The sequence below is a fragment of the Pleurodeles waltl genome, chromosome 7, assembly GCF_031143425.1.
Source record: "Pleurodeles waltl isolate 20211129_DDA chromosome 7, aPleWal1.hap1.20221129, whole genome shotgun sequence".
NCBI lineage: Eukaryota > Metazoa > Chordata > Amphibia > Caudata > Salamandridae > Pleurodeles > Pleurodeles waltl.
The window spans coordinates 1,280,360,647-1,280,432,735 of NC_090446.1; positions in this window are offsets into that span (position 1 = coordinate 1,280,360,647).

The window sequence follows — 72,089 nt, forward strand, 5'->3', positions numbered from 1 at the left end:
AGCCGAGAGGTCGAGGAGAATGAGGGCGACTGTTTCACCGTTGTCCATCAGGGTTCTGATGTCGTCTGTGACTGAGATGAGGGCGGTTTCCGTGCTGTGGTTGGTTCGGAATCCGGTTTGTGAAGGGTCGAGCAGGTTGTTGTCTTCCAGGAAGGTGGTCAGCTGTTTGTTGACGGTCTTTTCTATTACCTTGGCTGGGAAAGGTAGAAGAGAGATGGGGCGGAAGTTTTTCAGGTCGCTTGGGTCAGCCGTAGGTTTCTTTAGTAGGGCGTTGACTTCAGCGTGCTTCCAGCATTCGGGGAAGGTAGCAGAAGAAAAAGAAGAGTTGATGACGGTCTGGAGGTGCGGGGCGATGATGTCGTCGGCTTTGTTAAAGATGAAGTGCGGGCAGGGGTCCGAAGGGGCGCCGGAGTGGATAGAGTTCATGATGGATTTGGTTTCTTCCGTGTTGATGTGGGTCCAGTTGTTGAGGGTGATGTCCGGGGAAGCGGGTTCAGTGGTGTATGGTTGGGTCTGGTGTCCGAAGCTGTCGTGGAGGTCGCTGATCTTGCGATCATGAGTCCATGTTGTGTTTCCTGTCGAAAGTGTTAGGCCTACCCACGCAAGTGAGGTACTGTTTTTATAGGAAGACTTGGGGGAACACAGAATAGCAAAACAAGTGTTATTTCCCCTTGTCTTTCTCTACATTGTTTCCTTCCAAATGTAAGACAGTGTGTAAAAAAGTCATCTATTTGAGAAATGCCCTGTAATTCACATGCTTCTATGGGCACCCTGGAATTCAGAGATGTGCAAACAGCCACTGCTTCTCATCACCTTATCTTGTGCCCATTTTGGAAATACAAAGGTTTTCTTGATACATATTTTTCACTTTTTATATTTCAACAAAAGAATTGCTGTATACCCGGTATAGTATGAAAACCCTTTGCAAGGTGCAGCTCATTTATTGTCTCTGGGTAGCTAGGGTTCTTGACGAACCTACAAGCCCCATATATCCCCGTAGCCAGAAGAGTCCAGCAGACGTAACGGTATATTGCTTTAAAAAATCTGACATCGCGGGAAAAAGTTACAGAGTAAAACGTGGAGAAAAATGGCTATTTTTGTCACCTCAATTTCAATATTTTTTTTATTTCAGCTGTTATTTTCTGTAGGAAACGCTTGTAGGATTTACACAAATTACCCCTAGCTGAATTCAATATTTTGTCTACTTCTCAGAAATGTTTAGCCTTCTGGGATCCGGCATTGGTTTCACACCTATTTCTGTCACTAACTGGAAGGAGGCTGAAAGTACAAAAAATAGTAAAAATGCGTTATGTCCCAGTAAAATGCCGAAATTGTGTTGAAAAATGGGGTTTTCGGATTCAAGTCTGTCTTTTCCTGAAAGCTGGGAAAATGGTGATTTTAGCACCGCAAACCCTTTGTTGATGCCACTTTCAGGGAAAAAAACACAAACCTTGTTCTGCAGCCCTTTTTCGCATTTTTTGAAAAAAACAAAATTTTTGCTGTATTTTGGCTAATTTCTTGGTCTCCTTCAGGGGAACCCACAAAGTCATTGTACCTCTAGAATCCCTAGGATGTTGGGAAAAAAAGGACGCAAATTTGGCGTGGGTAGCTTATGTGGACAAAACGTTATGAGGGCCTAAGCATGAACTGCCCCATATAGCCAAAAAAAGGCTTGGCACCTGAGGGGGAAAAGGCCTGGCAGCGAAGGGGTTAAACCATACTATTGACACTCAATTCTTGATACATCAATGTGGTAGTGACTCTGACCTTCACCTTAAATTTTGGGAATATGTTGCATGAGCTGTACGTTTCAAGATCAGTAACTTCTGAGGGTGAATGCAGATAAAACCAATGTGCTAGTTCAAAAAAATTATCCCTAGACCTTTGTTTGGCTCTTGGCCAAAATAAGGCCTGCTACTATAAGCAAAAATGTTGGTTTTACTATCAATGCTCAACTTACTTTTTGTCAATCTACTCCTTTTTGAACAGATTAAAAAAATCTCCCTTACCTCTGAGCTGAAGGGAGATGGTTGGTGATCCAAGACAATATCTCATTCTGTTTATATTAAAGGAATGCAGCCTTGCTTGGCTTATCTAAATAGCTGATATGTAGTCTACAATTGTTCAAAACTACTGTGACCAGGTATTTTGCTAAATTTATCCCAGTGTGCATCTGTTAAATCCAGTTAGTGTTCCGACGCAGCTTTCCGGTGAATAACCAGATCTTGTTTAAGACACTTTGCATGGTTCATAAGGCCTTTGCCGGCCCTTTTCCTGCTTATTACAGCTTTCAGCTTCAGCCCTAAGTGCCTTTTCACGTGCAAATTCCTCTTCTCATGCACTCTTGATTGTTGCCTATTGTCCAGCACTAGCAGATATCTTTACTTGGACCTCATTTCTGTTTCCAGTACAGTAGAGGTAAAAGACTCTACCTGTGTGAGTTCAGGGAATTGCACCTTAAAGCTAGAACCACTGTTGCTTGATTTTAGTTGGAGTGAAGTGGATTATCAATATCTGGGGCTTACTTTTACTCAAATCTTTTTTGGAAATCAAGTAAGTATGCAACAATAAGTAATGCTTTGACAGCTACTGTTTACCTGAAACAATTCTATAATATTTATGCTCAAAGTGGCAAAGCCACTAAATATCTTTCAAGACAAAGCAGTTTCTTCATTAATATGGTTAGCTGAATGCAATTTTAGCTTTTTCTACTTTGGCCTCTAGTTTTGAAACAAAGTTTTAATTTGAGGAGGTCGGCTCCATGCACATGTCTACAGTTAGAATTAGGCCTTGTGAACCCCAGTGTCCTGCATGATGCCTCATTAAAAATATTGTCCTTTGGTGTAAAAGAAAAGTCCTCTCACCTTGATTGATCTTGTCAAAACAGAAATCAAATAAAGGAACATGTTTCTTAATCCGAGTTCTGTAATCCACAAACCAGCTAACCATTTAAACTTGGTATTATGTGTGCCACTGCAGGGCCGTTGATAAGCATGGAGGGTTTTCTATTATGGCTGTTTTTGGGTGGTCTTCAGTTTCTGACTCGTAATACGGCGGTCGGGATGCCGCCAACACTGGCGGTGTTTTGGCGCCCGCCTCCAGGTTCTATACTATGAGCATACAACAGCACTATCCATCAGCCCTTAAACATTGCCGGTGGACAAGCAGCTGTCATTGCAAACAACCATGTGAACAACAAGTACATTTCAACAATGTAGCGCACTTCCTCTCCATCCACAGGTATCCCTACTACTGCCACCCAGCAGTGGATGCCAGATACAGATAGTCAGCCCCTGGAAGTAGGCCCAATTGAGAACTACAACTCTGTATGTATCGAAAGGAATGACTCACCTGGCCCATTTGGAATGACTGGTCAGTCCACCACCACCAGCCTCACCCTGACCACATCTGCGTCCTGACCATATCTGAGTCCCTGACCTCAGGAAACCCATCCTCACCAAACCTGTGTCCCAAGGACAGATCAATCTATAGTGTGCACCATAATACAGGGACCTGAATTGACCCCTAACATCCAAGAAGATGAAGGTCCTGGTGTCCCTGAGAATGGACATACTTTGCTAGGGGCACAGGGGGCAAGGGGTAGTGGGAGGGCAACTGTGGGTCAAGGGATGAGGCACCAACGGGACATGACTGGCCAGGAGGCCATCTCCAGAGTCCTGGGAGCATACCAGCAATCCCAGGACAGTATGTGTCAAATACTGACATCCTTGCAGGAGAACCAGAGGTTGCAGAGGGAATACCACCAGGAGGCCATGCAGCAGTGGCAGGCACACAATGCCACCATGGCCTCCATTTGTGGGGTGCTCATTGGACTTACCAGCATCCTGCATGTGTCCTCAAGCCACCAGCAGGATCCTACTGGTAGCCAATCAACACCTGTGCCAACTACATCTGCCACATCTACTGCAATAGAGGCCCAGCCAGAGAACCCACAGGTTAGTAGCACACCTGCCCCTGCAGCTTAGAATCCCCCATGCAAACAAGGTTGCCATCCAGGCATCCTGCAGGACCTGAGGCCAAGACCAAAAAAACTGCCAGGAAGTGATCTCTCACCTGAACATTCTCCCTTGTGTGCCACTGAAACACCCAGTTGACTGTCCACTGCCACAACTCCATTTCCACTTGGCCATTGGATACTGGACATGTGAAACCAACAACTGGGCCACCTACTCTGATGATTTCAAACCCCATGACCCCACTCCTCAGCAAATGCACTTTGAATTACAATAAACACATTTCAGCACATTAATGACTTATGCTTCATCATGGTCATCAGTACCATTTAATGTGAAAGATATAAATTGAAATGCAAATATAGGTGTCAGTAAGTCTGACAGATGGACAGATGTGGCAGGAATGTCCAGCAGGTGTGTCATGACACCCTTCCTGTACTGTAATCCCATGCCAGGGGTGCCAACAGTCATGCCAGAAAGCAGAGTGGAGCCACACATCTGACCTGAAGATAGATTAAGATAAGGTAAAACTTCATGTTGCCCATCCAATACACATACAGGACATAATGCAATCCACAGGAATCATGTTGCAGTGGGGGGATCACCACATATCTACAAAATAGGTCTGTAGGTCACACACATGCAGAGTAAAAGAACCATTCCACCAACAGAAAAGCTATCTTGCAATGTTTAAAACAGGTAGGTACCAGACATCAGCTTTAGGAACGGGGTGGGTGGGTAGCTGGACTGTTATGTGATAGGAATAGGCCAGACTATTGCCATCCAAATTGTAGTCTTGAAACCATGCAACATGGGGAACCCTATGCTGAAACCATGCCATTCCAACAGCAAGTACCACATGGATTTGACAGTATAGCAGTTACACCTCCCCTGATGGTAAGTCAGCATCCCATCAAAAGGCATAACACAGACGGACTGATGTAGTGCACTCATATCCCCTGATGCAAAACACAAGGAGGGACAATGTCACTAGGCAGACAGGGTTAGAGGTTCCATACACTTAAGACCACAAATACCTGGCGTTCATTGGAATAATTGCTAAATCAACTCATTCCTAGAGTTAGCTGCATCCTCCTCATCTGCCTCCTCGTCAGTTCCAAAGTCATCAGCCTGAGCTAATATTCCATCTGCCACCACCTCCTCATCCAACAGTGGAATGTGTCTTCTCAGGGCAAGATTGTGTAGCATGCAACATGCTACAATGGTTTGGCAGACTTTCTGTGGTCTGTACTGTAGGGCGCTGCCGGACACATGTAGGCATCTGAATCTTGCTTTCAGTAGCTCAAATGTCCTCTCAATTCAACGCCTCGTTCGGACGTGAACCTCATTGTAACTGTACTCCCATCTATTGTAGGGTACCTCACTGGTGTCAGGAGCCAGGAAGGTTGGGGTATCTGGAGTCACCTGTGTGCACAAAGGTACAAATCATTAAGGAACTATGAGAGGCATAGAGCTGACTGTGAAGTGAAGTACCATAGACGTTAGACATAAACAGTGGTACACTTACCAATGAGCCAGGCCCTCTCTCTCTGTAGTCACTACATCATTTGTGGGACACTGCTGTTTCTCAAGATGTAAGAATCATGTACATATCCCGGAAACTTTGCTGTCACATGGGATATGTAATGGTCCGCAAGACACACCACTTGCACATTGATCGAATAGTGATTCTTCCTGTTCCTGTAGACTTGCTCCTTGGCCTTGGGAGAAACCAAAGCGATGTGGGTGCCATCAATGGCCTGTATTACATGTGGAACTTGTGAAAAGTCATAAATGTCAGACTTCACAGTGTACAGATCAGCACGTTTGGTCAAGTGATTGAGTAAGGCACCCAGTGCATCCTATAACACTAAACTGAACATTGGCTGTAACATTCCGGCAGCCATTCCCACTGTCACCTGAAAAGATCCTGAGGTGAGGTAATGCAGGACAGATAACACCTGTTCTGGGATTACATATGGCTGGCAGGAGATCCGGCTCTAATTCGGTATACAGTTTTCTGATGGTCTGACAGTTCAGACGATAGGTCTGTACAATGCATATGTCTTCCTTGGTAGCAAGGTCGACTAGGGGCTGGTAGAACGGTGCATTTCCCAATATCCCCATTGGATGGTATCTAGGCATAGGACAGGACATCTGTTACACTGTTGTTACTAAAGTACACCATTTAAGTGGAAAACAGGACAAGTCATGTAAGGTATTTGAAACCTGACACAGGGAACCAGTTATTCACAAACTACACAATTGTGCCACCCTGGCTATCAGTTCCATTGCTATACTGGTCACAAGGGGACTGTACAGAGATGGAAGTCAGATATAGTAAACTCGTCCCTAAGTCGGATACAGTTATCAAACGTCCACACAATGAAAAGATAATACATCACTTCACTAGTGAGTTCACATGAGTTGACATCATACATAAAGCAACTTGTGATTATCATCAAGATATGATGCACTACGATACCATAGATATTTAAAAAATATGTAAAATCGCAGCTGCCTGTCCTGCATGCAGAGGACAGATGGAAGTGACCTCATTCCGCCTGCGTTACTCGTCATAGTGGGAGGCGGTCGGAACTGCAGTGCAACTCCTCATTGGTTAACATTGATGTCTATGGGAAACTGGGGCCAATGATGATCACCGCCGGAGGTGACGGTCATGACTGCGGCGGCTGTGACCGCCATTTTCCATAGCCCAGCTCACTTGACTCCTGACACTTGAGCAAGCAAGACCTCCACTGCGTGAGCTCCTGTGTCCTGTATATGGAAGACACAATGGCACATCCTGCAGGTGATAGGGCCCCAGCGTTGACCCTGGAGGAACTTGAGAAACTTGTGGAAGGGGTCCTACCCCTGTATGGACAGATGTATGGGGGCTCCAGATAAACAGGTCAGTACAATGTGGAATACTTATCAGCTAGGGTGGTGTTTGATGGCGAACGTTTGTGAATATTGACATGCCATGATTAACTGCCAGGGTTGTGTTGTATGAATTATAATGGCGTACTGTGGACTCTGTATAAGCATGTGCTGTGCATTCTGTGTGTAGGCCACTGCTGTAGGTGAACTGTAACTCTAGATGAATATCTCCTTTTGTCTGTGTCTGCCATGCAGGTCAGCGCCCATCAGAATAAGGGGTTATGAAGAGCCATCGCCAAGCAAGTGTGGACCCTGGGGATCCATAGTTGACGGAGCACCCACTGCAGAAAGCGGTGGGAGGACCTGAGACACTGGGCTCGGAAGACAGCGGAGGCCCAGCTAGGGATGTCTTCCCAACGAGGGAGGGGTGCCCATTGGACCCTGACCCCCCCTAATGGCCCGCGTACTGGCGGTGGCCTACCCAGAGATAGATGGGTGCTTGAGGGCAGTGCAGCTGCCACAAGGGGGTGAGTAGGGTCTGTTTAATATCAGTTATATGGGCTTCTATTGTGTCAGTTAGATTACGTAGGTACTAATGAGGTGTGTGCACATTAGATAAGATCATAGTCCTGGCTATTGCTTCTACTGTTTAGAAGTGGTGTAAGTTTGCTTTCAAACACCATGCAAGCAGTAATATGTTGGTGCTATACCTCCTTATCCAGTTACGTTTAGACATACTCCTATGTTGAGTGATTTTCAAACCTTAATTCCCTATCCCTGAGTCTGCTTTAGATAGCCAATGTCATCTAGTTAGGCCTGATATTGGGTTACAAGTCATGTGAGTAGGGAACTTCTACTGTGAAATAATTGCATTGTCAATGGAGTTCTGTACATCATGAGTCCTTTACCAACCTGTCCTATATGTTGTGTGCAATGTACTTATCCAAACAATGTTTCAAAAGTGTCAGATTGGTAAGTATCTATGGGTAGTTGGTAGTTTCTGTCATTGTAGAACGATTGATGACAGACTTCAGCATGTCCAAACTAGTCATTTTGTTGGAATTAGGAAGTAACAGCTTGAATATTAGGTTATGTCTCCATGACAAATATTTGGGGACAATGTATTATAGCCATTCCTTGCCACGCCAGTGGAGGAGTAGAGTACTTGGTATGTGTACGAGATGGGTAGGTATTGACTCTTTCCTCCCTTTCTTTCTCTCCCACCCTCTCTCCCTGTCCTCTTTTATCCTTGTGTGCATCAGTATCATCAGGCAAAGGAGATGGGGCACCAGCGAGTGGGGAAGCAGCAGCCCATGGGACACAGGAGGCAGAGTCCACTGATGCCGAAGGGATCAGCGGGATAGAGGGCGAGAGAAGCACCACGGGGAGAACAGTACAGCTACATCATCTTCGAATTCCTGCTCCGATGGAAGCTCCCTGGCAGTGGTGGTCCCATCTGGGTTCATCCCAGCACCATCCTTGTCCCCCCCTTACCAGCAAGCACCACCTTCCCCATAACTCCCCACCCAGTTGCCAGTGCATGCTCACCCAGGAGGTCGGGCATCTACCTCGCTGCAGGCACCTCTGCCCCGCCCCAGTCAGCCCTGCTGCCCTCAATGAGGAGGCTATTGACCTCCTGAGGTCCATCTCTGTGGGGCAGTCAACCATTGTGAATACCATCCAGGGACTGGCATCCCAGATGCAGCAAAGTAATGCCTACCTGGAAGGCATTCACAATGCCTTGGCTGGCCTGCAGAGATCGTTTCAGGCTCTGGCCTCCTATTTGATGAGAGCCAGTGTCCCTTCATCTTCTGTCTCCCCTACAGCTACCTGTGCCCCATCCAACACCCCTCTCCCCTCACCCATCCAGATTATACATACAGACCAGCATTCATCCACTACAGTAGACAAGGTACGCAGAGACAAACACAGCCACCACAGGACACACCACAGGCATGCATGCCAGTCAACACACACATGCAGACACAACAACAACCACTCCCTACACTATCTCCCCCACCACCTCCTCCATCACAGTCACATCACCACTCACACCTGCTATCACTACATCAACACTCCCTGATCCTGCCACCAGTCCTGTCATACCCACAGACACAATAGCAAACCCACAGACATCGACCCCCCACACCACATCCACACTCACCACGACAACCTTCACGACCACATACAGCACATCCACTTTACTTGCAGCCACCACCCCAACATACACTCACACGTCTTGCATACCATCTCCCTGCATCTCTTCTCCCTCCTCCCAAAAAACATAAACGCCCTCACTCACCCACCCAACATACACTCACCACACACAAGCACACATTGCACACACCTGCATCCACGTCGAGCACACCAACACCTCCTACAACCACTCCCTCTACCTCCACTCCTAAACCTTTTACCCATGACCACCCTGTGTACCTAAAAAGGTTTCCTTGCCAGTCTTGACCTGTTTCCTGCTCCTGTCCCACCCTGTGATGCCCCTAAACGCAATGTCTCCCTGCCTCAAACTAGACCTTCCACCTCCCAGTCCTCCCATTGTCCCTCTAGTAGTGCCCATGCCTCTCCCCCTGTAAAGAAACCACCCCTCCAAAGCCTAAGGTCCCTACTCCTACCCCAAAATCCAAACCTCCTCCTCACAATCAAAATCTAAAGCTAACCCCCCGCCCAAACCTAAACCCAAGGACTCCCCTTCCAAGCCCAAGACCCCACCACCACCCCACCCACCCCTGAGGTGCCTGCCTGTCCCATTGATGCCCCTGCCATGTGGAGGCCAATTTGCAGTCAGGAGTCAAGTTGGGGGCATGTGACTGTGCCCACTGTGCCTGGGGAAATTAAGACATTTGTTGGACTGGCCAGTAGGCCTCACTTGTACATAGTTTTTACTTTATTTTATTTATTCAACACATCTGCCCACATAGATGTGGATGACAAGCTTGAGAAATTGTCTTGGATTTCCTTCAACATGGTTGTGTTATATCTATAAACTTTGATGTTTGTGTTGTATGTGTTTGGGATGTATCTGCATTGCTGCATGTGCTGGGTTGATGAATGGTAGTGGTAGTGGTGTGCATCCATGTGTAGAGATGTGTGAGAGAACAGGGCTGATTGCAGAGGCCCCCTAACTTTTTGCCCCCATTTTCCACTTTTTGCTGGTGTTTTCCTGACTCTGATGGTGCCCTGGGTACTGCTAACCAGTCCCAGGGCTTGTGCTCTGTGTAAAATCAGTATGCAAATTAGCCTAATTATAATTGGCTAAGTCAACCTACCTATAAGTCCCTAGTATATGGTAGGGCAGGTAGGTTTAGGGACCCCAGCATAGGTAGTGCACCCATAGGTGCACTGCTGAGGTGCCCAGTGCCATTTTAAAGGCAGGCCTGCAAATTCAACTTTGGAATTAAAAGTAGTTCCAAAGTCTTAAACTACCTTATGTTTACATATAAGTCACCCCAAAGGTGTGCCCTATGTGCACCTAGGGCTGGGTGCCATGTAACTATAAGCAGGGACCTTATAAAAATAGTTTTATAGGCCCTGGTGATGTAAAAACAGCCAAATTCGTTTTTCCCTCATTGTAGTGAAAGGCCTCCATAGGCTAGAATGGGGAGACTTTATTTTAATTCTAAAAGTCCCCTTAAGTAATAGATACCAAGAGTTTGGTATCAAATTAATTGTTAATATAAACCCCACAACTTCCAGTTGTTGGATTTAATATAACTTGTTCAGGTAAAGAGTTTAAAACTTTACCTAAAAAGTTGCCAACTTCACCCCTGCAGTGTGTTTGCTGCTGTGCTCTGATTGGCCAGCCTCTGGCAGCCTGGCCAGGCTGCCTTGATGAGGTGTGAAGTGGCCTGGCTTCACACATAGAGATGTGCCTGTGGGAGGAGAGCTCCCCTCAGCAGATGGTGATGCAGGAAGGGGGAGGGTTGCCAAAGTGGTCTTCAAAGGCAGATAAAGGACATTTGGAGCAACCCAGCAACACCCCAACATCCTGCAAACACAGACAGTTAGGTGCCCCCTTGATTAGATTAGGAGAGGGCAGGTGTGTTTAGGATGTTTAGCCACACCAGTGGGTGGGCTCAGCCAGATGTAACCTACAAAAATCACTTTCAGCCATGATGGAATGCTGCCTCCTGAGATTGATTTTTGCCACACTTCCCAGGAAGTGGTCATCACAGGGGGAAGGACCCTGCACCTGATTGGAGAACCAGGACCCCCCTGTTTTTCACCCAGGAGCAAGAATAAAACTGGCAGACCTGCACCCATACCTCAGTCCCCTACCAGATCCCTACCAGGAAGAAGTACAGAAGAAGAAGGACTGCCCTGCTGGACCCCTGGCCTGCACCTGGACCCTGCACTCTGAAGGACTGCACCAGCTGCACACTTGGGCTACACCACAGGAAGTACTTTGCCTGGCTTCAACTGGTTCAAGGAGGGACTCCCTGTTTGCTACAGGTGAAAAATTGCTAACCAGAGTCCCCTGCACCAACTCCTGAAGAAACCAACCAGCTGACCACTGTCCAGTGGCCAAAAAGGAGTTTGTGCCAGGTGCATTCTGTAAGTTGTAGTCCACATCCCCAAGGATCATCTCAGAGCTTCTGGAACCTTGGGGTGAGCTGTGGACCCCCAAAACACCTTAAAGGAACACCTGGAAGAAGATCCAGACGTTTGGAGAAGTTTGGAGAACTTTTGAAAAAAGGCTCCATAGAGGGACCGACCGCCGCAGCACTCTAGCTGGCTTGCCTCAACCGCGACCCGGCCTGACTTCATGTTCGTCCCGGTGAAGAATATCTCCAAAAAAGAGACTAAGTACGAATGTAGAAAGTTGACCGGGACCTCCCAGCTAGCGTATCGGAGGAGGGCTCCAAGGACGTCAGATCAAGATCCAGGTTTGCCCCGGTCAAAGGATTTTCACCTCGAAAAAACAAAAGTAAAAATCTCCAAGGAGGGCTCCTGTGACGCGTATCCGGAGAAGAGTTCCAGGAGGTCGGATTGGCCTGGCAGGTTCGTCCTGCTGAAGAAAATCTTCAGAAAAAAGACTAAGGCCCTCATTACAAAATTGGCGGTAAAAGACCCTTACCGCCATGCAGAAGACCGCCAACACACTGCGGAGGCAGCGGAACTCCGCCACGGTCATTATGACCCACTGCTCGGAATCCGCCAAAAGTGAGACACCCACACAAGTCCGGCACACCAAAGGTCAGTGATAAACTGGCGAAAACAAAACCTCCACCGTCACGCCAACAGGAATACGCCCACATTATCACGACCCACGAATCCATGCGTCGGTCTTTCAACCGCGGTATTCCATTGGCGGTACACACCGCTGCGCTCAAAATACACACACATTTTCAAAACACAACCACATTGGACAATTCGAAATACACACACCTGATACACATACATACACCACTCCCACTCACCCAATACAATATAAAACACACACCCACATCAACCACAAACCCTTACGACAACAATTGTGACAGAAGGCCAGAGAGAGACAACACCATCTACAAACGAGCATCCACAGGCACACAACAGCCACACACCTCACACAATACACCACTAAATATCACCCCACACATCACAACACCCAAGAAATAGAGATGATATCAGGAAGAGGTGGAACACCCTACGGGGGAAGGTGCGTTCCATGGTCTCAAGACACCACCTTGCGGTTCAGAGGACTGGCGGCGGACCCCCACCTCCTCCCCTACAACTAACAACATGGGAGGAGCATGTCTTGGCTATTCTGCATCCTGAGGGCCTCGGAGGAGTAGCTGGAGGAATGGACTCTGGTAAGTCAAATCTTAACTATTACATCCCCCACCTTACCTGCATGCTACCACATACCCCCACCCTCACCCTCACCCCAATCACTCCAACTCCCCACAAATGTCCACATATCACAAACCACCCATACCAACACCAAGCCCTGCATGCAACACCAAAGCATGGACACCCATCACCAATGCATGGCCATTGCACATACCCATACACCCCCCTAAACCATTATCACACAAGGTCCTACACAGGAATGCAAGCACTGGTGTACATGGTCACCCACCCATTGCACACCATGGCACACACAGATGCAATAATCATGCTTTTACACCCCTGCAGGACCCCTACCCAACGTCACTGGACAGGAGGGTCCAGACATGTCCAGTCCACCAACAGAAGAGGCCCACAGTGATGACAGCAGCTCTGTACAACTGGATCTAGACGACCAGCCTGGCCCATCTGGGACCTCGGGACAGTCGGTTCCCCTCACACAGTCACAGGCCACTACAGAGCTTCCCCCCTCTGGAAACACCAGCACAGTACCCACCCAGCGGGCCCATACCTCTGTCCCCAGGACACGTCAATCAGCAGTGTGTCCACCACTACAGGGAACCCAGGATAACCCACCACCCCAACAACAACAGGGACCTGGGGGCAGTGGCATTGGACACACCCATCAGGGGACAGAGGCCCAGGGAAACAGGGGAACTGGGAGGGCTGCTGTGCGACAGGGGGAGGACAGGCCCAGGGAACCCCCTCTCCATGAGACCCTCTCCAACATCATGGGAGCCTACCACCATTATCAGGAGACGATGGCATCGGTACTGGCCAAGTTTCAGGAGACCCAGCGGCTGCAGAAGGAACAGTATTTGGGGTTGAGGGAGGAACTCAGATCCATCAATTCCATCAATTCCACCCTGGGCACCATTGTAGGGGTGCTGAAGGAAGTCCTCAACACCAGGAGGGACACTGTGGCACAACAAGGGACCCCTGACACTAGCCTGGATGATGAACTGCCCACCACCTCCGCCGGCGCTAGTAGACAGGTGGCACCGACACAGGACCACCACACCAGCACCCCACCCCCTGCAGATGGAGAACCACCCCGCAAACGGTTTCTGAGATCCAGGACAAAGACAGAGAACAATGCCAAAACCCCCACCAAGAAATGAGACCACCCTGATTGTCATCCTTCTGTCCCACTTTGTCACCCTGTCCATACTTAAACTGCCCCAGCTCCACTTCCTATGCCCCTTTGGACAATGCATCTGTGAGACTAATAGCTTGGATTCTGCCATGGACATTCCTCCACCATCACCCCTCACCATTTAACAACCCCTCAAATAATGAGCACTTAAATAAACACCCTTAAAGCACAAAACAATCTGGAGTCTGTCTGTGATTTCGAATTAGTGTATTAGCAATTACAGTGACAAAATTCTCTTTAAATGGTAATGTCAACATACCTATGTCACACAGCTCTAGTCCATGAGGAAACAAAGCAGATGTCACACAGTGGGACACACATCTGTGAAATCATAAGAGAAAGTGACAACTCAGTGACCATACACTGGGTGAAAAGTACAGACAGTAGAGAGGTAGTAGTGTTAAAGTACATGTAGTAGGCAGGTTTGTCTTCTTACCTGTGTCTCACTGGAAGTATTGCAGGATCACAGAGTTCCTGTTGTCGATATCCTCTTCTGCTTCCTCGTCTTCACTGTCCACAGGCTCCACAGCTGCCACAACACCTCCATCTGGACCATCCTCCTGCAGAAAAGGCACCTGTCTTCGCAAAGCCAAGTTGTGAAGCATACAGCAGGCCATGATGATCTGGCACACCTTCTTTGGTGAGTAGAATAGGGAACCACCTGTTATATGGAGGCACCGGAACCTGGCCTTCAGGAGGCCGAAGATCTGCTCTATAATCCTCCTAGTTCGCCCATGGGCCTCATTGTAGCGTTCCACTGCCCTTGTCCTGGGATTTCTCACTGGGGTCAGTAGCCATGACAGGTTGGGGTAATCAGAGTCAACTGCAAATGGCGAGGGACAACTGTTAGACACACACTGACTCTTAGGGATATCCCCAGACCCAGACAACTATTCCCACTGAATTGGTTCCAGGTGCTCACCTAGTAGCCACACACAGTGCTTCTGGAGCTGGCCCATCACATAAGGGATGCTGCTATTCCGCAGGATGTAAGCGTCATGCACTGAGCCAGGGAATTTGGCATTAACATGGGAGATGTACTGGTCTGCCAAACACACCAATGGCACCTATGATGTTGGGGATATGTCCCAGGGCATAGAAGTCACCTTTCACTGTAGGCAAATCCTCCACCTGAGGGAAAATGATGTAGCTCTGCATGTGTTTCAGCAGGCCAGAACACACTCTGGACAACACGTTGGAAAACATAGGCTGGGGCATCCCTGATGCTATGGCCAGTGTAGTTTGAAATGACCCACTTGCAAGGAAATGGAGTACTGACAGCACCTGCACTTGAGGGGGATCCCTGTGGGATGGCGGATAGCTGACATCAAGTATGGCTCAAACTGGGCACACAGTTCCAGGATTGTGGCACGATCAAGCCTGTAGGTGATGATTACATGTCTTTCCTCCATTGTCGATAGGTCCACCAGCGGTCTGTACACCAGAGGATGCCGCCATCTCCTCACATGTCCCAGCGGACGGTGCCTATGGAGGACAACAGCGAGCACAGAGTCAACCAACTCAGAGGTACATAAAAACAGCTTCCTCAGAAAACTATTCATAACCCGAAATTTGCCTGTATGAGTGTTGAGCCAAGGCCTAGGCATGTGTGATGCAGTTAAAAATAAAGCCATGTGGGCCCCTGAAATGGCGGCTGCCTGACCTGTAAAGTGGGACAATGGGATATGAGGTAACTGCGCTGGCGTTGTACACCGTCGTGGTAGGCGGTCGAAGACCACAGCTCAACTCTACATTGGTTAACATTGGACCCTATGGGTCCCAGGAGCCAATGACGATGTACGCCGGCGGTGACGGTACGCACCGCCGCGGACGTAACCACCATTTTCTATCTGTTCAATCACTCGATAACTGATCTTCGACAGGAGAGGACCTACACTGCAAGTGCTGCTGTGACCTCAGTCTGGAAGAGACAATGGCTTGTGCGTCTGGGGAAAGGGCCCCTGCCTTCAGCATGGAGGAGTTGGAGAAACTCGTGGATGGGGTCCTCCCCCAGTACACGCTACTCTATGGTCCTCCAGACAAACAGGTAAGTACACTGGGAGCATGCTGTATGGGCAATGCCTGTGTGGAGTGGTGTGGATGAAAGATAGGGGGGGGGGAGAATGAGGCGTGCATGAAACGACAGTGAGTGCATGTGCCACGTGGCAAGGGTAGGGATGCGGGCCAATGACTGTGACGGTGCATTTAGTAATAACTTTTCTTTTTCCCCCGTACAATTCCTGTAGGTCAGGGCCCACCAGAAGAAGGATGTTTGGCGTGCCATCGCCAAGGATGTCCAGACCCTGGGAGTCAACCACAGACGGAGCACCCACTGACGGAAAAGTTGGGAGGACATTCGCTGCTGGAGCAAGAAGACGGAGGAGGCCCAGCTGGGAATGGCCTCCCAACGTGGGAGGGGTGCCCGTCGCACCATGACCCCCCTGATGTTCAGGATCCTGGAAGTGGCATATCCGGAGTTGGGATGGGCACTTGAGGGCATCACAGCAGCAACAAGGAGGTGAGTAGACTCTCATTCTGCTGATTCAGCGCGCAGTGGAGGTGTCTGGGTGGGGGAGCTGGGCTGTGGGTTCCCCTAGGCCAGGGCGAGTGTGCTAGTTAAGTCCCCTTTTCAGGCAGACCCTGTGGCACCCCACCCCAACTGTGTACAGTGCCAACTACACCTAGTCAGGCTCCTGTGACATCCATGTGTGCTGATATCACCCATAGCCTTGTAGGCCATGTCCCAGGGATTGAATAGTGGACCCCAAGTGCGCAGCGTAGTGCAGGGGGCTTCTGTGTCTGTTGTGTCCACCAACGGTAGCGGTAATGCATGCACTTAACATGTTTTTCTTCTGTCCCCCCCCTTTTGTGGTCTCCCTGTTCTTTTGTGCATTAGCATCATCAGGTGGAGGAGCAGTGGTACCGGAGCAGGAGCGAGCTGCATCCCACATGGCCCTGGAGGGCGAAACTACGGACTCCGATTTCACCAGTGGGACGGAGGGTGAGAGGAGCTCCACGGCGGGGACAGGAGCTGACACCAGTGATACGGACCCATCTGTGCCCACAGCATCTACAGATACAGCCGCCACCACCCCTTCCAGCACCGCCCTCCCAGCAGCCCCTCAGCCTTTGCCCTGTACCCGCTCACCCAGGAGGGTGGGGATCACTTTCGTCCCAGGCACCTCAGGCCCTGCCCAAGTCACCCCTGCTGCCCTCAGTGAGGAGGCCATTGGCCTCCTCAAGTCCCTCACTGTTGGGCAGTCTACGATTTTGAATGCCATCCAGGGTGTAGAGGCAGTTGCAACAAACCAATGCATTCCTGGAGGGAATTCATTCTGGTCAGGCAGCCCTTCAGCTAGCTTTTCAGACCCTGGCCTCAGCACTGATGGCAGCCATTGTCCCTGTCTCTAGCCTCCCCCTTCCAACTTCCTCCACCCAGACCCACACCCCTGTACCTCAGCCTATCCCAAGCACACCATCAGACCAGCATGCACACACCTCAACACACAAAGGAAGCTCAGGCAAACATAAGCACCACTCATCCCACAGGCACTCACGCAAGCATCACACACATGCAAACATACCAACATCCACTGCCTCCACTGTGTCCCCCTCATCTCTCCCAGTCTCGTCACCACTCACACCTGCATGCACTACATCTTCAGCCACTACGTCCATCACCAACATACCCACCACCACACCCCGCTCACGTGCAGTCACCACCCCCACTACCATTCACACATCCCCTGTGTCCTCTCCCAGTGTGTCTGTGAGCCCACCTCCCAAGGTACACAAACGCAGCCACACACACACCCAACAGCCATCCACCTCACGACAGCCTCCAGCCCATGCACCTTCACCCAAAGTCACCTAACGTACACCTCCTACGAACACTACCTCTTCCTCCACTCCCAAACCCCTTCCATCTACCCATCCCAGTGTTCCTAAGAAACTCTCCCTCACCTCCCCCACCCCGTCAGTCTCCTAGGGCCCGACTCTCCAGGTCCCAAACTAGCACCTCAGCCACAACATCGGTGGGACCAGTGGTGGCAGTAGTCACAGGATTATGGAGTGCACCAGGCAGCAGGGCAGGCAGTGTGGCAAGGAGCCACAGCATGGACAGTCCCCCACCTGTCAAGCATCAAAAGTTGGCCAGTGCCCGGCGGGAGAGGGGGAAGACACCCGCCACCAAAGCCGCTCCCAGGGGTACAGGTGGGAGTGTGTAGTCATCTGCGACACCTTCCAAGGTGGGGAAGGGGCACAAGAAAACCGGGAAGTCTGGGAAGATCAGCACGGCGGAGAAGACCGCCATCAGCCCCACTGCCCAGGGACCGACCGCCATCAGCCCCACTGCCCAAGACAGGACCGCCAGCAGCAGCCCCGCTGCCAAAGAGCCGGCCAGCAGCAGCCCCGCTGCCCCAGACAGAACCACCAGCAGCAGCCCCGCTGCCAAGGAGCCGGCCAGCAGCAGCCCCACTGGCCCAGACAGGACCGCCAGCAGCAGCCCGCTGCCAAAGAGCCGACTGCCATCAGCCCCACTGGCCCAGACAGGACCGCCAGCAGCAGCCTGCAGCCAAGGAGCTAACCGCCATCATCCCCACTGGCCCAGACAGGACCGCCAGCAGCAGCCCCGCTGCCAAGGAGCTGGCCAGCAGCAGCCCTGCTGCCCCAGACAGGACCGCCAGCAGCAGCCCCGCTGCCAAGGAGCTGACCGCCATCAGCCCCACTGGCATTGACAGGACCGCCAGCAGCAGCCCCGCTGCCAAGGAGCCGGCCAGCAGCAGCCCCGCTACCCCAGACAGAACCGCCAGCAGCAGCCCCGCTGCCAAGGTGCCGGCCAGCAGCAGCCCCACTGGCCCAGACAGGACCGCCAGCAGCAGCCCCGCTGCCAAGGAGCCGACTGCCATCAGCCCCACTGGCCCAGACAGGACCGCCAGCAGCAGCCCTGCTGCCCAGGAGCCGACCGCCATCAGCCCCACTGCCCAAGACAGGACCGCCACCAGCAGCCCTGCTGCCCAGGAGCAGGCCAGCATTAGCCCCGCTGCCCCAGACAGGACCGCCAGCAGCTGAACCGCTGCCAAAGACACCGCCGCCACAAGCACCGCTGCCAAGGACACCGCTGCCACAAGCACCGCTGCCAAGGACACCGCCGCCATAAGCACCGCTGCCAAGGACACCGCCACAACAAGCACCGCAGGCCCATGAGCGCCAAAAGCTCTGACGCTACTGAGGCCGCGACGAGCAGGATGAAGCAGTCTGGGCACAAGGCCCCTTCCAGAACCAGTGGAAAGTTACATCCAGTACCTAAGTCCTTGGCAGGATGAAGCACTCTGTGCACAAGGCCCCCTCCAGAACCCGTGGAGAAAGACATCCACTACCTCAGTCCTTGGAAGGATGAAGCACTCTGGGCACAAGGCCCCCTCCAGAACCAGTGGAGATTTACATCCACTACCTCAGTCCTTGGCAGAATGAAGCACTCTGGGCACAAGGCCCCGTCCAGAACCCGTGGAAAAAGACTTCCACTACCTCAGGCTTTGGCAGGATGAAGCACTCTGGGCACAAGGCCCATTCCAGAATCAGTGGAGAATGTTATCCACTTGAGAGACTGTGGCTTTGCACTCCCCAGGATGAAGCAGTGGGCAACCCACCCACTGTAGACACTGGCTTTGCACTCCCCAGGATTGAACAGTGGGCAACCCACCCACTGTAGAGACTTGAGAGACTGGGGCTTTGCACTCCCCAGGATTGAACAGTAGGCAACTCACCCACTGTAGAGACTTGCCATCTGAGGCCTTGTTTGGATGCTTGTACTATTTATACGATTGTGTGTTGTTGCTACATATTGCTGCCAGTACTTGTTGTTGGGTGGAGTTGTTTGTGCCTTTCTGATAATGCGCTTGTGTGTTTGTATTGTAGTTGTCGTTGTGCGATTGTGTATGGATGTGTTTGACAGTGGTGGTGGTGTGCGGTGTGCTGTGTGAGTGGCATGTGTCTTTTGGCCAGGGTGTCTGTATTTAGTGTATGCGTTTGTGTAGTTAGTGCTTGTGTGTGTGTTTGTAGATGTGTGTGTTGATACGGTTGTTTGCGTGTGTATGTGGCCGTCGCTGTCTGTGCCGGGGGTGTGTGTGTAATACTGCCCTTCCTCCAGTGTGTGCTAGGTAGGGATACTTACGGTTGTCGTCTTCATCGTCGTCTCTGGTCCTGGAGGTGTATGGAGAGATACAGCAGTGGGAAGACTTCCAGTTCGTGTTCCATGGCGGCCACGGACGCGTATAGATACCTGGAGCTGAATGTCTTCTTTTATACTGCCAGTTTCCCCCACGCTTTTCGTGGTGGTCAGACCACCCCGGAAATCCTGGCGGTCTGCTGACTCGTACTATGGTGAGCAGTGAATTGGTCCCCGCCGGCCTGGAGATGGCTACCATCCTTAAGCGGCGGTCCGAACGCACTGGCTGTACTGGTGGAACCTTGACTGGGTTACGGTGGGATCACCACCTTGGTCATAATATGGCGGTCTACTCCGCCGGGCCCGGTGGTGCAACCACCTCCTCCACCGCGGCGGTCCAGTGACCGCCAAACTCGAAATGAGCACCTAAATATCAATACTGTTGGACACTCCTAAAGAATAACATAAATTAGAAAAACACAATATGCACATTAATTTCAGATTTCAAAGCAGATGATGGCAACATAAGTAAATCACAAAATTCAATTTGACAATCAATTTATCAGGACTAGGCCATCCTTATCTCTAACACGAATTTGGACTTGGATGTGTGGAAATGGGCTAACACATGCGTGCAAAACTAAAGGAAAATAATTTGGGAAAAGCATCTAACTAGGGTAACTCTCTATAAAAATATGCTGGTGTAATTATCTAAGCTAAAAGGGAAACAAGAAACCACATTTAGTTACACCTCTCATGATGGAAAGTTTCTTCAAGTAGAGCATTCCCCTTCACGTGACATCAGTATACAGCAGGATCTGGGCAGTGCAGAACACAGGCGGCACATAGGACAAGTCAACAGTTCAGATTTGTTTGGGCAAACTATTACTGAACAGCATAAGCAAGTACTAAAAGGAAACTAACATAAGGACTGATAAGAGGTGACAGCATGAACACCCAAGAACAACTCTCAGGCTTCGGGAGACAGGGGCAGACTCAAAGCAGGAGTAGACTGACTCACGAGAAGTTTAGAAAGTCTCTCACTAATTAGAAGTAGCCAGGGGTTTCAGATTGGTCCTCAAAGTGGGCTGACCTTACGCACAACATCCAGCATCCAATGGTAGCTGCTGACACCATAAAGTTTAAAGCTATTCCAAATTTTCTCAGAGAAAACGCATTTGGTCATTTCAATTAATTCATACAGTTCCGCCAAAATATTACATTTTCTAGTTGATTGTTACTTCAGGATCCTTTTTCACAGTACACAGGATGCGTTGGACAATTCTCACATGAAAATTAATATGACCTCCTGTCTTGTTTGACAGCGAGAACAAATATTGTTACTCAGTTAACATTGAAACGTTCTCAGTCTTTAATTCAATATAACATTCACCATCACGTCAGCAACCTAGGAAATTAATTCAGGTCAGAGGGAACAGAATAAACAAGTAATTTTCCTTTACAGCTGCAAAAATGAATCTTCAGGCCTAGTCTAGCTAAGAAAGCCTAAATGCACATTAAACAATGAATAGACATAAATTCTATTGCACACCTTACAGATTTGAATCAAATAAGTAAAGCAAATTATTTAATTGCAAACAATATTCATAACATATCAGCACACAAATGAAATGCATGCATTTTTCTCCACACATGTAACTCATGTTCATAAATATCTTTTAACTGGAACTAAGTATGATTAATTCATGTTCATTCAGTATGCATAATATGCTTCATTTCTACTGTCTTTCTTAAAATAATACTTTCAAAGTAAACTTTTATCAGTAATTCACTCAAATATATGTGCACAATATCTTCATGTTAAAACGTGATGTCAAATACAAGTGGAGGCCACATTTTCCACCATTATTCAAACATGCACATTTTACATTTCCACGTTAATTTTTCTGTTAGGCTTTTAAATGAAGGTTTGTCAGTTGCCATGTGCTAACTTTCATGCCACCAATGTATTAGTAAAATTTGATCTCTATCAGGTCCTTTAATATCCACCTTATCTCATGGCTTGCCTGCTCACACTTCTGTGGTTTGTGTTTTATTGTACTAGTATGCTATTGCCTTTTCTTATTTGTTACTAACTAAGCGGTTTGGGTGGCTACTAATAATAATGTGAAATTGCCATTTAAAGTGTTTATAACCAGCGTTGTAGCTGGCAATGTTTTAGCAGGTTTAACACTATCTGGTTTCTGCATCAGCCAAAGATTGTTGGGTGTATTTGAAAATTATTTTATTTTGAGTCCTGGATATTCTATAAAATCTTTAGCCCCCTCACTCTTATTATATAAGAGATTGAGGTGATTAAAGTTGTTCTACCTTCTGTCCCTTTTTGGGACATCTGTTGTGCCCTTAAATAACTGTTACTGACTAACACTTTTACTCTGACGGACATTTTAAATATTTATATTCTTTTAAGAATTGTATTATTACTATCTATGTACTTTCTTTTTGAATTGTTGTAAGTAAATTACTGAACTGATTCTAGGTAACAGAAGGGCTGGAACAGCTATTTTGAGCTATTTTGAAATCAGCCATTCAGGTAAATGGTTGACCTTTCTGATGTTTTCAGTCAGAGTCACGTCTGTTGCTAAAAGGTTTTTATGAGTTATCACAGATGTAGTTTTTTTTGTCAGAGATGATGACCAGTGGTTTTGCAGTTGCATTGTCCTTGAGACACATGCTGGTACTATGTAGAATGTCAGCAGGTTTTTCATGAAAACCTTTGGTGGACTGAAGAGAAATAAGTGTGAATTTAGTTTTCAATTGATTTGATCTGCTTCCTATGGACTGTCTGCGTACAAATGTGCTCTAGATGATGTTTGATGATGATGATTTGGAGTTATAGCTTAAATGTGACATTAGCAAGCCATTCTCAAAGAAACCGAAATCAGACCTTAATCTGAACATAATTCTAAATTATATTTTAATAGAATACCAGGTATAGTTAGGTGTCATCAGCAGGGGTTACTAGGCCATAATAATGGCATCTAAAGCCTTTAACCCCTTCGCTGCCAGGCCTTTTCCCTCTCCTGTGCCGAGCCTTTTTTGGGCTATTTGGAGCAGTTTGCACTTAGGCCCTCATAACTTTTTGTTCACATAAGCTACCCACACCAAATTTGCGTCCTTTTTTTCCAGCATCCTAGGTATTCTAGAGGTACCCAGACTTTGTGGGTTCCCCTGAAGGAGACCAAGAAATTAGCCAAAAAACTGTGAAAATGTTTTTTTTTTCAAAAAAATTGGAAAAAAGGGCTGCAGAAGGCAGCTTGTGGTTTGTTCCCTGAAAATGGCATCAACAGAGGGTTTACGGTGGCAAGATCACCATCTTCCCAGCTTTCAGGAACAGGGAGACTTGTATTGGAAAACCCAATTTTTCAATACAATTTTGACATTCTACTGGGACATACCCCATTTTTACTATTTTTTGTGCTTTCAGCCTCCTTCCAGTTAGTGACCAAAATGGGTGAGAAACTAATGCTGGATCCCAGATAGCTAAACATTTCTGAAAAGTAGACAAAATTCTGAATTCAGCAAGGGGTCATTTGTGTAGATCCTACAAGTGTTTCCTACAGAACATGACAGATGAAATAAAAAAATATTGAAATTGAGGTGAAAAAAACAGCCATTTTTCTCCACGTTTTACTCTGTAACATATTTCCTGCGATGTCAGATTTTTGAAAGCAATATACCGTTACGTCAGCTGGACTCTTCTGGTTGCGGGGATATATAGGGCTTGTAGGTTCATAAAGAACTTTAGGTACCCAGAGCCAATAAATGAGCTGCACCTTGCAATGAGTTTTTATTCTATACTGGGTACACAGCAATTCATTTACTGAAATATAAAAAGTGAAAAATAGGTATCAAGAAAACCTTTGCATTTCCAAAATGGCCACAATATAAGGTGTTGAGAAGCAGTGGTTATTTGCACATCTCTGAATTCTGGGGTGCCCATACTAGCATGTGAATTACAGGGCATTTCTCAAATAGACGTCTTTTTTACACACTGCCTTACATTTGGAAGGAAAAAATGTAGAGAAAGACAAGGGGCAATAACACTTGTTTTGCTATTCTGTGTTCCCCCAAGTCTCCTGATAACAATGTTACCTCACTTGTGTGGGTAGGCCTAGCGCCCACAAAAGGAATTGGCTCAAAACACAACGTGGAAACATCAATTTCTTTCCCAGAAAACAGAGGTGTTTTTTGCAAAGTGCCTACCTGTGGATTTTGGCCTCTAGCTCAGTCGGCACCTGGAGAAACCTAGCAAACCAGCGCATTTTTGAAAACTAGACACCTAGGGGAATCCAAGATGGGGTGACTTGTGGGGATCTGACCAGGTTCTGTTACCCAGAATCCTTTGCAAACCTCAAAATTTTACCAAAAAAACACCTTTTCCTCTCATTTCGGTGACAGAAAGTTCTGGAATCTAAGGGGAGCTACAAATTTCCTTTGACCCAGCGTTCCCCCAAGTCTCCCGATAAAAATGGTACCTCACTTGTGTAGGTAGGCCTAGTGCCCACGAAAGGAAATGGCCCCAAACACAACGTGGACACATCACATTTTTTCACAGAAAACAGAGGTGTTTTTTACAAAGTGCCTACCTGTGGATTTTGGACTTTAGCTCAGCCAGCACCTGGGGAAACCTAGCAAACCAGCACATTTTTGAAAACTAGACACCTAGGGGAATCCAAGATGGGGTGACTTGTGAGGCTCTGACCAGGTTCTGTTACCCAGAATACTTTGCAAACCTCATTATTTGACCAAATAAACACCTTTTCCTCTAATTTCGGTGACAAAAAGTTCTGGAATCTGAGAGGAGCCACAAATCTCCTTACACCCAGCATTCCCCCAAGTCTCCCAATAAGAATGGTACCTCACTTGTGTGGGTGGGCCTAGCGCCCACGAAAGGAAATGGACCAAAACACAACGTGGACACATCACATTTTTTCACAGAAAACAGAGGTGTTTTTTACAAAGTGCCTACCTATGGATTTTGGCCTCTAGCTCAGCCGGCAACTGGGGAAACCTAGCAAACTAACACATTTCTGAAATCTAGACACCTAGGGGAATCCAAGATAAGGTGAATTATGGGGCTCTGACCAGGTTCTGTTATCCAGAATCCTTTGCAAACCTCAAAATCTGACCAAAAAAACACCTTTTCCTCTCATTTTAGTGACAGAAAGTTCTAGAATCTGAGAGGAGCCACAAATTTCCTTCCACCCAGCGTTCCCCCAAGTCTCCCGATAAAAGTGGTACCTCACTTGTGTGGGTAGGCCTAACGCCAATGAAAGGAAATGCCCCAAAACACACGTGGACACATCACATTTTTTCACAGAAAGCAGAGGTGTTTTTGACAAAGTGCCTACCTGTGGATTTTGGCCTCTAGCTCGGCCGGCACCTTGGGAAACCTAGCAACCCAGCACATTTTTTAAAACTAGACATCTAGGGGAATCCAAGATGGGGCGACTTGTGGGGCTCTGACCAGGTTCTGTTACCCAGAATCCTTTGCAAACCTCAAAATTTGACCAAAAAACACCTTTTCCTCTCATTTAGGTGATAGAAAGTTCTGGAATCTGAGAGAAGCCACAAAATTCCTTCAACCCAGCGTTCCCCAAGTCTACCGATATAAATGGTACCTCACTTGTGTGGGTAGGCCTAGTGCCAACAAAAAGAAATGGCCCAAAACACAACGTAGACACATCACATTTTTTCACAGAAAACAGAGGTGTTTTTTACAAAGTGCCTACCTGTGGATTTTGGCCTCTAGCTCAGCCGGCACCTGGGGAAACCTAGCAAACCATCACATTTTTTAAAACTAGACACCTAGGGGAATCCAAGATGGGGTGACTTGTGGGGCTCTGACCAGGTTCTGTTACCCAGAATCCTTTGCAAACCTCATAATTTGGCCAAACAAACACTTTTTCCTCTCATTTCGGTGACAGAAAGTTCTGGAATCAGAGAGGAGCCACAAATTTCCTTCCAACCAGCGTTGTGGATTTTTCTACATGGCAGCGTCCCAAAGTCCATAAAGTGCAGCCCTCACCATTCCAAGTGAGACGATTTTGAGAGTATGCCAAGTTCTCATGGCCCAAATGTAAAACTAAAACCCCAAATAATCAAATGTCTTCTTGCTTGCTGTGGGATAAGATGTTTTAGAGTGCGGGGGAGAGCTGAAAGACTGTTACCCCCTTCAGTTGAGGTGGGGGCGTAACCAGGCCCATACTGGTTGGTAGCCACCACCCCAATATTAATTTTTTTTTTTATTCCCTGGCATCTAGTAGACTTTCTGCCCTCCCAGGGTGTGGATCAGGGGTAATTGCCCCCTCTGCCAACTAGTGGGCAGAACAACTTTGGCCCCATTTATTTGGAGTGGGGGCATGGCCATACCCCCACCCTCTTATTTTTGGAGAAAAAAAACTTCCCTGGCCTCTGGTGGGCTTTCTGCCCCCCTTGGGGCAGATGGGCCTTCCAAAAATAGGCCCATCTGTCCCCAATGGGGGCAGATATGGCCAACAGTAATGTACTCCCATGGGGAGCGACCCTTACCCAAGGGGCTGCCTCCCTAAAGAAAACACACGCATACACACGCACCAATCCCTGTTGCCTAAGTGGTTTCTGCCCCCATGGAGGCAGATTGGCCTAACAAAAATTGGGGGGGCAGAAATGGTCTAAATACAATTTCCCTCCCAGGGGAGCGACCCTTGACTAATGGGTCACTCCCCATCTCTAAAAAAACAAACAAACAAAACAAAACACACAAAAAAGAAATTGCCCTGGCACCTAGAGGTTTCTGCGTTTCTGCCCCCCCCGGGGGCAGATCGGCCGGGCAGAAATGGCCTAAAATAAATTTGCCCACCCACCGCCCCGGGGAGCGACCCTTGCCTACGGGTCTCCCGTTTGTTGGATGGTGGTCAGAGTTGGAGGAGGTGGGCAGTTGGTTGTTGTCTTGTGTTGTGTTGTGTTAAGGGTTGAAGTTGCTGCATATCACAAGAATTTTGTTGTGAAAGAAGTTGAAGAGGTTGTTGCAGAGATCTTGTGATGGGATGATGGTGTTGGTGGCTGCTGAGGGGTTGGAGAATTCTTTTACAATGTTGAAGAGCTCTCTGCAGTAATGGCATATGGTCTCTAGCCTCGTGCAAAGGCTGCTTTCCTGGCCTTTTTGATCTGAGTGTGATATCTTACAAGCGCAGATTTGTAGGTATTTCAGCATTCTTTCAACATTTGATTCTCAGGGTAGCGAGGCTTCTCAGGAAGGCAGTACAGATTAGAGACTCAGACCTCCACAGATACACAATAGGATTCAATGACAGCTACTCAGCCCAGTGCTTTAGCTTTAGGAAAAAGGAAAATTACTTTTATTTCACCTTACTTAGAAAAACACAAAATAAATTATGCAGGGAAACACAGGTTCTATTGAGATTGTAAACATAATGCAAAAGTGATTGTTGAAGGCATTATACCAGTGCTGGGTCTCAGTGTGACTATGCTACTGTGCCTGTGCCCTGCAGGTCATTCAGGTATCTGGTTCTTAGCAGTTTGAAATTAGACACACAGGGCCTCATTATGCGTCTGGTGGTCCATGGACCGTCAGACTCGCAGTGACGATTGGACCGCCAACAACAGGGGTGGCGCGACCACCTCATTATGGCTGTGGCCGCCACGGTCCGACCCCCTGCATGGCCAGGTTGCCGACAGCCTAGTGGTGCCGCGGTCTGAATCTGCTAGGGCAGATGACCCGCGTTTCCATCAGCATTTGCATGGTGGTCTGACCGCCATGCAAAGGCTGGCGAAAACGGGATGTCAGGGGCACCATGGTGGCCCCCATGGACAGCCCGTCGCGAGTTTTGCTGCCCGAATTACAGGCAGTGAAAAGCGAAACAGGTGTTTTCGCACCCGACGCACCACAACATTGCCAGTGGCTGGATTGGGAGCTGGCGTCAATGTTGTGGCCTGTTTCCCGCTGAGCCAGTGGGAACCTCATAATAGGGCCAGCGGGTGGAAAACCGTAGTGGCGGTTTTCCGGCCCAAATGTTTGGAGGATGGCCTGCACCGCCCACCAAACTCGTAATTATGGCCACAGTCTGCAAGCTCATTTGTCCCTGATATAGCGTGTAGTTGACTTTTACCTTCTCCAGTGCAGTTGGACTCTGCCACAAGGTCCTCACTGCGTGCATGTGGCCCACCTTCTCTCTCAGCACTGCTGGTGGAGCCACAGATGCCATGGGTGTTAAGCAGTGGTGGCTGCAATCCAGGCCACAAAAATATTTCCCAACATGATAGTGATGAGAGCCCACTTACTGGTTACTTGTGAGACGTTTGGGTGTCTAGGCAGATCAAAGGATAGAACAGGTAGTATTCTCAGTTGAACTAAAACAATGATCTCCACAGGAAGAAGTCATGGTTCTCTTTGTCAGTGTTGCATGTCAGGTTCATGGGGGAAGCCACTTCAGCACTTGGATCAGAAGCTGTGATATCTCTCCAGGGTGGTTTGACCAGGGGTAGCAGTTTTGTTTATAATCTTGTATGCAGTGCACCAGGCACAGTTGAGGGGATGCAGGAACCCCAGCCAGCTCTTAAGTCAAGTTTGACTGCAAGCAGCAATCACACTTGGATTCTTTGACACAGCATACCAGGTTCAAACAGGGGGATGCAAAGACATCCACTCCAGCACCCAGGTCAGCTCTTGTGGTGTCTCTCGAGTCATTTCACTTTTCTCAGCAGTTCCCCCCTGTAAGGACACCCTAGCTGGGGATCTCTTCCTGGGAAGACTTTGTTCAGTAGTGTTGCCATCTCATCCAATCTCTCAGTATTCCTGGTAGTCTCCTTTAAATAGTAGACAGATAGCTTTTCTCCAACAAATTGTTGCAGACTTTTAGATTGTCTTCCATGACCTATGAGAGACTAGCTGTTAGTGACTCCTGCCCTGGATCTCAATCGTTTCCCCAACAATCAGTGAGACGGAAGAACCATTTGAGGAGATTTTAGTCCTTTTGCAAATAGGAATGCTTATTCAACTGTTACTGGTCTACTCTGAAACTAACTTGAGATAGTTCATCAGTTTTTGCATCCCTCCTCTAAGAGCAGAAACAGTTTTCATCTTCCGGTAATAGGTCCACAGCAGGGAGCGATGATTGATGTCTCTAAGTGGCAGGGAGAGGATTTTACAGATGGAGTGTTTTTAGGTCCACTGGGATGAAGGTAGTCTGTCAGCTCTATTTTTATGGTACTTTGAGGGTGTCAGTGGCCGCAAAGTGTGTTTTTTCAAGGGGAAAGCCAGGAGCAAAGGAAAGTTGTGACATTGTGCTGCTAATCTGGCAGCACCAGTTTGAATATGGTAAAGTTACTTGACAATAGACTCTGAGGACCATAAATATAAAGAATTGCAATACTACAGCTTGCTTGTAATTGAAAAAATGTGTAAGGTCAGTGTAATGTTCAGGAGTGAGAAGAATGTGAGGTTGTGTGGGTCTTTGTTTGCAGTGATGAGGTAGATGGGTCTCTCGCTGAAGAAATCTCTGGGATGTTTCTGTGGTCCATGGTCTAGGTGTAAAGTGTCTTACGTTATATATCTGGAACACGGGTATTGCTTATAATGTGGAAAAAATCAAGAGGAGGTCTGACCAGTTAGTGATGATAGGAACATCTGCTACATCAGCTTTCTGCAAAACTGAATGAAGTCATTGTCAGTGAGGGTGAAGGAAGAGTTTTAACATTTGTATTAATAAGGCTGTTCCAGTGTATGTTAGTTACTGAGATAGATGCATTCCTTGGTTGCTATTTGTTCGCTAGTTTAATTAGTTCATCCATAAACATGTGATTGCTCCTTGGTGGATTAGAAAGGGAGTTTGAGCTTAAGCTGTTTGAAGGGGAACACCAATATACCGGCTTGAGGATATTAGGAAGTGGGAGCAGAACCATTTATAAATGTTGGTTTAGGAGATGTTCTTCAGCAACACCACCACCAACTCTGTTTTGTCAATCAGGACCTGTAATAGAATAGCCTGATTATGTTTGGTTTGACTTTGCTAAGTTTACTAGGGTTGGGCATGAGGTTTATTTAGGAAATCCTCCTGGCTAAGGTAAGATCATGTTAGGATATACTACAAGACCTATTCAATGCAATTTTTTGCTTCAGCAGAACTGGAAATTCTGTGTAAATGATCTATCAGCGCTCAGGTGAAGCAAAATTCAGCTTACCCCTCGGGACAGGTCTCGCACCTTTTTCAACTTGTACCTCCAAATGCAAGGCAGTGGGTATTATTTAAGGAAGCTTTGCAAGCCCTGCTGAAAGATATTGAAGGGGAATTAGTAGTTGGGGGAAACTTCAGTTTGACATGGTACCCCACGGTGGACGGAAGAGGAAAGGTAAAGACATATGGGGGTGATGTCCAACTCCCTGGTGCTGCCTATATAAGACCATAGTCTGGTGGAAGTGGCAGTACCTACAACTGGCAAGAGGTACTATTCCTTCTTCTCCCATGTACACAACACCTCTGACATTGCCCATTGGTTTCAGAATTTGTGGTAATTCATAACAATGGAGAATTTGACTGAAGCCCTAATGTGCACCAATCGTAAAATTGTAATGGCTAAGGGGTTTTCTTTGCTGCATTATTTCATGAACATGGAGAAATTGTCACTTTGCCAGTCAGGATTGTGGACTTTGCAACTTTTCTGAAGTTGCCCAAGATGTATAATTCAAGAGAGGGCCCTATCTACTGTATTTACTCTTTGGGGCGATTTTGACATTCATCTAGCTGACATGCTTCTCCTATTTTATTTTGGAACTTAATGGGTTTTTTGGAGGTAGGGGGAGGTCATTTGGATTTTCTTCAGCCATTTGTAATCTTCTTATTATGTGGTTGTCTATAACCAAATGCCAAAAACTTTGTGTAAAAAAAGTGAATACGATCTAACTATATCCGTTAAAAAAACAAATAAGATCTCACTGCATCTTGAGTATAGTCTATATTGGCTGCTGCCACTTCACTGTTCAGGAAACTTCAATTTGGAACTCATTTCCTTATTCCATATGCACCATTTCCTCTATCACTTTTTTCTGGTATGCCTTCAAAAATGTTGCGGCCAATAAATCTGTAATGTTCTAAGTTGTATTCTTAATTCACCCTGCTAACATGAAATTATTTTAACTCTGCTATCCTAAGCATCACTTGCAACCCATAATTTTAGAATTAATTTCAAGATCCTGTATTTAGTATGCAGGTGACTTTTGGGGTGACTACTAAATTCTTGCTAAAATAATTTGTATGGTGCAATCCATTGAGGCTTCTTTTCATCTCAATCCAGACTTCTGAAAATTCCTCACCATACAATGGCACTATGGGTAACAGATCATTTGCAGTGTGGGCACATGCCTTATGGAACACTATTCCTTCTAATTTAAAGGAATTCATTTTTGCATGCTTGCTGCTACTTTGTAGGAAACTACGAGCCACTAAGGATCTGGAATTTGATTTTGTTGCTATACCTTCCTATAGCCAAAAGACTTTATGGGTGAATAGGTTAACATAGTGTAAAAAACATAAATTGTCATGTCCTGATTGGCAGCATCAATTTGAATATATTCCTAGATAACCTGCATGTATGATTGGCTGGATGGTGTGAAAGAAGGGTGCCCCTGTGGGAGCTTCTGAAATGAAGTGTTCTATTATTGTACAAAAAGCAGGGTTTGGGGAAGACGATTTTAATTAATTTGTGAGTGCGGGCTTTCTGTTTCCTTATTATATCACAAGTTTGAGAATATTACATACAGGGATTTTTGCCTGCTATGATGATGCTTTCAGTTTCTTGGCTACTGAGTTAAGCCATGGCCTTTGACAAAGCAAAGATGAAGAACCAGTCAGGGCATTAAATGTGCATGTTTTGTTTTTCAGCATCGCAAGTGACAGCTTTAGAGTGAGGGACTTTCTCTACCACACTGCCACTTCCAACGGCTTGTACATATAAAAACGTACCTTTTGAGCATACAATACTCTTTAGCATATATGTATCAATGGCCTTGGCTCTAATACACACTATTCTTTACTCAATCTTGCCTCTAGCTGCTTCATTATGTGAAAAATGTACGTTTCAACAACACGTCCGGCTTGGAGTTCTTCTTCGATTCCAATGGGGACTATCCTCACCTGGCTGAGCTTCTTAATTGGCAGGCCTTTCCCAATGGGACTGCCAGCTATGTGCCTGTTGGCAAATTTCCGGCTGTGTATGGCCTGTCTGGGGATAAAGAATTCACATTTGATTTCAGCGCTGTACGGTGGAGTGGAGGACTCACTGAGGTTATATTATCTACATTTTTATTCACATTTTATTCTTACTTTTCTCTACTTGTTTCCCCTTTACTTTAAATTTAATGTGCTGTATTGTAAAGTGTATAGAATGCTTACCACCCATATGTGTGGCACTGAAGTGCTTGCCTACGTGGGTAACAGCCTACACCATGTAGACACACAGCACTCCCCCCTGAGCCTCACTCAGGACCTAGGAAGAAGGCTGATTAAAAATTAAAAAGGAGAGGGGTGACCACCCCCCCCTCCTCCCAGCCTATAAAGGCACCTGATAGCCTATCCTGTGAGGCTGGGAGTGTCTGGGACTCTTGTGTCCCAGGCAGCACATCTCCGGGACACAGTTTCACTGACCGCAAGAGTGCAGGCAGGAAAACTTGTCTGCTCCCACCTGGTGGAAGCTTTTGAAAATGCTCGCGTTGGGTGGGAGACTTTTGCTTCGCTATGCAAGCTCTTGTGGGCAGGAAAACTCAAATAATTATAACTCGCGCCCTAAGGTAATTACAACTCCAGTCCTTGCCATGCACTCCTGCTTACCCAAGATATTACAGTTCTCCTGACAACTTTTATAACATCATTAAAAATATCAATGAAACATTAGCTGTCAAAACTGTGCATCATGGGGGCGCAAGTTATAGTTACCTTAGGGCACGAGTTACAGTTACTTAAAATAACTCTAAATATAACTGCTGAATTTCTATGGGTTTGTGATAGTAAATTCAGAAATAACCACAACGTCCCTGTAACCTTTGTTTTTTTCAATGAGTTTATAGATATATATATATTTATTTTTATATATATAGATATATATATATATATATATATATATATATATATATATATATATACACACACACACAAAAAGATCATTTTAAAATATTGTGACATACGATATGCATGTAGACGATATAATGACGATACAATGTTTTTGTAGGTAATATTTTGCCCGCAATAAAAAATGTATCACTATTTCCGGTTCTTAATATTTTGTCATTCAACCATGTTGGTAATGCATTAGTTGACAGGATCCTGGTGCCTGTTATGTTCTCCTTGCCACCTAGAAATATGCCCAGTTCTGGGCTGCAAATGCGTTGTTATGTTTACATCTTACATGAACTCCTAACAAATATCTTTTTCAGGAGGCAGTTGTCAGCTAAGTTGTGTTTTTTATTTAATTTCCTTCAGTAAGATGTTGAACGTTCGATCGTTGGACTTGTCTGGCAAGTGTTTACCCCGGACAGACGAATGTTATCATTACCAGGAGGACTGCGTTTAGTCTTAATGAGTATTTTATTCGAGTTTTCCTGACAGTCCAAAACTGTGTCTGGTGAGGTTTCTCTAAGCCTACTACAATATGGCAAAGGAACTCTGACACAGAGTAGCTTTGAAAGCTGGAGGAGAACTTTTACCCTGAGTTTGTTTCCTACTTTGTCCCAATGAATGTGTTGAGTGATTCCGGAGGGTGGCCTAAGCCTAGAAAGGTTTGTAGTCCTCCCCAGTAGGTCTTAAAAGGCTTCCTTGTTGAGGTGTAGAGAAGAGCATATGAGGTCAGTCGACTGGTCGATAGAGTCAACTTTCAAGACCTTTTAATGTAATGATTGGTGGAAATGGCTTTGCTAGTTGTATCTAGTCTTTGAATTAGCATGATTTTTGCCTCAGTCCTGAAATGGAAATAAAACATTTCCTAGTTAAAGGTTTTTATTTTTTAGTGGAATGGGGCAACAATTAGGCCAAACTGGGAAGTTATTGGGCTATTGTTTCAGGTCAACACCCGAATATGCCTCACCCACCGTGTAGATGGTATGATATTGTAGTGAGATGCATATTGGTATTATGGCAGATTGGCAAGTGTAAGCTTGATTTCTTGGAAATGTGACCAGTCATCTCATATAGAACCTGGTCGGAAGTAGAGGTATATTGAGTGTGTTTATGAAATAGATGAATATTAAACCATGATGCAAAAATCAATAAAGTGTTGGTTGTTTGGACTTTTCGAGAAAGCCTCAGTAAGGGGCTGGTTAATTTTCGGTCCCATGAGATACTTGTTTATTTTTAGAAAGACTCCTGGCAACTTTTTGGGAGTGTGCTTCTGCAAATATATTTGTGTTTGGTTGAAATGAGATTATCATTTCTAGTGAAGAAAGATAACATAATCCTTACAGTGACCTTAATAGAAACTATAATCTTATTAATGAAAAAGTCCTTTATTCTTTTGAGGGTCTCACCTACACACTCATGAGTCATATTTTGAGCATGTCAGATACTAGGGCCCAGATTCTGATAGGTGTCATGGAATGCAGAGCAGCAGCCAAGAATTCTGTGCTGCATTGCGTGACAGGGAGAGAACAGGAGAGTGTGATATTCATAAGGATATGGCTCTTTCTTGTCCCCTCTAGCTAACACCTAGCACCGGCACTGATTTTAGCCTCCAAACACCAAGCACACACCTTAGTGCCATAGTGCTAGTGTGTGTTTGTGAGTCCAGCACTCTGCGTTATTCACCCATACTAGACAGTCGCTTAGAGCCCTAAAACAGCCAAAGAGCTCCTCCAAATTGAGTGTGAGTTGTAGCCCATATCACAAAAAACATTTCCCTGTGGTGTGAGGAGGAACCTTATGATGAAGCATGCCACATAAAAAAGGAAATTCCCCACACTCCTGAGGTGATTCTGCATCTCTCGTATTTTAGCAGTACTATAGACACTGGTATTTTGTTGTGCTTATGAAGCACCGATTCTGACCTTCTGGAAATCTCTACTTTAAATAGAGTCCATTGCTCAATTGCTCTCTGGAATCGCTACTAAAGGGCATCACTCTTTTTCCCCTCTCTTACCACTACTACATTACATATGAAATTCAACAAAAACCTAAAAAGTCTTCTCTTTTAAAGGGACTTTCACCTGGAACACTCTAATCCCTGTATCCTGATGCCCTCCTGAAGTTAGCACAGTTGATATTTTAAATTACATATTGAAGGGTTAATTTTGCTTAGCTTGCTTACTGGCTGTGATTCTGTCTCTCCTGTGTGGCTCTGAATACATGTCTGTGATAGGAATGCATTCTTTCCTTTTCTTGTGGTGTAGTCTTTAGGTGTATGTATAACTAAGATTATGGAGAGCTGTGCTTACTTCTTCAATCCTGTGGTGCTTGGAGATAGTTTAAACATCATGCAAAGCATAACCTGTTGGAGGAATAATATTCCTCCTTTTCTTCGTGGCCTCTTCAGACATGTACTGGTATCCAGGAAGCTGCCTCACATGGTCACACACTTAAAAGCCACTTTTGTTTATTAATTCACAGCGAAGCTAGTGTTTGTTTTACAGTTTTTCAAATGGTCAAATGATTGCAATATTATCATTGAAGTTAAAAAAAAAAAACAATTGCATTGAAACACTGCACTGTTTGCAGTAGTTGTAATATTTGTGCTTTATGTAATGCAATACTTCAGCAGATCTTATGAGTCAGCCTGCCCCTTTTTAGATGCATATCAATGAAGGGCAAAGTGACAGCATAGTATTTTAGGTAATGTACACTTAAACAGGGATTAGTCCTGAATGAGCTCATCAGGTAACCATATCGTTTTTTTCAGTTTTTAATGATCTGGCATAACAGCACAACTGTTGCCAGACATTTATCTGAGAATCACTAGATAGGGGCTGTGACTCCACCCACATGTTGGGAGCTAGTAGTACTTGTTTTGATTGGGCAGTTTCACAAAAAATGTGTTTGCCCCCACTCAGCTGCGATCATTTTATTTATCCAGCTGCCTGAGCTTGAACTTCCTGGGCCACACACATGACACTAATTCAATTAAAGTGTCTTAAATAAATAGATTTTTTTTTTCTCTGGCAGAAGCACAGATGGGAAAAGGCCAGTCTTTAACCTACATGGATTTGTAGATCTGGCTTGACAGTGCAATTGTCACTCGGTCCTTTTAACCAAAATCAATCTTATTCTACAGTCCTTTAACCCGTAGGGTGCCTTGGACGAGGTGATCTCGTCCAAGGCACCAGTTCCCGGGTGCCTTGGACGAGATCACCTCGTCCTGCACCCGGGAACTGAGGGGGAGCGCTAGAACTCCCCCCATGGGCTCCCCACCCACACACCCCGGTCGTGGATGGAAGGGGAATCCCTTCCCCTTCCACCCCCCCGGCTATCTGATGACGTCAGCGCGCTCACACCACGCCAACGTCATCAAGTATTGCCGGGACGCGCTGGAAGCCATTTGCTTCCAGCACGTCGAGAGAAGAGGACTTCCTTCTTGTAAGTCCTTCCTTTTTTGGTGGTTTGGGGGGGAAAACAGACACAGGGGAAAGGAAAGGGTTTTTCTTTTCCCCCTGTGCCTGTTTTCACTGGATTCCTGCTCCGAGCACGAATCTCCACTAGCCACCAGGGATTTTTTATTTTATTAGATTTTGGGAGCGACCCCTTGGGCAAGGGTCGCTCCCCTGGGGGGCTATTTTATTTTGTATTTCGCCCCCCCAGGTGCAGATCGGCTGATTTTTCGGCCAAACTGCCCGGAGGGGGGGGGGGGGCGAAAACCACTAGACACCAGGGATTTAGTTTTACATATGTATTTTGGGAGCGACCACTTGGGCAAGGGTCGCTCCGATGGGGGGCTATTTTTTTAAATCCTATCCCGGGGGGGGGGGGCGAAAACCACTAGACGCCAGGGATTAAGTTTTTCACTAATATTTTGGGAGCGACCCCTTGGGCAAGGGCTCCCATGGGGGGCTATTTTTTTTAGCCTATTTCAAACCAATTCCCCCCCCCCCCAGGGGCAGATCAGACGATTTTTCAGCCGATCTGCTCCCGGGGGGGCAAATCCCACTAGACACCAGGGATTTCGTTTTTTCATATGTATTTTGGGAGCGACCCCTTGGGCAAGGGTCGCTCCCATGGGGGGGCTATTTTTTCTTTCCTATTTCGGCCCCCCAAGGGCAGATCGGCTATGTTTTTGGACGATCTGGCCCCGGGGGGGTCGAAACACACTAGGCGGCAGGGATTGTGTGGCGTGTGTGTGTGTTTTGTGTGTTTGGGGGCACCCTTTGGACAAGGGTCACCCCCCAAAGTGGGGAAATTTCGTATTGGCTATCTCTGCCCCCCTTGGGGGCATCTGGGCCTATTTTTGTAGGCCCATCTGCCCCCAAGGAGGGCAGAAACCACCAATACGCCAGGGATTTCTTTTTGTTCCCCTTTTTTTGTTTTGTGCGGGGGCTGCCCCCTTTGGCAACGGTCACCCCCTAAAGGGGGCACAGAGCTGTTGTCCATTTCTGCCCCCTTGGGGGCAGATCGGGCAATTTGTTTTACGCCCATCTGCCCCCCAGGGGGGCAGAATCCACTTAGGCACCAGGGATTGTGTGTGTTTTGTGTGGGGGGGGCGGCACCTTTGGCAAGGGTCTCCCCCCCAAAGGAGGCAGATCAGCCTATTTTTGTTAGGCCCATCTGCCCCCCAGGGGGGCAGAAGGCACCAAGATGTCAGAGATTTTTTTTTTTTGGTTCCCTTTGTTTTTTTTTGTGCTGGGGCACCCTCATTCGCCTCCTTTGGCAAGGGCCGCCCCCCCTCAAACAGGGTACAGATCTGTTGGCAATTTCTTCCCCACTTGGGGGCAGATCAGCCTTTTTTTTTTAGGCCATCTGCCTTCTAGTGGGGCAGAATCCACTTAGGCACAAGGGACAATTTCTAAGTTCTTGGTGGCGGGCTGTTTGTCAACTGGCAAAGTATTTGTATTTGTGATTATAACAGTTTATTTCTTCTTTTTGTTCTAGTTCAAAGCTTTTGCTTCCTTTGCTGTGGATCCTTGCGGTTTTGGCAGTAGCTGTCCTGCGGTTTGCCTAGTTGCATGTTTTAGGTAAGTGAAAGCAATTTACTCCAAAGGAGTATTGTTGACATGCATGAATGACATGTTTGTAGGTGGTGTACTAAATGCAGTATTGTGTGTGAAATTGTCCTTAGATTTTAGCACAGTGACATTTGTGTTGTCATATATCTAATTTTCTTTTTTCTTTTTAGTGGGATATCATTGGTGATTGCTGTGTCTGTGCAGAGTAGTTGCTGGTGAGTAGCTTTTCAGGCAAGTGAATGGTATAGTTTTTTTAGTACATAACTCTTTGTGATAAAGCTACACTTCGTTTATTACTTATTTTAGTGCTAGTTGTTGTTGGCAATCCATTTGTTGTTAGTGAGGATCATGGCTAGCCGCAGAGTGACCGTTCAGCAGGTTGTTGGCATGCTCTTTGAGTTGTCTTCAGACCATGATTATGAGACTGACTCTGCATCTGAGGCAGAGGAGGAAGTGAGAGATTCTGGCAGTGAGTTTTCTGTCCGAGAGTATTCTTCTGATGAGGAAACTACACTCAGTGCAGATTAGAGGCCTGTTGTAGAGGAGGACATTGATGTGCCAAGAGTGCAGCAGCCTGGGGCTGAAGGGTTTCCCATTAGAAGACCTGACACCTGGATTGCCCCAAACATGGAGCAGCCACAGTTACCTGCATTTACTGGTCTCCCAGGGTGTAGAGTCAATACGGAAAACATTTTGCCTGTCCATTTCTTTCACTTGTTTATGGAAGATGTATTTTTGGAAGAGATTGTGGAGCAGACTAATTTGTATGCAGAGCAATATTTGAGGGACAACGCTGCCAGACTTAGGCCTCAGTCTAGAGCTACTCAGTGGGTTCCCACATATCTGGAAGAGATGAAAAAGTTTTTAGATTTGACTTTTTTGATGGGGTTGATCAGGAAGCCGTCACTGGCTTCTTATTGGTCTACTAGTCCCTTGATGGCAACGGCAATATTTCCTGCAACTATGACATGTAATCACTATTTGCTTCCTCTTCGTATGCTGCATTTTGTAAAGAATGCTTTAGCCTTGCCACGTGATCACCCTGATTGTGACCGTCTTTTTAAGATTAGGCCTGACCTTGATCATTTTGTAGATCGTTTTTCAGAGGTCTATGTTCCAGGCAAAGAGATAAGTGTGGACGAGTCTTTGGTCCTTTTCAAGGGGCGTTTAGTTTTTAAGCAGTACATTCCTAGTAAGGGGGCACGGTATGGTATTAAATTGTATATGCTGTCAGAAAGCAGTACAGGATATGTGTATAATTTCCGGGTCTACACTGGTAGGGATTCCAGTATTGACCCTCCTGGTTGTCTGGCCACTTTTGGAGTCTGCAAAAAAATTGTGTGGGAACTTGGTAGACGACTGTTTAACAAAGGTCACCATTTGTACGTAGATAATTTATACACTGGAGTGCAGTTGTTCAAGGAGTTGTTTAGAGTGGACACTGGTGCTTGTGGCACAATCCGTTCTAACCGGAAAGGCTATCCAAGGGAGCTTGTCTATAAAAAACTTGATAGTGGACAGTGCAGTGCCTTGCGAAATAATGAGCTGCTAGCTCTGAAATTTTCAGACAGGAGGGATGTGTACATGCTATCTACCATCCATGATGAAAGTACTTCCCCTGTGACTGTTTGGGGTCAGGTTGCGGAAGTGCGCAAACCTGCGTGCATTTTGGACTACAATAGGCACATGGGTGGTGTTGATAGAGTAGATCAGAGTCTGTAACCTTACACTGCTCTTCGTAAGTCTTATGTATGGTATAAAAAGTTGGCCCTACATATATTTCATTTGCCAACTTTTAATGCTTTTATTGTGTTCAAGGATTGTTCACCTGAGTCAAGGATGACATTTGTTAAATTTCAAGAGTCAGTGATAGAGAGCCTTATTGTGGTGTAATGGGCAAGAGTTCCTAGAGTAGAAGTGGTGGAGAAAGCAGCTAGATTGAAAGATCGCCACTTTCCAGATCACATTCCTCCCACTCCCAAAAAAGACTTGCCCACAAAGAAATGTAGAGTATGTGCCCGGAGATCAATCTGGAGGGAGAGCCGGATGTACTGCCCCGAATGCCCTTCAAAGCCTGGGCTGTGTGTGCCCGGCTGTTTTAGAAATTATCACACAAGGAAACATTTTTGGGAAATGCCTGTTTTAAATTTTCATATGTTCAGTTTCACGGTTGGCATTACTGTCATGTATTTAGTTAGAGCTTTTGTGTTTGTAGTTTTGTACTTATTTTATAATTAGTTAGTGGTTTCTTTGTTGTTTATAAACAAAAAAAAGTGATGTCGGTGTGCGTGGGGTGGCGCTTGGCTGGTGGTGTGCGGGGGTGGTGCTTGGCTGGTGGCATGGGTGGGGTGGCGCTTGGCTGGCGGTGTGCTTGGGGTGGCGCTTGGCTGGCGGTGTGCGTGGAATGGCGCTTGGCTGGCAGTATGGGTGGGGTGGCGCTTGGTTGGCAGTGTGCTTGGGGTGGCGCTTGGCTGGCGGTGTGCTTGGGGTGGCGCTTGGCTGGCGGTATGGGTGGGGTGGCGCTTGGCTGGCGGTGTGCTTGGGGTGGCGCTTGGCTGGCGGTATGGGTGGGGTGGCGCTTTGCTGGCATTGTGCTTGGGGTGGCGCTTGGCTGGCAGTATGGGTGGGGTGGCGCTTGGCTGGCGGTGTGCTTGGGGTGACGCCAGTCCACACACTCATCAGCTGGTGTGATTGCTGTATCAGGCATGTGGGCATATGAAAATGATGGGCCCTTGACTGGCGCTGTCTGTCAATGCGAGTGTTGTAATGTGCTGGGCCCGTGGCTGGCGGCGTGAATGGTCTTGTGCATGTCATGTATGAAAGGTGTGTGAATGGACTGTAAAGCAGTTGGTGCCTTGCTGTGGCTTTACAGCTCACGAGTTGTGAGTCATTGGTTCAGTTTCTTGGCCTTTCAGTTATTACCAGTGCATTTCACTTTTGTGAAATCTCTTGTTAATAAAATTTGATCTACTGAACCATCACTCACCCTCGTGCCAAATCCAACCAGTATGTGTGGTACAAATGACAAAACCTGCTCCGCTGTAATCAGGCGTCGCAGCACACTTGTGACACACTAGGTGTCTCAGGTGAGACCCCGATGATGAAGCATGCCACCAACTTGGTTGGTGGGTGAGGGGTCTTTTTCACATAACCTAAGTGTGTTTCTTTTCACAATTTTACTGTTTGGCACATCAGACGTATGTGGACACATCAAAATGATATATTACAAAACTACCTGTGTTTGAGGGGGAGGGGACACCTATGTTTTTGGTCCTGGGAGCAGCCTTCATCTAGGGAAACCTAGCAAACCCGGACATTTTTTAAAACTAGACACCCCAAGGAGTCCAGGGAGGTGTGGCTTGCGTGGATCCCCCAACATTTTCTTACCCAGACTCCTCTGCAAACCTCAAAATTTGCTTAAAAAAGCATATTTTCTTGACTTTCGTTTGTACGATCACCGCTCCAGCACAAAATTCCTACTCCCCAGCATTCCCGTCAGTTTCCCAAGTAAAATGACAACTCACTTGTGTGGGTCCCCAAAGCAGAGTCAGCCTAAAGATGTATAAAAGAAGAATATGTGCTTATCAACTCGCTGTGCTATCCCCATAATCTCTACAAGTGTGTAGCCTTTTTCTGTTGCAGGCACCTGGCCCACCCAGACAAGTGAGGTATCACTTTTATCAGGAGACTCAGGGGAACGCTGGGTGGAAGGAAATTTGTGCCTCCTCTCAGATACCAGAACTTTCTGTCATCGAAATGTGAGGAAAACGTGTTTTTTTAGACAAATTTTGAGGTTTGCAAAGGATTCTGGGTAACAGAACCTGGTCAGAGCCCCACAAGTCACCCCATCTTGGATTCCCCTAGGTCTCTAGTTTTAAAAAATGCACAGGTTTGGTAGGTTTCCCTAGGTGCCGGCCGAGCCAGAGGCCAAAATCTACAGGTAGGCACTTTGCAAAAAACACCTCTGTTTTCTGTCAAAAAATGGGATGTGTCCACGTTGTGTTTTGAGTCATTTCCTTTCGTGGGCGCTAGGCCTACGCACACAAGTGAGGTATCATTTTTATCGGGAGACTGGGGGGACGCTGGGTGGATGGAAATTTGTGGCTCCTCTGAGATACCAGAACTTTCTGTCATCGAAATGTGAGGAAAACGTATTTTTTTAGCCAAATGTTGAGGTTTGCAAAGGATTCTGGGTAACAGAACCTGGTCAGAGCTCCACAAGTCACCCCATCTTGGATTCCCCTAGGTCTCTAGTTTTAAAAAATGCACAGGTTTGGTAGGTTTCCCTAGGTGCCGGCTGAGCTAGAGGCCAAAATCTACAGGTAGGCACTTTGCAAAAAACACCTCTGTTTTCTGTCAAAAAATGGGATGTGTCCACGTTGTGTTTTGGGGCATCTCCTGTTGCGGACGCTAGGCCTACCCACATAAGTGAGGTATCATTTTTATCGGGAGACTTGGGGGAACGCTGGGTGGAAGGAAATGTGTGGCTCCTCTCAGATTCCAGAACTTTCTGTCATCGAAATGTGAGGAAAACTTATTTTTTTAGCCAAATGTTGAGGTTTGCAAAGGATTCTGGGTAACAGAACCTGGTCAGAGCTCCACAAGTCACCCCATCTTGGATTCCCCTAGGTCTCTAGTTTTAAAAAATGCACAGGTTTGGTAGGTTTCCCTAGGTGCCGGCTGAGCTAGAGGCCAAAATCTACAGGTAGGCACTTTGCAAAAAACACCTCTGTTTTCTGTCAAAAAATGGGATGTGTCCACGTTGTGTTTTGAGTCATTTCCTTTCGTGGGCGCTAGGCCTACGCACACAAGTGAGGTATCATTTTTATCGGGAGACTGGGGGGACGCTGGGTGGATGGAAATTTGTGGCTCCTCTCAGATTCCAGAACTTTCTGTCATCGAAATGTGAGGAAAACGTGTTTTTTTAGCCACATTTTGAGGTTGGCAAAGGATTCTGGGTAACAGAACCTGGTCAGAGCCCCACAAGTCACCCCATCTTGGATTCCCCTAGGTCTCTAGTTTTCAAAAATGCACAGGTTTGGTAGGTTTCCCTAGGTGCCGGCTGAGCTAGAGGCCAAAATCTACAGATAAGCACTTTGCAAAAAACACCTCTGTTTTCTGTCAAAATATGGGATGTGTCCACGTTTTGTTTTGGGGCATTTCCTGTCACGGACGCTAGGCCTACCCACACAAGTGAGGTATCATTTTTATCGGGAGACTTGGGGGACGCTGGGTGGAAGGAAATTTGTGGCTCTTCTCAGATTCCAGAACTTTCTGTCATCGAAATGTGAGGAAAACATGCTTTTTTAGCAAAATTTTGAGGTTTGCAAAGGTTGCTGGGTAACAGAACCTGGTCAGAGCCCACCAAGTCACCCCATCTTGGATTCCACTAGGTCTCTAGTTTTAAAAAATGCACAGGTTTGGTAGGTTTCCCTAGGTGTCGTCTGAGCTAGAGGCCAAAATCTACAGGTAGGCACTTGGCAAAAACACCTCTGTTTTCTGTCAAAAAATGGGATGTGTCCACGTTGTGTTTTGGGGCATTTCCTGTCGCGGATGCTAGGCCTACCCACACAAGTGAGGTATAATTTTTATCGGGAGACTTGGGGGAACGCTGCGTGGAAGGAAATTTCTAGCTCCTCTCAGATTCCAGAACGTTCTGTCATCGAAATGTGAGGAAAACGTGTTTTTTTAGCCAAATTTTGAGGTTTGCAAAGGATTCTGGGTAACAGAACCTGGTCAGAGCCCCACAAGTCAACCCATCTTGGATTCCCCTAGGTCTCTAGTTTTCGAAAATACACAGGTGTGGTAGGTTTCCCTAGGTGCTGGCTGAGCTAGAGGCCAAAATATACAGGTAGGCACTTTGCAAAAAACACCTCTGTTTTCTGTCAAAAAATGTGATGTGTTTACGTTGTTTTTTGGGGCATTCCCTGTCGCGGACGCTAGGCCTACCCACACAAGTGAGGTATCATTTTTATCGGGAGACTTGGGTGAACGCTGGGTGGAAGGAAATTTGTGGCTCCTCTCAGATTCCAGAACTTTCTCTCATCGAAATGTGAGGAAAACTTGTTTTTTTAGCCACATTTTGAGGTTTGCAAAGGATTCTGGGTAACAGAACCTGGTTAGAGCCCCACAAGTCACCCCATCTTGGATTCCCCTAGGTCTCTAGTTTTCAAAAATGCACAGGTTTGGTAGGTTTCCCTAGGTGCCGGCTGAGCTAGAGGCCAAAAGCTACAGGTAGGCACTTTGCAAAAAACACCTCTGTTTTCTGTCAAAAAATGGGATGTGTTCACGTTGTGTTTTGGGGCATTTCCTGTCGTGGGAGCTACGCCTACCCACACAAGTGAGGTATAATTTTTATCGGGAGACTTGGGGGAGCACTGGGTGGAAGGAAATTTGTGGCTCCTCTCAGATTCCAGAACTTTTTGTCATCGAAATGTGAGGGAAACATGCTTTTTTAGCACAATTGTGAGGTTTGCAAAGGATGCTGGGTAACAGAACCTGGTCAGAGCCCACCAAGTCACCCCATCTTGGATTCCACTAGGTCTCTAGTTTTCAAAAATGCACAGGTTTGGTAGGTTTCCCTAGATGTCGGCTGAGCTAGAGGCCAAAATCTACAGGTAGGCACTTGGCAAAAAACACCTCTGTTTTCTGTCAAAAAATGGGATGTGTCCACGTTGTGTTTTGGGGCATTTCCTGTCGCGGACGCTAGGCCTACCCACACAAGTGAGGTATAATTTTTATCGGGAGACTTGCGGGAACGCTGCGTGGAAGGAAATTTCTGGCTCCTCTCAGATTCCAGAACGTTCTGTCATCGAAATGTGAGGAAAACGTGTTTTTTTAGCCAAATTTTGAGGTTTACAAAGGATTCTGGGTAACAGAACCTGGTCAGAGCCCCACAAGTCACCCCATCTTGGATTCCCCTAGGTCTCTAGTTTTCAAAAATACACAAGTTTGGTAGGTTTCCCTAGGTGCCGGCTGAGCTAGAGGCCAAAATATACAGGTAGGCACTTAGCAAAAAACACCTCTGTTTTCTGTCAAAAAATGTGATGTGTTCACGTTGTGTTTTGGGGCATTTCCTGTCGCGGACGCTAGGCCTACCCACACAAGTGAGGTATCATTTTTATCGGGAGACTTGGGGGAATGCTGGGTGGAAGGAAATTTGTGGCTCCTCTCAGATTCCAGAACTTTCTGCCACAGAAATGTGAGGAACATGTGTTTTTTTAGCCAAAGTTTGAGGTTTGAAAAGGATTCTGGGTAACAGAACCTGGTCAGAGCCCCACAAGTCACCCCATCTTGGATTCCCCTAGGTCTCTAGTTTTCAAAAATGCACAGGTTTGGTAGGTTTCCCTAGGTGCCGGCTGAGCTAGAGGCCAAAATCTACAGGTAAGCACTTTGCAAAAAACACCTCTGTTTTCTGTCAAATATGGGATGTGTCCACGTTGTGTTTGGGGCATTTCCTGTCGCGGGCGCTAGACCTACCCACACTACTGAGGAATCATTTTTATCGGGAGACTTGGGGAAATGTTGGGTGGAAGGAAATTTGTGGCTCCTCTCAGATTCCAGAACGTTCTGTCATCGAAATGTGAGGAAAACTTGTTTTTTAGCCAAATTTTGAGGTGTGCAAAGGATCCTGGGTAACAGAACCTGGTCAGAGCCCCACAAGTCACCCCATCATGGATTCTCCTAGGTCTCTAGTTTTCAAAAATGCACAGGTTTGGTAGGTTTCCCTAGGTGTCCGCTGAGCTAGAGGCCAAAATCTACAGGTAGGCACTTTGCAAAAAACACCTCTGTTTTCTGTCACAAAATGGGATGTGTCCACGTTGTGTTTTGGGGCATTTCATGTCGCGGACGCTAGGCCTACCCACACAAGTGAGGTATCATTTTTATCGGGAGACTTGGGGGACGCTGGGTGGAAGGAAATTTGTGGCTCCTCTCAGATTCCAGAACTTTCTGTCATCGAAATGTGAGGAAAACGTGTTCTTTTAGCCACATTTTGAGGTTTGCAAAGGATTCTGGGTAACAGAACCTGGTTAGAGCCCCACAAGTCACCCCATCTTGGATTCCCCTAGGTCTCTAGTTTTCAAAAATGCACAGGTTTGGTAGGTTTCCCTAGGTGCCTGCTGAGCTAGAGGCCAAAATATACAGGTAGGCACTTTGCAAAAAACACCTCTGTTTTTTGTCAAAATATGGGATGTGTCCACGTTGTGTTTGGGGCATTTCCTGTCGCGGGCGCTAGACCTACCCACACTAGTGAGGAATCATTTTTATCGGGAGACTTGGGGGAATGTTGGGTGGAAGGAAATTTGTGGCTCCTCTCAGATTCCAGAACGTTCTGTCATCGAAATGTGAGGAAAACGTGTTTTTTTTGCCAAATTTTGAGGTTTGCAAAGGATCCTGGGTAACAGAACCTGGTCAGAGCCCCACAAGTTACCCCATCATGGATTCCCCTAGGTCTCTAGTTTTCAGAAATGCACAGGTTTGGTAGGTTTCCCTAGGTGCCGGCTGAGCTAGAGGCCAAAATATACAGGTAGGCACTTAGCAAAAAACACCTCTGTTTTCTGTCAAAAAATGGGATGTGTCCACGTTGTGTTTTGAGGCATTTCCTGTCGCGGACGCTAGGCCTACCCACACAAGTGAGGTATCATTTTTATCGGGAGACTTGGGGGACGCTGGGTAGAAGGAAATTTGTGGCTCCTCTCAGATTCCAGAACTTTCTGTCATCGAAATGTGAGGAAAACGTGTTTTTTTAGCCAGATTTTGAGGTTTGCAAAGGATTCTGGGTAACAGAACCTGGTTAGAGCCCCACAAGTCACCCCATCTTGGATTCCCCTAGGTCTCTAGTTTTCAAAAATGCACAGGTTTGGTAGGTTTCCCTAGGTGCCTGCTGAGCTAGAGGCCAAAATATACAGGTAGGCACTTTGCAAAAAACACCTCTGTTTTCTGTCAAAAAATGGGATGTGTCCACGTTTTGTTTTGGGGCATTTCCTGTCGCAGACGCTAGGCCTACCCACACAAGTGAGGTATCATTTTTATCGGGAGACTTGGGGGACGCTGGGTGGAAGGAAATTTGTGGCTCTTCTCAGACTCCAGAACTTTCTGTCATCGAAATGTGAGGAAACATGCTTTTTTATCAAAATGTTGAGGTTTGCAAAGGATGCTGGGTAACAGAACCTGGTCAGAGCCCACCAAGTCACCCCATCTTGGATTCCACTAGGTCTCTAGTTTTCAAAAATGCACAGGTTTGGTAGGTTTCCCTAGGCGTCGTCTGAGCTAGAGGCCAAAATCTACAGGTAGGCACTTGGCAAAAACACCTCGGTTTTCTGTCAAAAAATGGGATGTGTCCACGTTGTGTTTTGGGGCATTTCCTGTTGCGGACGCTAGGCCTACCCACACAAGTGAGGTATAATTTTTATCGGGAGACTTGGGGGAACGCTGCGTGGAAGGAAATTTCTGGCTCCTCTCAGATTCCAAAACGTTCTGTCATCGAAATGTGAGGAAAACGTGTTTTTTTACCCAAATTTTGAGGTTTGCAAAGGATTCTGGGTAACAGAACCTGGTCAGAGCCCCAAAAGTCACCCCATCTTGGATTCCTCTAGGTCTCTAGTTTTCGAAAATACACAGGTTTGGTAGGTTTCCCTAGGTGCCGGCTGAGCTAGAGGCCAAAATATACAGGTAGGCACTTTGCAAAAAACACCTCTGTTTTCTGTCAAAAAATGTGATGTGTTCACGTTGTTTTTTGGGGCATTCCCTGTCGCGGACGCCAGGCCTACCCACACAAGTGAGGTATCATTTTTATCGGGAGACTTGGGGGAACGCTGGGTGGAAGGAAATTTGTGGCTCCTCTCAGATTCCAGAACTTTCTGTCATCGAAATGTGAGGAAAACTTGTTTTTTTAGCCACATTTTGAGGTTTGCAAAGGATTCTGGGTAACAGAACCTGGTTAGAGCCCCACAAGTCACCCCATCTTGGATTCCCCTAGGTCTCTAGTTTTCAAAAATGCACAGGTTTGGTAGGTTTCCCTAGGTGCCGGCTGAGCTAGAGGCCAAAAGCTACAGGTAGGCACTTTGCAAAAAACACCTCTGTTTTCTGTAAAAAAATGGGATGTGTCCACGGTGTGTTTTGGGGCATTTCCTGTCGTGGGAGCTACGCCTACCCACACAAGTGAGGTATCATTTTTATCGGGAGACTTGGGGGAGCACTGGGTGGAAGGAAATTTGTGGCTCCTCTCAGATTCCAGAACTTTCTGTCATCGAAATGTGAGGAAAACTTGTTTTTTTAGCCACATTTTGAGGTTTGCAAAGGATTCTGGGTAACAGAACCTGGTTAGAGCCCCACAAGTCACCCCATCTTGGATTCCCCTAGGTCTCTAGTTTTCAAAAATGCACAGGTTTGGTAGGTTTCCCTAGGTGCCGGCTGAGCTAGAGGCCAAAATCTACAGGTAGGCACTTGGCAAAAAACACCTCTGTTTTCTGTCAAAAAATGGGATGTGTCCACGTTGTGTTTTGGGGCATTTCCTGTCGCGGACGCTAGGCCTACCCACACAAGTGAGGTATAATTTTTATCGGGAGACTTGGAGGAACGCTGCGTGGAAGGAAATTTCTGGCTCCTCTCAGATTCCAGAACGTTCTGTCATCGAAATGTGAGGAAAACGTGTTTTTTTAGCCACATTTTGAGGTTTGCAAAGGATTCTGGGTAACAGAACCTGGTCAGAGCCCCACAAGTCACCCCATCTTGGATTCCCCTAGGTCTCTAGTTTTCAAAAAAACACAGGTTTGGTAGGTTTCCATAGGTGCCAGCTGAGCGAGAGGCCAAATTATACAGGTAGGCACTTTGCAAAAAACACCTCTGTTTTCTGTCAAAAAATGTGATGTGTTCACGTTGTGCTTTGGGGCATTTCCTGTCGCGGACGCTAGGCCTACCCACACAAGTGAGGTATCATTTATATCGGGAGACTTGGGGGAATGGTGGGTGGAAGGAAATTTGTGGCTCCTCTCAGATTCCAGAACTTTCTGTCATCGAAATGTGAGGAAAACGTGTTTTTTTAGCCACATTTTGAGGTTTGCAAAGGATTCTGGGTAACAGAACCTGGTCAGAGCCCCACAAGTCACCCCATCTTGGATTCCCCTAGGTCTCTAGTTTTCAAAAATGCACAGGTTTGGTAGGTTTCCCTAGGTGCCGGCTAGAGGCCAAAATCTACAGGTAAGCACTTTGCAAAAAACACCTCTGTTTTCTGTCAAAATATGGGATGTGTCCACGTTGTGTTTGGGGCATTTCCTGTCGCGGGCGCTAGACCTACCCACACTACTGAGGAATCATTTTTATCGGGAGACTTGGGGGAATGTTGGGTGGAAGGAAATTTGTGGCTCCTCTCAGATTCCAGAACGTTCTGTCATCGAAATGTGAGGAAAACTTGTTTTTTAGCCAAATTTTGAGGTGTGCAAAGGATCCTGGGTAACAGAACCTGGTCAGAGCCCCACAAGTCACCCCATCATGGATTCTCCTAGGTCTCTAGTTTTCAAAAATGCACAGGTTTGGTAGGTTTCCCTAGGTGTCCGCTGAGCTAGAGGCCAAAATCTACAGGTAGGCACTTTGCAAAAAACACCTCTGTTTTCTGTCACAAAATGGGATGTGTCCACGTTGTGTTTTGGGGCATTTCCTGTTGCGGACGCTAGGCCTACCCACACAAGTGAGGTATAATTTTTATCGGGAGCCTTGGGGGAACGCTGCGTGGAAGAAAATTTCTGGCTCCTCTCAGATTCCAGAACGTTCTGTCATCGAAATGTGAGAAAAACGTGTTTTTTTAGCCAAATTTTGAGGTTTGCAAAGGATTCTGGGTAACAGAACCTGGTCAGAGCCCCACAAGTCACCCCATCTTGGATTCCCCTAGGTCTCTAGTTTTCAAAAATACACAGGTTTGGTAGGTTTCCCTAGGTGCCGGCTGAGCTAGAGGCCAAAATATACAGGTAGGCACTTTGCAAAAAACACCTCTGTTTTCTGTCAAAAAATGGGATGTGTCCACGTTGTGTTTTGGGGCATTTCCTGTCGCGGACGCTAGGCCTACCCACACAAGTGAGGTATCATTTTTATCGGGAGACTTGGGGGACGCTGGGTGGAAGGAAATTTGTGGCTCCTCTCAGATTCCAGAACGTTCTGTCATCGAAATGTGAGGAAAACGTGTTTTTTTTGCCAAATTTTGAAGTTTGCAAAGGATCCTGGGTAACAGAACCTGGTCAGAGTCCCACAAGTCACCCCATCATGGATTCCCCTAGGTCTCTAGTTTTCAGAAATGCACAGGTTTGGTAGGTTTCCCTAGGTGCCGGCTGAGCTAGAGGCCAAAATATACAGGTAGGCACTTAGCAAAAAACACCTCTGTTTTCTGTCAAAAAATGGGATGTGTCCACGTTGTGTTTTGGGGCATTTCCTGTCGCGGAAGCTAGGCCTACCCACACAAATGAGGTATCATTTTTATTGGGAGACTTGGGGGACGCTGGGTGGAAGGAAATTTGTGGCTCCTCTCAGATTCCAGAACTTTCTGTCATCGAAATGTGAGGAAAACGTGTTTTTTTAGCCACATTTTGAGGTTTGCAAAGGATTCTGGGTAACAGAACCTGGTTAGAGCCCCACAAGTCACCCCATCTTGGATTCCCCTAGGTCTCTAGTTTTCAAAAATGCACAGGTTTGGTAGGTTTCCCTAGATGTCGGCTGAGCTAGAGGCCAAAATCTACAGGTAGGCACTTGGCAAAAAACACCTCTGTTTTCTGTCAAAAAATGGGATGTGTCCACGTTGTGTTTTGGGGCATTTCCTGTCGCGGACGCTAGGCCTACCCACACAAGTGAGGTATAATTTTTATCGGGAGACTTGGGGGAACGCTGCGTGGAAGGAAATATCTGGCTCCTCTCAGATTCCAGAACGTTCTGTCATCGAAATGTGAGGAAAACGTGTTTTTTTAGCCAAATTTTGAGGTTTGCAAAGGATTCTGGGTAACAGAACCTGGTCAGAGCCCCACAAGTCACCCCATCTTGGATTCCCCTAGGTCTCTAGTTTTCAAAAATACACAGGTTTGGTAGGTTTCCATAGGTGCCGGCTGAGCGAGAGGCCAAATTATACAGGTAGGCACTTTGCAAAAAACACCTCTGTTTTCTGTCAAAAAATGTGATGTGTTCACGTTGTGCTTTGGGGCATTTCCTGTCGCGGACGCTAGGCCTACCCACACAAGTGAGGTATCATTTTTATCGGGAGACTTGGGGGAATGCTGGGTGGAAGGAAATTTGTGGCTCCTCTCAGATTCCAGAACTTTCTGTCATCGAAATGTGAGGAAAACGTGTTTTTTTAGCCACATTTTGAGGTTTGCAAAGGATTCTGGGTAACAGAACCTGGTCAGAGCCCCACAAGTCACCCCATCTTCGATTCCCCTAGGTCTCTAGTTTTCAAAAATGCACAGGTTTGGTAGGTTTCCCTAGGTGCCGGCTAGAGGCCAAAATCTACAGGTAAGCACTTTGCAAAAAACACCTCTGTTTTCTGTCAAAATATGGGATGTGTCCACGTTGTGTTTGGGGCATTTCCTGTCGCGGGCGCTAGACCTACCCACACTACTGAGGAATCATTTTTATCGGGAGACTTGGGGGAATGTTGGGTGGAAGGAAATTTGTGGCTCCTCTCAGATTCCAGAACGTTCTGTCATCGAAATGTGAGGAAAACTTGTTTTTTAGCCAAATTTTGAGGTGTGCAAAGGATCCTGGGTAACAGAACCTGGTCAGAGCCCCACAAGTCACCCCATCATGGATTCTCCTAGGTCTCTAGTTTTCAAAAATGCACAGGTTTGGTAGGTTTCCCTAGGTGTCCGCTGAGCTAGAGGCCAAAATCTACAGGTAGGCACTTTGCAAAAAACACCTCTGTTTTCTGTCACAAAATGGGATGTGTCCACGTTGTGTTTTGGGGCATTTCCTGTTGCGGACGCTAGGCCTACCCACACAAGTGAGGTATAATTTTTATCGGGAGCCTTGGGGGAACGCTGCGTGGAAGAAAATTTCTGGCTCCTCTCAGATTCCAGAACGTTCTGTCATCGAAATGTGAGAAAAACGTGTTTTTTTAGCCAAATTTTGAGGTTTGCAAAGGATTCTGGGTAACAGAACCTGGTCAGAGCCCCACAAGTCACCCCATCTTGGATTCCCCTAGGTCTCTAGTTTTCAAAAATACACAGGTTTGGTAGGTTTCCCTAGGTGCCGGCTGAGCTAGAGGCCAAAATATACAGGTAGGCACTTTGCAAAAAACACCTCTGTTTTCTGTCAAAAAATGGGATGTGTCCACGTTGTGTTTTGGGGCATTTCCTGTCGCGGACGCTAGGCCTACCCACACAAGTGAGGTATCATTTTTATCGGGAGACTTGGGGGACGCTGGGTGGAAGGAAATTTGTGGCTCCTCTCAGATTCCAAAACGTTCTGTCATCGAAATGTGAGGAAAACGTGTTTTTTTTGCCAAATTTTGAAGTTTGCAAAGGATCCTGGGTACCAGAACCTGGTCAGAGTCCCACAAGTCACCCCATCATGGATTCCCCTAGGTCTCTAGTTTTCAGAAATGCACAGGTTTGGTAGGTTTCCCTAGGTGCCGGCTGAGTTAGAGGCCAAAATATACAGGTAGGCACTTAGCAAAAAACACCTCTGTTTTCTGTCAAAAAATGGGATGTGTCCACGTTGTGTTTTGGGGCATTTCCTGTCGCGGAAGCTAGGCCTACCCACACAAATGAGGTATCATTTTTATTGGGAGACTTGGGGGACGCTGGGTGGAAGGAAATTTGTGGCTCCTCTCAGATTCCAGAACTTTCTGTCATCGAAATGTGAGGAAAACGTGTTTTTTCAGCCACATTTTGAGGTTTGCAAAGGATTCTGGGTAACAGAACCTGGTTAGAGCCCCACAAGTCACCCCATCTTGGATTCCCCTAGGTCTCTAGTTTTCAAAAATGCACAGGTTTGGTAGGTTTCCCTAGATGTCGGCTGAGCTAGAGGCCAAAATCTACAGGTAGGCACTTGGCAAAAAACACCTCTGTTTTCTGTCAAAAAATGGGATGTGTCCACGTTGTGTTTTGGGGCATTTCCTGTCGCGGACGCTAGGCCTACCCACACAAGTGAGGTATAATTTTTATCGGGAGACTTGGGGGAACGCTGCGTGGAAGGAAATTTCTGGCTCCTCTCAGATTCCAGAACGTTCTGTCATCGAAATGTGAGAAAAACGTGTTTTTTTAGCCAAATTTTGAGGTTTGCAAAGGATTCTGGGTAACAGAACCTGGTCAGAGCCCCACAAGTCACCCCATCTTGGATTCCCCTAGGTCTCTAGTTTTCAAAAATACACAGGTTTGGTAGGTTTCCCTAGGTGCCGGCTGAGCTAGAGGCCAAAATATACAGGTAGGCACTTAGCAAAAAACACCTCTGTTTTCTGTCAAAAAATGGGATGTGTCCACGTTGTGTTTTGGGGCATTTCCTGTCGCGGAAGCTAGGCCTACCCACACAAATGAGGTATCATTTTTATTGGGAGACTTGGGGGACGCTGGGTGGAAGGAAATTTGTGGCTCCTCTCAGATTCCAGAACTTTCTGTCATCGAAATGTGAGAAAAACGTGTTTTTTTAGCCAAATTTTGAGGTTTGCAAAGGATTCTGGGTAACAGAACCTGGTCAGAGCCCCACAAGTCACCCCATCTTGGATTCCCCTAGGTCTCTAGTTTTCAAAAATACACATGTTTGGTAGGTTTCCCTAGGTGCCGGCTGAGCTAGAGGCCAAAATATACAGGTAGGCACTTTGCAAAAAACACCTCTGTTTTCTGTCAAAAAATGGGATGTGTCCACGTTGTGTTTTGGGGCATTTCCTGTCGCGGACGCTAGGCCTACCCACACAAGTGAGGTATTATTTTTATCGGGAGACTTGGGGGACGCTGGGTGGAAGGAAATTTGTGGCTCCTCTCAGATTCCAAAACGTTCTGTCATCGAAATGTGAGGAAAACGTGTTTTTTTTGCCAAATTTTGAAGTTTGCAAAGGATCCTGGGTAACAGAACCTGGTCAGAGTCCCACAAGTCACCCCATCATGGATTCCCCTAGGTCTCTAGTTTTCAGAAATGCACAGGTTTGGTAGGTTTCCCTAGGTGCCAGCTGAGCTAGAGGCCAAAATATACAGGTAGGCACTTAGCAAAAAACACCTATGTTTTCTGTCAAAAAATGGGATGTGTCCACGTTGTGTTTTGGGGCATTTCCTGTCGCGGAAGCTAGGCCTACCCACACAAATGAGGTATCATTTTTATTGGGAGACTTGGGGGACGCTGGGTGGAAGGAAATTTGTGGCTCCTCTCAGATTCCAGAACTTTCTGTCATCGAAATGTGAGGAAAACGTGTTTTTTTAGCCACATTTTGAGGTTTGCAAAGGATTCTGGGTAACAGAACCTGGTTAGAGCCCCACAAGTCACCCCATCTTGGATTCCCCTAGGTCTCTAGTTTTCAAAAATGCACAGGTTTGGTAGGTTTCCCTAGATGTCGGCTGAGCTAGAGGCCAAAATCTACAGGTAGGCACTTGGCAAAAAACACCTCTGTTTTCTGTCAAAAAATGGGATGTGTCCACGTTGTGTTTTGGGGCATTTCCTGTCGCGGACGCTAGGCCTACCCACACAAGTGAGGTATAATTTTTATCGGGAGACTTGGGGGAACGCTGCGTGGAAGGAAATTTCTGGCTCCTCTCAGATTCCAGAACGTTCTGTCATCGAAATGTGAGGAAATCGTGTTTTTTTAGCCAAATTGTGAGGTTTGCAAAGGATTCTGGGTAACAGAACCTGGTCAGAGCCCCACAAGTCACCCCATCTTGGATTCCCCTAGGTCTCTAGTTTTAAAAAATACACAGGTTTGGTAGGTTTCCATAGGTGCCGGCTGAGCGAGAGGCCAAATTATACAGGTAGGCACTTTGCAAAAAACACCTCTGTTTTCTGTCAAAAAATGGGATGTGTCCACGTTGTGTTTTGGGGCATTTCCTGTCGCGGAAGCTAGGCCTACCCACACAAATGAGGTATCATTTTTATTGGGAGACTTGGGGGACGCTGGGTGGAAGGAAATTTGTGGCTCCTCTCAGATTCCAGAACTTTCTGTCATCGAAATGTGAGGAAAACGTGTTTTTTCAGCCACATTTTGAGGTTTGCAAAGGATTCTGGGTAACAGAACCTGGTTAGAGCCCCACAAGTCACCCCATCTTGGATTCCCCTAGGTCTCTAGTTTTCAAAAATGCACAGGTTTGGTAGGTTTCCCTAGATGTCGGCTGAGCTAGAGGCCAAAATCTACAGGTAGGCACTTGGCAAAAAACACCTCTGTTTTCTGTCAAAAAATGGGATGTGTCCACGTTGTGTTTTGGGGCATTTCCTGTCGCGGACGCTAGGCCTACCCACACACGTGAGGTATAATTTTTATCGGGAGACTTGGGGGAACGCTGCGTGGAAGGAAATTTCTGGCTCCTCTCAGATTCCAGAACGTTCTGTCATCGAAATGTGAGAAAAACGTGTTTTTTTAGCCAAATTTTGAGGTTTGCAAAGGATTCTGGGTAACAGAACCTGGTCAGAGCCCCACAAGTCACCCCATCTTGGATTCCCCTAGGTCTCTAGTTTTCAAAAATACACAGGTTTGGTAGGTTTCCCTAGGTGCCGGCTGAGCTAGAGGCCAAAATATACAGGTAGCCACTTAGCAAAAAACACCTCTGTTTTCTGTAAAAAAATGGGATGTGTCCACGTTGTGTTTTGGGGCATTTCCTGTCGCGGAAGCTAGGCCTACCCACACAAATGAGGTATCATTTTTATTGGGAGACTTGGGGGACGCTGGGTGGAAGGAAATTTGTGGCTCCTCTCAGATTCCAGAACTTTCTGTCATCGAAATGTGAGAAAAACGTGTTTTTTTAGCCAAATTTTGAGGTTTGCAAAGGATTCTGGGTAACAGAACCTGGTCAGAGCCCCACAAGTCACCCCATCTTGGATTCCCCTAGGTCTCTAGTTTTCAAAAATACACATGTTTGGTAGGTTTCCCTAGGTGCCGGCTGAGCTAGAGGCCAAAATATACAGGTAGGCACTTTGCAAAAAACACCTCTGTTTTCTGTCAAAAAATGGGATGTGTCCACGTTGTGTTTTGGGGCATTTCCTGTCGCGGACGCTAGGCCTACCCACACAAGTGAGGTATTATTTTTATCGGGAGACTTGGGGGACGCTGGGTGGAAGGAAATTTGTGGCTCCTCTCAGATTCCAAAACGTTCTGTCATCGAAATGTGAGGAAAACGTGTTTTTTTTGCCAAATTTTGAAGTTTGCAAAGGATCCTGGGTAACAGAACCTGGTCAGAGTCCCACAAGTCACCCCATCATGGATTCCCCTAGGTCTCTAGTTTTCAGAAATGCACAGGTTTGGTAGGTTTCCCTAGGTGCCAGCTGAGCTAGAGGCCAAAATATACAGGTAGGCACTTAGCAAAAAACACCTATGTTTTCTGTCAAAAAATGGGATGTGTCCACGTTGTGTTTTGGGGCATTTCCTGTCGCGGAAGCTAGGCCTACCCACACAAATGAGGTATCATTTTTATTGGGAGACTTGGGGGACGCTGGGTGGAAGGAAATTTGTGGCTCCTCTCTGATTCCAGAACTTTCTGTCATCGAAATGTGAGGAAAACGTGTTTTTTTAGCCACATTTTGAGGTTTGCAAAGGATTCTGGGTAACAGAACCTGGTTAGAGCCCCACAAGTCACCCCATCTTGGATTCCCCTAGGTCTCTAGTTTTCAAAAATGCACAGGTTTGGTAGGTTTCCCTAGATGTCGGCTGAGCTAGAGGCCAAAATCTACAGGTAGGCACTTGGCAAAAAACACCTCTGTTTTCTGTCAAAAAATGGGATGTGTCCACGTTGTGTTTTGGGGCATTTCCTGTCGCGGACGCTAGGCCTACCCACACAAGTGAGGTATAATTTTTATCGGGAGACTTGGGGGAACGCTGCGTGGAAGGAAATTTCTGGCTCCTCTCAGATTCCAGAACGTTCTGTCATCGAAATGTGAGGAAAACGTGTTTTTTTAGCCAAATTGTGAGGTTTGCAAAGGATTCTGGGTAACAGAACCTGGTCAGAGCCCCACAAGTCACCCCATCTTGGATTCCCCTAGGTCTCTAGTTTTAAAAAATACACAGGTTTGGTAGGTTTCCATAGGTGCCGGCTGAGCGAGAGGCCAAATTATACAGGTAGGCACTTTGCATAAAACACCTCTGTTTTCTGTCAAAAAATGTGATGTGTTCACGTTGTGCTTTGGGGCATTTCCTGTCGCGGACGCTAGGCCTACCCACACAAGTGAGGTATCATTTTTATCGGGAGACTTGGGGGAATGCTGGGTGGAAGGAAATTTGTGGCTCCTCTCAGATTCCAGAACTTTCTGTCATCGAAATGTGAGGAAAACGTGTTTTTTTAGCCACATTTTGAGGTTTGCAAAGGATTCTGGGTAACAGAACCTGGTCAGAGCCCCACAAGTCACCCCATCTTGGATTCCCCTAGGTCTCTAGTTTTCAAAAATGCACAGGTTTGGTAGGTTTCCCTAGGTGCCGGCTGAGCTAGAGGCCAAAATCTACAGGTAAGCACTTTGCAAAAAACACCTCTGTTTTCTGTCAAAATATGGGATGTGTCCACGTTGTGTTTGGGGCATTTCCTGTCGCGGGCGCTAGACCTACCCACACTACTGAGGAATCATTTTTATCGGGAGACTTGGGGGAATGTTGGGTGGAAGGAAATTTGTGGCTCCTCTCAGATTCCAGAACGTTCTGTCATCGAAATGTGAGGAAAACTTGTTTTTTAGCCAAATTTTAAGGTGTGCAAAGGATCCTGGGTAACAGAACCTAGTCAGAGCCCCACAAGTCACCCCATCATGGATTCTCCTAGGTCTCTAGTTTTCAAACATGCACAGGTTTGGTAGGTTTCCCTAGGTGTCCGCTGAGCTAGAGGCCAAAATCTACAGGTAGGCACTTTGCAAAAAACACCTCGGTTTTCTGTCACAAAATGGGATGTGTCCACGTTGTGTTTTGGGGCACTTCCTGTTGCGGACGCTAGGCCTACCCACACAAGTGAGGTATCATTTTTATGAGGAGACTTGGGGGAACGCTGCGTGGAAGGAAATTTCTGGCTCCTCTCAGATTCCAGAACGTTCTGTCATCGAAATGTGAGAAAAACGTGTTTTTTTAGCCAAATTTTGAGGTTTGCAAAGGATTCTGGGTAACAGAACCTGGTCAGAGCCCCACAAGTCACCCCATCTTGGATTCCCCTAGGTCTCTAGTTTTCAAAAATACACAGGTTTGGTAGGTTTCCCTAGGTGCCGGCTGAGCTAGAGGCCAAAATATACAGGTAGGCACTTTGCAAAAAACACCTCTGTTTTCTGTCAAAAAATGGGATGTGTCCACGTTGTGTTTTTGGGCATTTCCTGTCGCGGACGCTAGGCCTACCCACACAAGTGAGGTATCATTTTTATCGGTAGACTTGGGGGACGCTGGGTGGAAGGAAATTTGTGGCTCCTCTCAGATTCCAGAACGTTCTGTCATCGAAATGTGAGGAAAACGTGTTTTTTTTGCCAAATTTTGAGGTTTGCAAAGGATCCTGGGTAACAGAACCTGGTCAGAGCCCCACAAGTCACCCCATCATGGATTCCCCTAGGTCTCTAGTTTTCAGAAATGCACTGGTTTGGTAGGTTTCCCTAGGTGCCCGCTGAGCTAGAGGCCAAAATATACAGGTAGGCACTTAGCAAAAAACACCTCTGTTTTCTGTCAAAAAATGGGATGTGTCCACGTTGTGTTTTGGGGCATTTCCTGTCGCGGAAGCTAGGCCTACCCACACAAATGAGGTATCATTTTTATTGGGAGACTTGGGGGACGCTGGGTGGAAGGAAATTTGTGGCTCCTCTCAGATTCCAGAACTTTCTGTCATCGAAATGTGAGGAAAACGTGTTTTTTTAGCAAAATTTTGAGGTTTACAAAGGATGCTGGGTAACAGAACCTGGTCAGAGCCCACCAAGTCACCCCATCTTGGATTCCACTAGGTCTCTAGTTTTAAAAAATGCACAGGTTTGGTAGGTTTCCCTAGGTGTCGTCTGAGCTAGAGGCCCAAATCTACAGGTAGGCACTTGGCAAAAACACCTCTGTTTTCTGTCAAAAAATGGGATGTGTCCACGTTGTGTTTTGGGGCATTTCCTGTCGCGGACGCTAGGCCTACCCACACAAGTGAGGTATAATTTTTATCGGGAGACTTGGGGGAACGCTGCGTGGAAGGAAATTTCTGGCTCCTCTCAGATTCCAGAACGTTCTGTCATCGAAATGTGAGGAAAACGTGTTTTTTTTGCCAAATTTTGAGGTTTGCAAAGGATTCTGGGTAACAGAACCTGGTCAGAGCCCCACAAGTCACCCCATCTTGGATTCCCCTAGGTCTCTAGTTTTCAAAAATACACAGGTTTGGTAGGTTTCCCTAGGTGCCGGCTGAGCTAGAGGCCAAAATATACAGGTAGGCACTTTGCAAAAAACACCTCTGTTTTCTGTCAAAAAATGTGATGTGTTCACGTTGTTTTTTGGGGCATTCCCTGTCGCGGACGCTAGGCCTACCCACACAAGTGAGGTATCATTTTTATCGGGAGACTTGGGGGACGCTGGGTGGAAGGAAATTTGTGGCTCCTCTCCGATTCCAGAACGTTCTGTCATCGAAATGTGACGAAAACTTGTTTTTTTTGCCTAATTTTGAGGTTTGCAAAGGATCCTGGGTAACAGAACCTGGTCAGAGCCCCACAAGTCACCCCATCATGGATTCCCCTAGGTCTCTAGTTTTCAGAAATGCACAGGTTTGGTAGGTTTCCCTAGGTGCCGGCTGTGCTAGAGGCCAAAATATACAGGTAGGCACTTAGCAAAAAACACCTCTGTTTTCTGTCAAAAAATGGGATGTGTCCACGTTGTGTTTTGGGGCATTTCCTGTCGCGGAAGCTAGGCCTACCCACACAAGTGAGGTATCATTTTTATCGGGAGACTTGGGGGAGCACTGGGTGGAAGGAAATTTGTGGCTCCTCTCAGATTCCAGAACTTTCTGTCATCGAAATGTGAGGAAAACATGCTTTTTTAGCACAATTGTGAGGTTTGCAAAGGATGCTGGGTAACAGAACCTGGTCAGAGCCCACCAAGTCACCCCATCTTGGATTCCACTAGGTCTCTAGTTTTCAAAAATGCACAGGTTTGGTAGGTTTCCCTAGGTGTCGGCTGAGCTAGAGGCCAAAATCTACAGGTAGGCACTTGGCAAAAAACACCTCTGTTTTCTGTCAAAAAATGGGATGTGTCCACGTTGTGTTTTGGGGCATTTCCTGTCGCGGACGCTAGGCCTACCCACACAAGTGAGGTATAATTTTTATCGGGAGACTTGGGGGAACGCTGCGTGGAAGGAAATTTCTGGCTCCTCTCAGATTCCAGAACGTTCTGTCATCGAAATTTGAGGAAAACGTGTTTTTTTAGCCAAATTTTGAGGTTTGCAAAGGATTCTGGGTAACAGAACCTGGTCAGAGCCCCACAAGTCACCCCATCTTGGATTCCCCTAGGTCTCTAGTTTTCAAAAATACACAGGTTTGGTAGGTTTCCCTAGGTGCCGGCTGAGCTTGAGGCCAAAATATACAGGTAGGCACTTTGCAAAAAACACCTCTGTTTTCTGTCAAAAAATGTGATGTGTTCATGTTGTGTTTTGGGGCATTTCCTGTCGCGGACGCTAGGCCTACCCACACAAGTGAGGTATCATTTTTATCGGGAGACTTGGGGGAATGCTGGGTGGAAGGAAATTTGTGGCTCCTCTCAGATTCCAGAACTTTCTGTCATCGAAATGTGAGGAAAACGTGTTTTTTTAGCCACATTTTGAGGTTTGCAAAGGATTCTGGGTAACAGAACCTGGTCAGAGCCCCACAAGTCACCCCATCTTGGATTCCCCTAGGTCTCTAGTTTTCAAAAATGCACAGGTTTGGTAGGTTTCCCTAGGTGCCGGCTGAGCTAGAGGCCAAAATCTACAGGTAAGCACTTTGCAAAAAACACCTCTGTTTTCTGTCAAAATATGGGATGTGTCCACGTTGTGTTTGGGGCATTTCCTGTCGCGGACGCTAGGCCTACCTACACAAGTGAGGTATCATTTTTATCGGGAGACTTGGGGGAATGTTGGGTGGAAGGAAATTTGTGGCTCCTCTCACATTCCAGAACGTTCTGTCATCGAAATGTGAGGAAAACTTGTTTTTTTAGCCAAATTTTGAGGTGTGCAAAGGATCCTGGGTAACAGAACCTGGTCAGAGCCCCACAAGTCACCCCATCATGGATTCCCCTAGGTCTCTAATTTTCAAAAATGCACAGATTTGGTAGGTTTCCCTAGGTGTCTGCTGAGCTAGAGGCCAAAATCTACAGGTAGGCACTTTGCAAAAAACACCTCTGTTTTCTGTCAAAAAATGGGATTTGTCCACGTTGTGTTTTGGGGCATTTCCTGTCGCGGGCGCTAGGCCTACCCACACAAGTGAGGTATCATTTTTATCGGGAGACTTGGGGGAACATAGAATAGCAAAACAAGTGTTACTGCCCCTTGTCTTTCTCTACAATATTTCCTTCCAATTATAGGAGAGTGTGTAAAAAAGACAGCAATTTGAGAAATGCCCTGTAATTCACATGCTAGTATGGGCACCCCGGAATTCAGAGATGTGCAAATAACCAGTGCTCCTCAACACCTTATCTTGTGCCCATTTTGGAAATACAAAGGTTTTCTTGATAGCTATTTTTCACTCTTTATATTTCAGCAAATGAATTGCTGTACACCCGGTATAGAATGAAAACCCACTGCAGGGTGCAGTTCATTTATTGGCTCTGGGTACCTAGGGTTCTTGATGAACCTACAAGCCCTATATATCCCTGCAACCAGAAGAGTCCAGCAGACGTAACGGTGTATTGCTTTCAAACATCTGACATTGCAGGAAAAAGTTACAGAGTAAAACGTATAGAAAAATTGCTGTTTTTTTACCTCAATTTTAATACATTTTTTTTCAGTTGTTATTTTCTGTAGGAAACCCTTTTAGGATCTACACAAATTACCCCTTGCTGAATTCAGAATTTTGTCTAATTTTCAGAAATGTTGTGGTTTCTGGGATCCAGCATTGGTTTCATACCCATTTCTGTCACTGACTGGAAGAAGGTTGAAAGCACAAAAAATCATACAAATGGGGTATGTCCCAGTAAAATGCCAAAATTGTGGTGAAAAATTGGGTTTTCTGATTCAAGTCTGCCTGTTCCTGAAAGCTTGGAAGCTGGTGATGTTAGCACCGCAACCCTTTATTGATGCCATTTTCAGGGGAAAAAACCACAAGCCTTCTTCTGCAGCTCCTTTTTCCAATTTTTTTGAAAAAAACGTAATTTTCGCAGTATTTTGGCTAATTTCTTGGCCTCCTTCAGGGGAACCCACAAAGTCTGGGTACCTCTAGAATCCCTAGGATGTTGGAAAAAAAGGACACAAATTTGGCGTGGGTAGCTTATGTGGACAAAAAGTTATGAGGGCCTAAGCGAGAACTATTCCAAATAGGCAAAAAAAGGCCTGGCACAGGAGGGGGAAAAGGCCTGGCAGCAAAGGGGTTAATTCCGCACAAATACATATCCATACAAATCCATTTCCATGCTATTAAATGTTAATGCTTCACGTTACAATACAACATTCTTTTATTGTCAGAACTATTGGCAGTGACAATGCTTGTATCCTTATGTTCCCAAAGTTAATGTTAATAATAGAAGGCTAAGCTAAATTAGTGGTGCAGGGAAATAGTTGTGAAGGGCAATATAATCTAGAAATAGTTTGTTTTACAATGTTTGGAAACAAGCCAGGATTCAACTTTGCATAAATTGCCAACATTGGTGCCACTGAATGTCTTTGCTCTGGGCATTGGGAGACTGTATGAGTCATTGTCACCACTTGAAAGCATTCAGAAAATGTTTAGAAAATATTTGGGGAAGACATGTACAGTGGCTGGACTTGATGCAAACTGTCATTTAGTTCATTCTTTCCCTGCTGTTGTATCAAGGGTTTATTGGAAGCCTCAGAGACTTCCCATCACCCCCTGAGCCATAATGATGACATTGAACTTGCTCTTGGCCACACGAGGCTGTGATAACTACACCATGTAGGCAAACGCCTCCCATTCATAACTTGAACCTACACACTGAGCATAAGCCTGGAATAATGATGGTGTCACCCGTTTGTGGCCAGGTAAGTGGTGGGGGGTCATAGTTTACTACTGACCAGTATATGTGTGCCTTTGTCTTTCTGTGCATGTAAGTGTATGACATCCTATAAATGAAAAGAGTACACTGTTCCAAAGAAATCTGTCGATAAGGACGAAAAAATATCGGTGATATAGTAGGAGTGCCCTCAAGCATCAAATAAGACGCAAAGCATCATCATTGGGCTAACTCCTCGTCAGACTGGCACTGCAACATCTGACGGGCCACCACACAAGTGGTGGTGGCTCTATACCGAAGGTAGTATCGCAGATCCAGTGGAGTCTGCAGTACGTGCTGACAAGGAAAAGGAGAGTGAAATATGTGTTAAAATTGGCTATGAACACCCAGTGTCTCAATTTAATTGCTCCAAAAACAAATGGGGATCAGGCCAAGATTAAAAATGAATAAAGGAATACTTGAAGGGAGTGATGTCCCCTGTACTCCTAAAAGAGGGAAAGGAGGAGATGTACTCTGTCCTAACGCTGTAAGGTTGACATGTTTCGCGCCTATGCGGTCAGAAAGTGATCCAGTGGCGCTTCATCTAGTTTGTAAGCGATACTGGATGAGAGTATAGGTGCGGAAAGGTGGCGGCCATCTTAAAATGGCAAGATTCATCACGCATCAACACTGTTTTTTATTGAATCCTCATCTCTATTATAATAAGCGTACTTATTTATCCTGTTTCACGCTAGATGTAGATGTCTCTTCATTATCATCTGGTGTTCCCCCCAGCTTTCTGCGCCCTCGCAGAAGGATATTTATAACTTTACTTTTCCCAGTAACATTTCTGTTTACTTTGGTGCTTTTCCTAGCCACCTTTTGTCCTTCGCACGCGCTAACACTTACGGGGCCAATATTCTGTCCCTTAGTTTAACTTCTACAAGCATTAATTTTCTTACCTAAGACATTGTCATGACTCTGTGGTCTGTGGCACACTCAGTGCAACATATGACACTCTCTTAAACTAATACTGATTCACCTACCCTGGCACGTCAGTATATGCTTACATTTTTGCGGACCAAGTCCTCACCTGCGTTTTGGATTCCCTTTGGCACTAAACTGACTTGGCTAACTGCTTAATAATTATGGCGCTTAGACATTTCGCCTACATTGCCTGCCCTGGCTCTCTAGGTTGCCCGCAGGTTTATTATTTAGCGAGTTACCATTTATCTATTCCTCATTTTCCTTACGTTTATTCTGTTACCCTCGTAGGGTCCTGAACCGAGGCTTATCAAGGCCTACCTTGCTCACCTGCTTCTTACTGGATCGCTATTCACCTACTGCCAGCCGTTTAAATCTATACTACTCGCGCACAACACCATCGATTCTACCTACTACTTATTTTCTTGGCCAAATGGCCCAGGTATGACTTGTTACCTCCCCACCCATTTTTATATACGATTCTGTCTCTTACCTCCATTTACTCCATTATTTTGACCTCACTTGCGAATCACTGTTCTTGGGGACAACACTATGGGTGAACTATCATAGTCTTGCACACGGTTATCAATAAGGGCTCGTTCTCTTCTACTTCTCTCCTTTTCTTACCTGTCATTTCTTATACACAATGGACTACTGTTCACATATTTCGCTACGGTTTGCCATGCCTGCTCATTTTTATTTCACAGACATGGATGTGTTCACATACTCACTTGGTTATAGTGTAACACGGGCACCTGTCCCTTGTGTACTTAGATTAAGCCTACTTACCCAAGAATATTCCCACATGTCTTTGTACAACATTTACTGTTTTACAGCCTTGATAAAGTCACTTGTGTGACGAAACACGTGTTGGCTGTTTCTTGAAGACAACGCAAGTCTGTGGCAAATTGGGCCTACGAATAAAGACACTTGCATCATCAAACTGAGGACTTTTCAGATTTGTTATCCACGTCCGGAACCTGAACACCAGGGACACTTGTCCTTAATACGAACTGTGATCATACTATCCTGTGTGCCGTGGTCATACTGTTGTTGTTACTATTGTGTACTTGATACACTTATTTGTGCCTATTAGGGTAGTTAGGCACCCGACCCGTCGGGCACCAATGTTTCACTTTCACTGACTCTTTCTATTACAATTGTTGCTACTCCACGGAAGTGCGGCTGCTCTCACCCTTACTACCTTCCTTTTGTTTGCTTTTGGCCTTAGTCTGTTTATGTAGTTTGTGTATATTTGTGAGTTTGTGTTTATGTGTGTGTGCTGCTTGTGTCAGTTGGAGTGGGTGCCCTGTAAAGAAGTTGGTATGCTTGGGATTGGAATGGGAGTTGGGATTTGGGTTGAGGAAGGGACTGGAGTTGGGGCCAAGGCTTGACTGGTTGGAATGCTGCGGTCAGTGAGGAAGCTATTCTAGCAAGTGATCTCTGTATGCGAGACATTAAACTGTGAATGGCATCCTTAAATGCAACCATTTGTTGGTTTTGGCAACTAAGGCCCTGGATGCCATTTACAATTGCAGTCTAGTCAACAGAGATGCTCCGTAAGAGGCCGGTAGCCTCCTCACTCAGCACAGCTGGGGTGACCGGGCAGGGGGTGAGATGCTTATGGCAAAGGGGGCCCCAGACCTTTTAGGGGGGCAGGTTTGGCCAAGTTGGGGGGGAGCAAGAGGTAGAGTGGAGATGTGGCTCTGGGTGGTGAACAGGGATGATGTTGGTACAGGTTCCTTGGGGTCCACCATTAGGGACTGTTCGCTTGCGGAGGCCTCCGAAGATGATGATGATGAGCTGATGGCCACCAGATGTTTCACCGCCCGAAACATAGTGGCCAGCTGCCTCCCTGCCTTCTTGGCCAATGCCACCTTTTCCTGTTCCTGAAGATGCTGACATATACAATAGTGTTATAGTATCTTTGAAAATATGTGATCATTAACTCTTTTCTCAAAAAATGTTCATCATTTACATATTTCACCTGCTTCAAGGCTTTTAAACTTTGGTTCATTTTTATCATTACCTCCTGCATGTAGGGAACATCTTCAGAAACCAGTTGGTTCCAGTTTACTGAAATTCCATTATTGCTCATATATTAATTATCATCATCTCTTAACCATTTCCAGATCTCACCAGGAACTGTCTAATACCTCTGAATGGTTTGAATTTGTTGTTTTTAATAGTGAACTCTTATCACAAAAAAGAATATAAACCAAAAGTCCCTTTGTCCATTGTGTGTACAAGGTTAAAAAAAACTGGTTTATCATAATTTTTAAACATATATATATATATATATCACAAAACAAATTTGTCCACTGCGAAAGCGCACTCCCAACAGGTTCAGTAATTGGGAAAATAGCAAAGCCAGCAACTCACAGTGAAATCTGAAAGTGTTTTCATTATTTCTGGCCTTGTGTTCTAAAATCATCTCTGGACACGTGTTTCTTGGTAAATCCCTTCATCAGCAGAGAAATATAAAGTATTTCACCTTCGTAAGTGCAGCCATTGCTGGAGGCATTCCAGACATTTCTTTGCTCTTTTAAAGACCGGATACGTGGCTCTTCAGCTGGTTCAATTGCAGGCACCTGAGTAATCTATTTTAGTACCAATTTTGCCCCAGTGGGCCTCTTGAAGTAAGTACAAAGTGCATTTTGGCTACGGTAGTCCTGCACATTATGTCGTGTTTTCCCAAGTGGGTTGCTGGAGCCAAAAAAAATTATAAAAACAAAAGTCATTTCCTAAATTAGGCAGATTCAAAGTAAAATTGCCGGATTTGCTGTGAGTGTCCCAACCTGCTGCTCAAGGTGTGACAATCCATTTTAGTCACACAGACATACTCCTATCTGCAGTGGTGCTGCTCTCCCGGCAGGACAGGCCAGTAATTAATCACAAAACAAAGTTGTCCTCTGCGAAAGCGCACTCCCAACAGGTTTAGTAATCAGGAAAATAGTAAAGCCAGCAACTCACGGTGAAATTTGAAAGTGTTTTCATTATTTCTGGCCTTGTGTTCTAAAATCATCTCAGGACATGTGTTTCTGGGTAAATCACTTCATCAGCAGAGAAATATAAAGTATTTCACCTTCGTAAGTGCAGCCTTTGCTGGAGGCATTCCAGACATTTCTTTGCTCTTTTAAAGACCGGATATATAACTCTTCACCTGGTTCAATTGCAGGCACCTGATTAATCTATTTTATTACCAATCTTGCCCCAGTGGGCCTCATGAAGTAAGTACAAAGTGCATGTTGGTTACGGTAGTCCTGCACATTATGTAGTGTTTTCCCAAGTGGGTTGCAGGAGCCAAACGAAATAATAAAAACAAAAGTCATTTCCTAAAGTAGGCAGATTAAAAGTAAAATTGACGGATTTGCTTTTTTAACTTATCTTTCTAAACATTTTAGCTCACATTCTAAGTATTGTTTGTCATTAATATTAGCTCACAAATGTCTCTTTTGGAATATCCACTATATCATAAGTACAGTTTATACTATGTCATATGTAATAGGACTAAGGTAACATCCTTCATAATTGAGACGGAGCCATCACACCTGACAGAATTAGAAAACATGGCCTGTTTGGCACAACTGTACCTTTTAACATGAAACACACTTATGTATATTTTTTTTGGCAGGCATGTGTCTGCTCAAAACAGATGTTTGGTAGTGATCAGAATTATAGCGGTATCATTTTCAACAAATGAATATATAAAACACATCATCCCCCTTGTGAAAAACTATCACCTTCAAGAACTCTTTTTGTGCATTAGACATGTCAACCCTTATGTTGATGCCATTATTTGTTGTTGTAAAAAAAATAGTTATGTAACAAGAAAAGGTAAAAATAAACTTACCCCCAGTTATTTGTGGGATGATCCAAATAGCAAAAAAAAATGTTTTGCCATGTGAAGAAAGTAAAGAAAATATATAAATGTTGATGTGGATCAAATATATGAGATATATTCAAAATTTACATTAAGTGAAAGTTCTACCAAATTACTAAATTTCACATTTTCATTTTACTTATGTACCTGTACCTCTAGTGAGCCATTGTTGTGGTTACACTAGCACAATTAAGAGCTCGATTCCAGTGAGATGCTGTTATTTGCAACATTCAGACTTGTTTGGGTATATTCATTAAATCCTTGAATATCATGTTTGCAATAACTAATGCTTGTTAAATGTCTCATTTATTATAACAAATGCTTGTTGATTATGCACATTGGATTCTACCTGCTCCAACTGTAACTGCCAAAACATGTGCTCTTCACAATGTGATCTGTTTTGTACATGTACCACAATCACAAGGATAATTGCTCATTTCCTTAACAAGCAACCAACTGCCTTTCCACCTGCTCCAATTGTAACTGCCAAAACATGTGCTCTTCACAATGTGATAAGTATTGAACATGTGCCACATTCAGGATAATTGCTCATTTCCTTAACAAGCATTGACCTGCCAAAAGGCACATGTTCACATTTGGTTATTTAAGGTTACTGGTGAGTCTGAGGCCTTGCTTGACTTCGTACCCATTTTTCTGCTCACCTGTTTCCAGTCAAATTCCTTGTTCTCCAGTCTGCCTCCTGTCAAGTTCCAGTGTTCCTCGTTCTCCGACCAGCTTCCAGTCGAGTTCCAGCATTTCTCATCCTCTGGACAGCCTCCAGTCGAGTTCTGGCGATCCTCGCCCTCCGTCCGCTTCCCGCAGAGTCCTGGCTCTCCTCTTTCGTCTTCTGCCAATGATCCCATATTTCCTGTAAAAGAGAGAAAATAAGCACTGTTAAAAAACCCAGTTTGGGTTCTTCTAAAATTTTCAAGCAAGTAACTTCATTTCAAGTTAAAGAAAGATTAATCACTTATTTGAAACTAAACAGAGCTGTCTTTTAAATAATGTATGACAATAAGAACTAGCCAGATTTATTGTTTGGGTGGGAATCCAAGATACCTCTAAAAAGACATTAATAAAAAATGTATTTCCTGAAACAAGAGATTTCGTGAGAATTAGGAGATTGGAAATAGAGCAAGTTTATCAAAACTATTACTGGCAAGAGATTACGCCAGAACACACAGAAGCCCTTTAGTCTAGTTGATTGTTTTTGAGTTTGGAAATTGCTTCAGAGACTCTGAAAGTATAGTAAAAAGCGGAAGAGACTTTTTCAGCCTTATAGAAACTTATGCACAATGTGTCAACAATGTATAATTTCGCAATAGTTTATGCAAGTTCAATGTATTAATAAAGTCATTCTTTTTCAGCCCAGAATCCTAGAAACCAAGAACCCAGTATTTTGAGAAATCAGAAGTCCTGATGCCTAACACGACATGCAGTCCAGGGTCCAGCAGTCCGATTCTGCAGTCCATGAAGCAGAAGTTGGTATTTTCTCTTTTTCTCTTCCCAAAACCAACTTCGCCTTGTGCACTTGCGGGAGGGCAGTGTACTCCTCATCACGGTCACGTTAGTCCTCACCGGGATTGGAGAATTGTCATTGCCCCATCGAAACGCCTAGAAGTCAGGTTAGTGGCTCCCACAGAACAGTCATACAGCTGGCTGTGCAGGGACAGATCTTCCATAGCCAGCAACTCCAGTTCATCTGGCGAGAAGTGTGGGGCCCTGTCTCCTGCTTTTCCTGGCATTGTGGCTCCCAGGGGGTCATAAACAGCAGCAAAAGTTGTGGAGGCGTTGTTGGTTACAGTGTTAGGAGGTAAGTGAGCTTTTTTTAAAACTCTGTATACACTGCGTATGCAATCACCAACTGAGACTTTCACATCCTTTATCTTTCATACACTGCTTTAATACATGTTAGCCTATAGCTGTGTCCATCACTGAGTTTCACACCTATTACCCCGTCATCTTCCACCGATTTCCATCCAATTGCAACTCCTGACAGTGAGTTCAGGCATCCACCATTTTAAATTGTAAAATAGTATGTTTGTGAATTGTAGGTGCCCAACCACCCCTCAAAATGCCGTATAGTTTGTTTACATCTACAAAACGCTAATGCTGTTAAATCAAAAACAAGATTATGTAGTGGTTACTGTGGTTAAATGCAAGAGTTGTTTGGTTTTGTTCATACTTCTGTTGACGGAATTTTTGACGAAAAATAAAAATGATACATATAAAATATATTGTAAACACATTTCTCTAAAAAATGTATAGAAATGCAAGAAACTATATTTAAAAAGAATCACTGAATGTTGAGAAAACAAATATATTTTTATAATAACATAAAATGTGTGTTATAATAAAAAAATAAAGGTTTGCAAATTTGTAATTCATTTTTGATTTACGAATGTAGACATAGTAACCCAGGGAGAGTGATAATACAACAGCCTCAAGTTTTCAGAACATTTCCAGACCTTGTCATCATGGAAGAACGGGATGTTATCAAAAATCTTTATGCTATCAGCTGGAGCTAGATATTCTGCCTCACAACAGGAATCCCACAGCAATAACACCAATAGTCAAAATCATGCCACTACTTCATTTTGTGGCCCTTGGAAGAACACAGAAGCTAGTGTAGTGGGCTTTTGGGCTGCTGAAGGCCAGATTTAGATGTCTGAATAAGACCGGTGGAGCCCTCTTCTACTCACCCATGCTGCATGTAACATAACATAGCCCTGTGATGCAACATCCCATACATTGTAGATGAAGAAGAGCATGATGAGCTACCAGGTTGCTGAAATGCCAATTGAAGATTATAGTGATGATGAGGAAGGAATAGACTTACATTGAGATCTAATTGACAACTTCTTCACATAAGATTACGTATATATTGAAATAATATTCTTAAACATTTAGAGCTACTTTTCATATGATGAGTCTAAAATTCTGAGCTAGACCTTTGTTAGTAATGCCAAGCTAAGGAACATCCAGGGCAAAGATGTTTGTTGATGTAAGTTTTGACACATTGCATTGACAACTGTGCATTGTTACAATTTTCACCTTTGGTTGTGTTTAGTAAGTGTGGCCTCAACATTTGTCATTTGTAAGGTATCTATTTTGAAATGTATATAAAATGGAAATTAATTTGTATTAATCTTTTTTTGGTTCCTTCAATATGTCATCTTCATTTGGACATTTCAAAGTTGGGACATTTGCAGTTGTGTGCTGCTGTTGAGAAGAACTAAGGGAACATGGTTTGATGCTGCAAAAGACACACACACACACATTTCGGATGTACATGTCTTATATGAAGACATTTTGTACAGTGATTGAATTGAGTTGAAGATTGCATTAGATTTTTGTATTATGTTGTCACCAAGGCAATGGGGGTCATTACAACCCTGGCAGACGGTGTTAAAGCGGGGGTAAGACCACCAACAGGCCGGCGGTAAAAAAAATGGGAATTATGATCGTGGCAGAAACCGCCAACTACGACAACCACTTTAACACTCCGACCGCCACGGCGGTACAGACAAACAGCGCGGCGGTCACCGCCAACAGACAGGCGGGAGACAAAGTACCGCCCACAGTATCACAACCTACCAATCCGCCACCTTTTCCGGGGCGGATTCACCGCAGATAAAAACATGGCGGAAACAGCCATTTCAAAGGGAAAACGCTCACCTCTACACACTCCACGAGGAAGGAGGGCACCATGGAGCCTGAACTCCATATTCTTCCTGCGCTAGTCATCCTGCTCCTATACGACGATCGTCAACGCCAGCGGCGAAGACAACGGTGAGTACTGCACCTACGACATAGGGGAGGGGGAGGC